The sequence below is a fragment of the Ipomoea triloba genome, chromosome 2 (assembly GCF_003576645.1).
Source record: "Ipomoea triloba cultivar NCNSP0323 chromosome 2, ASM357664v1".
NCBI lineage: Eukaryota > Viridiplantae > Streptophyta > Magnoliopsida > Solanales > Convolvulaceae > Ipomoea > Ipomoea triloba.
The window spans coordinates 25,329,847-25,401,935 of record NC_044917.1 but is presented as its reverse complement, the minus strand read 5'-3'; the positions used below and the strand labels follow the sequence as shown (position 1 = coordinate 25,401,935).

The window sequence follows — 72,089 nt, the reverse complement described above, 5'->3', positions numbered from 1 at the left end:
TTAATGTTCAAGGCTTTTGTTTTCTCATTGAGTTAACCATTAGGCTCTCCTTTTGCCCCATGCCCTACCAAGGTTAGTTCAATTCCGGGCCTCGCTAGTTTTATCTTTCTCAAATTAAAGAGTGCACACTCCCACTTCGAGAGATCCTTGATTAAGGTCCTACGTAAATAAAAGGTGAACATCATGCAAGCAGACAAGAATATAAACTCATTTGGCTCTAAACTCTCTCATGGGTGCGAAAAGTAACTTCCTCAAAGATATTTCGAGAGTAAAAATTTTGGGGCATCCAGTCAAAATTCTATCTAGATAACACAAATAATAACTCTCTTTTCAAAACTGCAAATGCACCCGCTTATCATTCCCAAGAGCTTCAACTTCTAAACTAAGCATGTAAGCATGATTCCCAAGAGCTTCAACTTCTAAACTAAGCATGTAAGCATGTAACCCAAGAGCTTCAACTTCTAAACTAAGCATGTAAGCATGTAAAGCAAGAGCTTCAACTTCTAAACTAAGCATGTAAGCATGTAAAGCATGAAGTGCGTCCTTTCCACACTTTAAAGTAAACATCGTCCTCGATGTTTCCATACGCACAAGGTAAAGGAACGAAACTGGGATTCTAAAGATAGACAAATAAAAATCCCTTTCCACACTTTGGAAATTGCTCTTGGATAAAGGGTATGCATCAAACGATCCTATTAATCATGGTAAACTCTAATATACTCATACACAAAGCTATAAAGAAAATATTTCCACACTTTAAAGATCAAAACGGGGTTTAAAATTAGAAAAGGGATAAGAGGATAAACCAAGTATGCATCCCTCTTTCCACACTTTAGCTTCCAGCATAGGCCTGCTCCCGTTATAGATGCTCTATAAGAAATGGAGACATAACATACAAAAAGGGTTTTCGGAGTACTATTCAATTATTATAAACTGATAGAAATATAAAGCAATAAAAATAACAAAAATTTTAGATAATAAAGCGTGTAAATAAGAAGAATTATTAAAATATAAATGCGGATAAGTAAAGCAGTTAAAAGTAAATATCATAAAGCAATAAAGTAAAGTAAAGCATAGAAAAGAAATAAAGGTCGAAACCCCGCGCATAGGGCACCTAATGTTCAAATGGGACCATCAATCAAAGTAACCAGTGTCACAGGACTTAGAATCAAGTGTCAATCAGTCAGGATCGAGAATAGTTGAGGAAGGTATCACTCATCACCGAAGGGATGGAATTGCCTGTCGAATCGAGCTTCAAGAGCGACAATTCTTCTATCATTATTCTCCACCGCTTGTCTCATGCGGTTGAGATCCTCGGTGTGAACATCCTGTCTCGCAGAGATAGATGTGAAATGGCCTTCCTGCCAAGTGTGTTGCTCACACCAGTAATTCATTTGTTCCTCATGGAGCTGTCTCTGTGTCGAGGTCCAATCCATCGTGATAGAGCCTTGCTCTTGGGCAGCTTCTTCCTCCTCATTCTCTTCCTCGTCATCATCGTCATCATCATAAGCCTCTAGATCAGGTGCATCATCACCTCCAAGCCTCAGTTCTGCAGCAAAGAACTCACCCACGGTAAAAGAAACTGTCCAACCATCATATCTCTCTCCCATCAACTGGTTCAGTAGGCCCAATCCAATGCACAGTTTAGTAACGAAAGGTCCAATGAACACGGTCTGAACCTTTAGCTTTTGTTGGGTTTGGAGCCATTTCTTAGCCTGAACGCCCATGTTGATACTGACATCGTTCTCCATGCACCACATGTAGAATAAGTCCTGCCTGTATACCTTGTTTCTATTCGTGGTTCGGCTAGAGAGATTTATAGCAAAGGCTAATCTGATAGCCTTTAGAGCATTCCGGGTGATGAGCTTTGCTTTCAAGTTCGAAGAGTTGTATGGGGCATTGTTTGTGATGCTTCTCCAATATCTTTTAGCAACTTCATCTGAATCAAAATCTTCTTTGAAATCTCTAAAGTATGGCATGGACACGCTTGTTGCATCATGAAAACCGACTGTAACACCCAAAGTGTTAACAAACATACTGTAGTGGTTGCCGAAAAGAGTGAATGAAATAGACTCCCTTGCATCGTTGACTTCCTTCCTGATGTTCAGGGTCGCCAAGAATTCGTAGGTGACAGGTGCATAGGTGGGTCCTCTCCATTGGAACAGATGGCGGAGCTGTTGGTGCCTCAAAAGTTCATTTACCTCTTCCAAACAACCGAATTCTCTTAAAACATTGTCCTCAAAGTGTCGGCCAACAGAAAGCTGCTTTCCTTTATAGTTGTCTACTGTCGCGAGTTGAATGGGTGTCAAGTGTCGTAGTGACCTTGACCCCGGCTCTTGTATAGCCTGTTGAGCTGTAGTGTGTTGCCGTGTCCTTGATCGACTCGATTCTCCTACGTCATGTTTTGATTTCTTTGCAATTTCTTTCGAGCGTCCCATCCTACAAATTATAGAAATTATCATTCATGCTAATTGGCTTTGAATAAGTCACCATTATATCTGTGTAAAATTCCTTGTCAAGATAATGGATTTCGAACATATAGGGCTAAGAATTTTCAAAAATTTCGCCATAGTTTCCCCTATATAATGGATAATTCAAGCATAAGAATATCAACAATATCATTTCATTATCACACACATGCATAAATTCATCATAAGATATGTCAATTTGATAGTCAAATAAGAAGTCAACTACAAAAGTCAAGAATTTCAAAAAGTCAACTTCATCTTCTTCCCCAAATTCAAAATTAGGGTTTTGAAATTGAAAATTCAATTTGGGCAATGTAGCATGTGAAAAGTCAAATTGACGACATATAATAGTTCTATAACAAGTTTACTCATCAATTCAAACATCAATTTCATAAATTCAACAAGAAATCTAACAAACCCATTTGTTCATCAATGGTGTTCACACTTGAAGTTCAAGAATATACATCTATCCACCAATGTAACTATCAATAATGAAAGAAAACATCAAAGGATAGTTATATGAAGCATTATAACCAATTTTAACCATTCAAAATCATTCAAAATCATGCTAGGCAATGTAGAATAAATTTCACATTCAAACTCTTCCAAACTCATGAATATTCAAGGATAAAGAGTCAAAGAGATGAAAGATTACCTTGATGTTGATGTTTTAATCTCCCTTGAATGGTAAAAAGTGAAAAGTATGTTCAAACCTTGAGTTTGGGTCTTCCTTGCGTGGAGAAGAGAAGAGAGAAATTGATTTTGGGAGCAAAATAAGGTGGGATGGCCGAACAAGGGTTTTAAACCCGTAGGGGCCTCCACGCCGGTCACACGAGTGTGACCGTGCGTGGGAGCTCTCTGCCTTGCTCCCACGCATGGCAACACGCGTGTGAGCGTGCGTGGGAGGCTACTGCCTCGTTCCCACGCACGGCTACACACGTGTGAGCCTCGTGTAGGTCCACTGCATCGTTTTCTTCCGATTTTTGGCTTTGCCTTCCATACCTATATCCAGTTTAAGCTCTTCCAAAGCAATTTCTAGTCTCGAATCCTACAAATTAGTCCTCAAAACATGGTTCCATTTGATTGTAGCAATTTATTAGAACAAAAACATTAAAAACGAAAGCATAGCACTAATGTAAAGCATTTTATTAAAATCTTGGGTTGCCTCCCAAGTAGCGCCACGGTTTACGTCATTGGCTAGATGCATCATACCTTGGTTTGAATTCAACCATATTCTTTGGTAGTGGGTAGAAAGCATTTTGGTACCCACGTGTTTTTCCAGGTAAGCTTATCGTTCCTCCGCTTCGGTTTTGGTTTCACTTTTGATTTGACCTTTGCCCTTTCATCATCATCGGCTCCTTCTTTTGCCTTTTCCTTGTTATCATTCGTGGCTTGTCCTTCGAATCTCAGGGTAATTTCACCTGAACTAACATCTATTCGTGCACGACAAGTAGCCAGAAATGGTTTTCCAAGAATTAAGGATTCATGGGGTTCATCATCTCCCATTTTACAGACAATAAAATCAACAAGCACAAGAAATTTTCCTATTCTTAATAGAACATCTTCCGCTAAGCCTTCAGGATACCGGGTGGTTCCGTCACCCAAACGTAGAGTCAACCTTGTCGGTTTCAAACATGGTAGGTTCAATTTTTCAAAAAGATTTAGAGACATGACATTGATAGAAGCACCAAGATCAGCAAGAGCGTTTCTAGGTTCCATGTTCTGTATAGAACATGGGATTAACAAAGCTCCAGGGTCACCCTTCTTTCTGGGGTTTCCCTCAGTCAAACAAGCCGAAGATTCTTGGCTTAAACATGTAAAATTATCACAAATGTCATTCTCAAACAACTCACGGCATTCTTTGCTGTTGAATAATTTTCGAATAAAAGTTTTAAATTTACCTTCTCGAGCTGTTTCTTTTTCTTCTGAGCTTTTGATGGTGTCTCTTGGTAGTTCCTTTTCTTTCGGGCATTCTTCCGAAGTGGTTTCCTCCTTGCGTTCCTTCATTGATATGGTGCACGAGCTGTTCGCATTTTTTAATTCAAGATTAAGACTACAAGAGGTAGTTTTGTTTCTTTGGTTGTCTACCTTACATTGGCAAGTTCCACAGATAGCATCCATTGGATCACATTTCTCATGTGTTTCTTCTTTGGCATCAATGGCGTTGACTCATTTCTCATGTGTTTCTTCTTTGGCATCAATGGCGTTGACTCTCTCTTTTTGTGTTTCTTCTTTGGCATCAATGGCGTTGACTCTCTCTTTTGGGTTTTCTTCTTTGGCATCAATGGCGTTGACTCTCTCTTTTGGGTTGTCTTCTTTGGCATCAATGGCGTTGACTCTCTCTTTTGGGTTGGTTTCAGTGTTGCTCGGGAGTTGTCCATAGTGTCGATCTGACATCATCTTAAACATCTGAGAGATTTGATTCTCAATTGTCTTTAGTGTAGCCTTCGACTCTTGGCGAAGACTAGAAATTTCTTGCATAATCTCTTGAGTAATTTCTTGTTTCAGATTTGCCCGATCATTTTTGAGTTCCATGATTGTCCTTGTAAGTCTTTCATCTACCTCACGGATGTCATCCCTTCTTTGTTGAGTAAAATCAAGTTGAGAGTCGTATTGTGGCCTGAACTGGGTCATTTGATTTCCATTTCCTTGGTTTTGATTGTACATCAGTCTGTTCTTGTAATTTTGTCCATATGCAGGCTTCTGTCCATAATTGTGTTGTCTTTGCGCTTGATATCCGTCATTGTGGCTATTGTTCCAACCCTCTCCCTGTTTCCAATTGTTGTTTGATCTTTGGTTTTGTCCATAAGCATTGAAGTTGGAGTTCCTTTGATAATCTACCGCCTCAACTTGTTCAGATGCAGACGTAGAAGTGCAAATATTGGTGTTATGAGATCCTCCACAGATATTACAATAAAGTGCCAATGCCATGCAAGGCTTGGGCTTTCCTTCCATTTTTTATACCATAGCTTGTAGCTTTTTGATTTCGTGATTCATTGCTTCTATTTTGGCCTCACTCGCCACTCGATTATCAACTTCATAAATTCCTCCATGATCTCCACTTCGTTCATACTAACAGGATGTGTTTTTAGATATTCTCTCGATTAGTTCCTCAGCCTCTTGCAAAGCTAGAGAGACAAAGGCACCGCTGGAAGATGATTCAAGCGACATTTTTCCTTCATCCGTCAACCCTCCATAGAATGAGCTAATCATGTCCCATGGGTGCATCAGATCTTGTGGGCATTGCCTCTTAAGAACTTTAAATCTTCGCCAAGCCTCTCCCAAACTTTCAAGTCTTCCTTGCTTGAATTCCTGTATCAGTCTTCTAATCCTCATAGTTTTTGTAATGGGAAAGAACTCGTTCATGAATTCACGGTGCAACTGCTGCCACGTTCTGAAATGATTGTCGTCTTGGCTTTCCAACCATCGTGCTGCCTCTCCTATAACTGAGAATGGGAATAATTTTAGTCGAACTATTTCCTCGCTAATGCCTTCCTATCTGTACATCCCACATGCTCGTATAAATCTTGTGATGTGCGCGTTGGGATCCTCAGATGGTAATCCCGAGTATTGACTGTTTTGANTGTGTTTCTTCTTTGGCATCAATGGCGTTGACTCTCTCTTTTGGGTTGGTTTCAGTGTTGCTCGGGAGTTGTCCATAGTGTCGATCTGACATCATCTTAAACATCTGAGAGATTTGATTCTCAATTGTCTTTAGTGTAGCCTTCGACTCTTGGCGAAGACTAGAAATTTCTTGCATAATCTCTTGAGTAATTTCTTGTTTCAGATTTGCCCGATCATTTTTGAGTTCCATGATTGTCCTTGTAAGTCTTTCATCTACCTCACGGATGTCATCCCTTCTTTGTTGAGTAAAATCAAGTTGAGAGTCGTATTGTGGCCTGAACTGGGTCATTTGATTTCCATTTCCTTGGTTTTGATTGTACATCAGTCTGTTCTTGTAATTTTGTCCATATGCAGGCTTCTGTCCATAATTGTGTTGTCTTTGCGCTTGATATCCGTCATTGTGGCTATTGTTCCAACCCTCTCCCTGTTTCCAATTGTTGTTTGATCTTTGGTTTTGTCCATAAGCATTGAAGTTGGAGTTCCTTTGATAATCTACCGCCTCAACTTGTTCAGATGCAGACGTAGAAGTGCAAATATTGGTGTTATGAGATCCTCCACAGATATTACAATAAAGTGCCAATGCCATGCAAGGCTTGGGCTTTCCTTCCATTTTTTATACCATAGCTTGTAGCTTTTTGATTTCGTGATTCATTGCTTCTATTTTGGCCTCACTCGCCACTCGATTATCAACTTCATAAATTCCTCCATGATCTCCACTTCGTTCATACTAACAGGATGTGTTTTTAGATATTCTCTCGATTAGTTCCTCAGCCTCTTGCAAAGCTAGAGAGACAAAGGCACCGCTGGAAGATGATTCAAGCGACATTTTTCCTTCATCCGTCAACCCTCCATAGAATGAGCTAATCATGTCCCATGGGTGCATCAGATCTTGTGGGCATTGCCTCTTAAGAACTTTAAATCTTCGCCAAGCCTCTCCCAAACTTTCAAGTCTTCCTTGCTTGAATTCCTGTATCAGTCTTCTAATCCTCATAGTTTTTGTAATGGGAAAGAACTCGTTCATGAATTCACGGTGCAACTGCTGCCACGTTCTGAAATGATTGTCGTCTTGGCTTTCCAACCATCGTGCTGCCTCTCCTATAACTGAGAATGGGAATAATTTTAGTCGAACTATTTCCTCGCTAATGCCTTCCTATCTGTACATCCCACATGCTCGTATAAATCTTGTGATGTGCGCGTTGGGATCCTCAGATGGTAATCCCGAGTATTGACTGTTTTGAACCAGTGTAAGAATAGTCGGATGCACGTGAAAGTTGACATTCTCCATTGGAGGTACATAGATCGAGTTGTGCATGTTAAAATCCGGAGTCGTGTAATATGCAATTGACCTTTGTGGTTCTTGAGGGTTTCCATAATATTCCTCTTCACGAATGTTCTCTTGATTATTTGCTCTGTTAGCTTGCTGATCTTCAATGATTGGTTCCTCATGGTTAATCGGTACTTGTGGATTGATTGGAACTGGGGGTGGATTTGGTATTGCTGTGCCTCTTCCTTGTGGGTTTCTTGTTGCGCTTGATGAAGCCATTAGTGATCCTTGGGTATTTTTCCTTCTAGTTGCTCTATTAATTTCAGGAATGTAGGGTAGTAAACCTTGATTTCCTTTTGCTCTCGTGTGCATTCACCTAGTAAAATTATCAACGAAACGAAAATTTCCACAATTGACTAGAAGTAGTCAATTGGGTTAGTAGCAAAAACAAGTAATAATAAAAACAAAATTAAGTGGAATGGATTAACATTTCTCAAATCTAGCATTCATGCAATCAAAGTAAACAAAAACATATGACAACCTATTGCCCTCCCCGGCAACGGCGCCATTTTGGTGAAGCAGTATTGTGTGGGTTGATTCGTCAAAAGATATTTATGTTAAAACGGAAAGTCTNTGTGTTTCTTCTTTGGCATCAATGGCGTTGACTCTCTCTTTTGGGTTGGTTTCAGTGTTGCTCGGGAGTTGTCCATAGTGTCGATCTGACATCATCTTAAACATCTGAGAGATTTGATTCTCAATTGTCTTTAGTGTAGCCTTCGACTCTTGGCGAAGACTAGAAATTTCTTGCATAATCTCTTGAGTAATTTCTTGTTTCAGATTTGCCCGATCATTTTTGAGTTCCATGATTGTCCTTGTAAGTCTTTCATCTACCTCACGGATGTCATCCCTTCTTTGTTGAGTAAAATCAAGTTGAGAGTCGTATTGTGGCCTGAACTGGGTCATTTGATTTCCATTTCCTTGGTTTTGATTGTACATCAGTCTGTTCTTGTAATTTTGTCCATATGCAGGCTTCTGTCCATAATTGTGTTGTCTTTGCGCTTGATATCCGTCATTGTGGCTATTGTTCCAACCCTCTCCCTGTTTCCAATTGTTGTTTGATCTTTGGTTTTGTCCATAAGCATTGAAGTTGGAGTTCCTTTGATAATCTACCGCCTCAACTTGTTCAGATGCAGACGTAGAAGTGCAAATATTGGTGTTATGAGATCCTCCACAGATATTACAATAAAGTGCCAATGCCATGCAAGGCTTGGGCTTTCCTTCCATTTTTTATACCATAGCTTGTAGCTTTTTGATTTCGTGATTCATTGCTTCTATTTTGGCCTCACTCGCCACTCGATTATCAACTTCATAAATTCCTCCATGATCTCCACTTCGTTCATACTAACAGGATGTGTTTTTAGATATTCTCTCGATTAGTTCCTCAGCCTCTTGCAAAGCTAGAGAGACAAAGGCACCGCTGGAAGATGATTCAAGCGACATTTTTCCTTCATCCGTCAACCCTCCATAGAATGAGCTAATCATGTCCCATGGGTGCATCAGATCTTGTGGGCATTGCCTCTTAAGAACTTTAAATCTTCGCCAAGCCTCTCCCAAACTTTCAAGTCTTCCTTGCTTGAATTCCTGTATCAGTCTTCTAATCCTCATAGTTTTTGTAATGGGAAAGAACTCGTTCATGAATTCACGGTGCAACTGCTGCCACGTTCTGAAATGATTGTCGTCTTGGCTTTCCAACCATCGTGCTGCCTCTCCTATAACTGAGAATGGGAATAATTTTAGTCGAACTATTTCCTCGCTAATGCCTTCCTATCTGTACATCCCACATGCTCGTATAAATCTTGTGATGTGCGCGTTGGGATCCTCAGATGGTAATCCCGAGTATTGACTGTTTTGAACCAGTGTAAGAATAGTCGGATGCACGTGAAAGTTGACATTCTCCATTGGAGGTACATAGATCGAGTTGTGCATGTTAAAATCCGGAGTCGTGTAATATGCAATTGACCTTTGTGGTTCTTGAGGGTTTCCATAATATTCCTCTTCACGAATGTTCTCTTGATTATTTGCTCTGTTAGCTTGCTGATCTTCAATGATTGGTTCCTCATGGTTAATCGGTACTTGTGGATTGATTGGAACTGGGGGTGGATTTGGTATTGCTGTGCCTCTTCCTTGTGGGTTTCTTGTTGCGCTTGATGAAGCCATTAGTGATCCTTGGGTATTTTTCCTTCTAGTTGCTCTATTAATTTCAGGAATGTAGGGTAGTAAACCTTGATTTCCTTTTGCTCTCGTGTGCATTCACCTAGTAAAATTATCAACGAAACGAAAATTTCCACAATTGACTAGAAGTAGTCAATTGGGTTAGTAGCAAAAACAAGTAATAATAAAAACAAAATTAAGTGGAATGGATTAACATTTCTCAAATCTAGCATTCATGCAATCAAAGTAAACAAAAACATATGACAACCTATTGCCCTCCCCGGCAACGGCGCCATTTTGGTGAAGCAGTATTGTGTGGGTTGATTCGTCAAAAGATATTTATGTTAAAACGGAAAGTCTGTGACTCCCCGAGTGTCGGTCTCGAAGGAGGGACGTGGAGGTATATCAAACATTCGGGAGTTTACTAGATGGAGTCATGCATAGGATTTGAGTGTGGTGAAGGGTGGAATTGCAAGTGAGAGTGTAGTTCATTGATTGGTTGTGAGTGCAAGAGAGTATTGAAATAAAAGTGGTTTTAGAAATATGTAAAAGGGGTAGGATTGGATAGTGTTCATGAATATTGCATAGTGGAGTGTCTAAGGTCAAGGATTGGGATTGCTAGGATATTGTCTATTCAAGAGTGTGTTGTCTTAGTCCTTTTCCACCTTGTGTACTAAGGCTTCTTTGACTTAGGAGTGCCTTCAAGCATCCAAAGTTTTAAGAGGAATTTTATCAAACACTTAAGCTACACACTATCCTACTATTCTTAAGAAGTCCATAGGAACTTTGATTGTGTAAAGTTTCAAATCCTAACTCTAATCAAACACATGAAAGAGTCAAGAGCTCAATCTCTCATCTAGATTGGCCAAATCCAAACAAGATCTCATCAAAACAACAATCAAAAGACAAGAATAAATAATCCATCAACACAAACTCATAGTTCCAAGATATAGAAATAAGATCATCACAAAAGCAATATTCAATCACACAATCCAAATCCCTAGACTAAATTAGCTACTCATGATATGAAATGAAAGTAAAAGCTAATTCAATCCAAGAACAAGATAGCTAAAATTATAGAAATGAAATAGAGATCACCTAGAGAGAAGAAGATCTTCAATCCAAGCTTGATGTCTTCTACAATGGAGTATTGATCTAATCTAAAAACTAAGAAAAATGGAGAAAACTCTCCAAAGAAAAACTAAGGAAAAGGAAAACTAAAACTCTGGAATCCTCTCTAATCCTCTGGAATCCTCCTCTGGAAATTCATCAAAGGGGTTTAAATAGTCTCTGAAATGACAACCCTAGCTGAAATTCGCGCATCACGCCTCCACGCCTCTCACACGCGTGTGAGCGTGCGTGGGGAGCTTCTGGAAAGTTTCCACGCTTGCTCACACGCGTGTGGCCTTCCAGATTAGTCCTCCGGGGCTCCGCTTTTGCCTGGTTTGCTCTTTAAGCTCATCTTTTGGTCCTATATGCTCCCGGGGCTCCTGTTTTACTTCTTTTAAGCTAAAAATAGCTTTTGTGCATCAGTTAGTGATTTTCAAGCATTTACGCACATAATTTACCGGATAAGGATGCTATAGACGCGATAAAACACCCTAAAGTGTGCCTGAAATAAGGGTATCTCGGAGTCTTATCACTACCCACATGGAAGAATCTAACTATGCTTTCAAAGAAGACCCCCCGACATAGAGAGGATCTTCCATAGTAGTTCAGAAATCCCGGATGAAGCCATGAATGAGGCAGCTGATCAAGTTCGCCTTGATGGCCTTGAGGCGCCTTGTCGCCAATGCTCATGAGCACAACAGTCCCGTTTTTTATTCGTTTTAATTATTTGCTTGATTTGGAATTGCCAGGGTGCTGTTTCGAATGCCTTTCGACGCACCCTGAAACAATTCTGCCGGGATTATTCCCCTTCTATCGTCTGCTTAATTGAACCCAGAGTATCGGGGCTAACAAGATTTGCTTAAGTTTTGGCTTTATGAGTGGATCCTGGTAGAAGTTGTAGGCTTCTGTGGTGGAATTTGGAACCTCTGAAAGGAATCCATTAGAGTAGAAGTTATTAATACTCATCCCCAGTTCATTAATCTACAGGTAGAAGAAGATAATTCAATGCCATGGATGCTTTCGATGGTGTATGGAAGTCCTAGTCTCACTCTGAAGAGGAAACTCTTCTTAGACCTCTCCTCTTATGACTTCAATCCACAGACTCAATGGCTCATATGTGGTGACTTTAATTCGATTACTGGCATTGGAGAAGTAAGCAATACAGTCAGATTCAATTCGATAAGGTGCTTAGACTTTAACGATTGGATATTTTGAGAAGGGCTAATTGATTTAGGATTCGAAAGCCCCAAGTTCAAATGGATGAGGGGGGTTAATTCACTGTCATTCAAAGGGGCATGATTTGACCGAGCCTTAAGTAACATAGAATGGAAGCTCAGATTTCCGGACGCTAAAGTAGAGCATCTCCCAACTACAAGGGTAAGGAAGGACAAGAGGTTCAGGTTTAACATGGCTTGGACCCTACATAAAGACTTCCTGGCATGTGTTCAACAGACTTGGTCACTGGAGAAGGATTTGTAGTCTAACAAAGATTTAGTGGCAAAAGCTTTGCCATTCTAGAACAAGAATATTTTTGGTAACATTTTCCATAGGAAGAAACGGTTGAATTGCTAGCTAGAATTAATGGCATTTAAAGATGCATTGCCCAACATGCTATGCCTAATCTAATTCGACTAGACAGGAATTGAAGCTGCGAAAAGAGTTGGATGACACCCTACACCAAGAGGAGCTCAGATAGTATCAACGGTTTAGAGAAGAATGGATTACATATGGGAATTGTAATACCTGGTCCTATGATGCAGCTACATCGGCGAGAAGTAATATTGGGAAGATAAGTCTCTTAGAACTGAAGATGGCCATTGGATCACTGAATAGTTCGAATTGTTAAGCCACATTCAGAGCTATTTCATTAAGATTTTTGTTGGAGTTCATACAACTAGCTCCTAGGAGTGCATTCACGGCTGCTACCCAGTATTGAGCGAAGAGAAGTAGCAGGAAATCAATAGTCCATTTAAAGCATAAGAGATTAAACAGGCTATGTTTGACATGGAGCCTTGCAAAGCCCCTGGACCAGACGGTTTTAGTGCGGGATTCTACCAAAAATCATGGGAAATCATAGGAAATAACATTCTTAAATTTTCAGGGAATTTCTTTGCAGAAGGAAAACTGCCCATAGGCTGCAACGATACAATCCTAACATTTATTCCTAAAGTTTCTAACCCAGATTTGGTGAAACAGCTAAGGCCAATAGGATTGTGTAATGTATCATACAAGTTACTCACTAAAACAATGGCGACAAGGCTTAGGGACATATCTAAAAAATTGATTGGTCCCCATCAAACTAGCTTTGTAAATAGCATACAATATTCTTGTTTTCCAAGAGGTCTTGAATTCTATGAGGTACAAGAAAGGCCCAGTGGGATGGATGGTTATGAAGATTGATTTGGAGAAGGCCTATGACAGACTTGCTTGGAGCTTCATTGAGGACTCATTACGTGTTATTGGTTTCAATGATATGTGGAGAAGGAACATCATGGAATGTGTAACTACTTCAAGACTAGCTATAAACTGGCGGGGGATTAGACAGTTGGGAGATCCGATTTCTCCTTTACTTTTCGTATTATGCATTGAAAGATTTAGCCATATCATTAATAATTCAGTTCTCAATAATTCATAGAAAGGAGTTAAAATAACCAAACATGGTCCTCACCTATCTCACCTCTTTTTTGTAGACGATATGGTTCTACTCAGGGAGGCGGGAGACCTCGATCGAACAAGCTGATAGCTGATAGCTGATAACTGTTTGATATAATTTCTTTTTTAAAAAAACTAATTGAAAAAGTTACTTTGAACAACTTTTTGAATTTTAACATTTTAGAGTTACAAACAGGGTCATAATTGGGCTAACTATTTTACCAAACAGGACCAATATCTTTTCAGTCCAATTCGTTACATAAATTTTTTTTAATGTGGTTTACTTGTCTATATCTGAAAATTTTCTATATATATATATATATATATATATATATGGGAAAATGACATATTTAGTCCCTCAGTTATAGGGGTAGTGTAGACTCAGTCCCTGAGTTATGGCCGTATCCAAGTTTAGTCCCTGAGTTATTCGCAAAGTGGCGAGTTTAGTCCCTGGCCATTAAATTTGACGAAAAAATTAAAAAATATTCAAAATTTGAGGGGTAAAATAGAAAATTCACATTTTATTCTTTTTCTTATATAAAACCACTTTTACAATATTATTTTTCACTTCTTAGCCTAATTATTTTCAAGATTCTTCAATTTTAAAAGCATTTTAATAACTTTCAAATAACTTGTTATGAACCTGGCTCTCGTATAACACACTTAAGACTTAGCACAAATAAAGAAATGCATGATCATTGTATTTATGTGTATGAAACACACTATCCTAACAAGTTTTTATTTTTTTACTAAGCAACCAATGTAATAAAATTAAAACTTTTGAGATTTTTTAATTTTATCCTATCTCAAAAGTTTTAATTTTATTACATTTGTTGCTTAGTAAAAATAAAATAAAAACTTGTTAGGATAGTGTGTTTCATACACCTAAATACAATGATAATGCATTTTTTTATTTGTTCTAAGTCTTATACACCTAAATACAATGATAATGCATTTCTTTATTTGTTCTAAGTCTTAAGTGTGTTATACGAGAGCCAGGTTCATAACAAGTCATTTGAAAGTTATTAAAATTCTTTTAAAATTGAAGAATCTTGAAAATAATTAGGCTAAGAAGTGAAAAATAATATTGTAAAAGTGGTTTTGATATAAGAAGAAAAATAAAATGTGAATTTCCTATTTTACCCCTCAAAATTTGAATATTTTTAATTTTTTCGTCAAATTTAATGACCAGGGACTAAACTCGCCACTTTGCGAATAACTCAGGGACTAAACTCGGATAAGGCCATAACTCAGGGACTGAGTCTACACTACCACTATAACTGAGGGACTAAATATGACATTTTCCCTATATGTATATATATATATATATATACACATACAATGGTCCCCTATATATAAGAGGTGAGATAGGGGGAAGGGGGCAAGTGCCCATATGGCATCCGTCCATGGAAATTAGGATTTTTCAAATTAGGATTTTTCAAATTATTTTAGATGAGTTAGAAAGATATGATTAATTAAGAGAAATATGAATTCAATGGTATACCACCTCAACAATGTGAACAAATTGACTGTAATATCATGATATTGTAGTTGCTATAACTCGATAATTTTTTTAGATATTTGACATGCTAAGCTACCTATTCTACTTTTAACAATATAAGATTACAAGCTTGTTATGTCCCCTATAATCTCATATACATTACCTAAAAATTTGAAGGGATGTGTGACGAAAATAAACTATGAAACCATTATTACAATCTGACATTACATTTGGCTTCCTAGTTCCTACACTCTAGAGAATCAAACAAGGACAGTGAACATTTACAAGGGGTTTGGTTTAATGTAATTGAATTATAATTGAATTGTAATTCAATGAATGCCTCAATTACGTTGTTTGGTTGGAAGGAATTGCAATTCTATCAAATTGCAATTTCCTCCTTTTGTTGAATTGCAATTCATTGAGTACCCCTATGAATTATAATTCAATGCTTGTGGGAAAGGGAAAAATGAAAGAAATGACAAAAGTATCATTGGTGATTGTTTTTTTTTAAATTATTATACAAGGACATTTTAATCTTTATTACACTTTTTTTTTCTTCTCATTCCCAATAATTCTATTCCTCCCTTGTTATTTTCCTACAAATTTCAATTTCTTTCCTTCCTAATTCCTTCCTCCCAACCAAACACCCCATTATGGAGCTTTGTTACGTCGGAGATTATTAAACATAATTCCAATGTATGATAGAGAAGGTCGATAAAACATGAATTCATTTTAATGGTACAATGGATTCAAGTTCCCAATTAAACGACTAAAAAGCATAAAGTATTACATACAAAATTTAATGTAGCACCCATAATAGCAGTCATCAACAAAGTTGAAAAATCTTCTATGCCAATAAGGGTTAACATACAATGAAATTACCACTCCTAGAAAGAAAATGACGAAATTAAAGCAACTACAAAAGCTACCCAGAAAACCAACATGTCCATTATTTCATACCATTTTGTTTCTCTTGTAAATTCTGAGCTTGGTGTTGGAGAGCTTGGTGACTCAATTATCTGGTTGCATTTCTTAGCTAGTAGCACACCGCAAAGATATAAATTCCCTCCATAGCTGCTCTGGTCAAATGTTGCAAATTGTCCTTTCATCTCAAAAATTCTACAAGACAAGTTATTATGTGTCACAGAGAAAAAAATAAGAAAATTCAGATCAATCAATTTTGGAGGAATTTTTCTAGTTAGATTGTTCTAAGAAAGGTCTAAGCTCTCCAACTGTCTCAATCTTGAGAATGTTACGAGAATAGAACCTTTGATTTGGTTATGAGACAAATTCAATGTATGAATCCAAGTGAGTTCACCTAGTTCAAACAGGATTTCACTTGTAAAATTGTTGCATGATAATCCAATACATACATTAAGTTCAAGATGCCACCCTTGTAAGAGTTGAACCTGCTTTTCCTAACAAAGTCTATTATCACTTCATCATATCTACTACCATGTGTGCTTATCTCATACGCTTTAATTAAGATGTTTCCATATATAACAACTTTATGAAGATCTCATATGTTGTCACCAAATTCTATAAAATTTTCAACCAACCTTGATTTTCCAAATGTCACATTATTGATGCATCGATGTATTTGACCAGATAAGCGGTTATGTGAAAGATCAATCAAGTTTAGTTTTTGTAACCAACACAGCAGGCTTGGAAATGGACCACTCAATTGATTACCACCCAATAAAAGAATCCTCAAGTTCTCTACACCAATTTTACCAGGAATTTAATAGAGTTTCTGGTACCTAATGAATATGTTTGATTGGATAAGGACATGTTGAAGTAGAGATGGAGAAGATGGCAATGGTCCTGAAAGAAAGTTATGGGAAATATCAAGAAGATATAGACGTGAACCTATTTTGCAAGGCAATTTACCCTTGAGAGAGTTATTTCGAATGAAGAGGGTGTGTAGATCCGTCATGTTACCTATCCAATTGTTCATTTAACCAGAAAAAATATTGTTGCTTCAATTCCATTCAAAAATATCAAAGCATTTCTATTGATTACATTTGAGATGGGTCCTGAAAATTGGTTGTCCTCCAAGCTCAATACCTGTAATCCGGTCATGTTGAAGCTGGTTGAGAATATTTGCCCACGGAATCTATTAAAGGATAGAGTAAATATAGCCAAATTATGGAGGCATCCCGAGACCATTTCCATGGGAATTTCTCCATCGATGTAGTTGATGGACAAATTGAGTGAAACTAATTGACTCATATTGCAAAAGGAGGACGAAACGAATCCTTCAAAGTAATATTTGGTTAAATTTAGGTAAGTTATTTGTGGAAGCATTCTTCCCACATCCTCGTGAAGCTTTCCATCAAGTTGATTGTCAAATACATCCATTTGAACAATACTTGAATTAAGATGCGATTGAAGATGCATTCACCCCTCGAGAGAGTTATTCCTTAGGTTCAAAACCAAAAGTTCTATATTGTTCTTAACTGCCCAATTAGGAAAGCCTCTTCTCAAATTGTTGTGGGAGAGATCAAGTACCTTTAGCATGCTTTGGTATGCAAGAAAAGTCGAAACCTTTTGACTCTGCTTATTAAGGTTACAGTAAGGTAATATGAGAATTTCCAATTGAAACTTGAGGATCCAATTTGAATCTTCAGTGTCCACCTCTAATTTATCATTGTTGAGTAATTCGACTAGTTTGACCTTAGAGTGATTGGCTAACAAGCTGAATGATTAGTGTGAAAATGATTATCACCAAGCCTAATGTACTCCAGTGATCTAAGGCTAGGTAAAATAAAGGAAAAGTGTCCCCTAAATTGATTTGAAGAAATGTCTACTAGACTAAGGGAGGTCATGTTGCAAAAACATGGAGGAAGAAATCCTTCCAAGCTATTATCACTGAGATCCAACTCCTCAAGGTTTTAAAGCTTACAATACTCTACATATTGAATTTAGTAGCGTAATGAATATTCTTGAAACCGAAAGGGGCATAGCATGTTGAAAAATTAGTATTTGGTTTTACCTTGACCGGGCAGAGTTCCTGTGAGATTGTAACCTAAGCAGACAAGTTTTCAATAGCTAGAGGAATGCTCCCCACGAACCCATTAAAACTCAAGTCGATGACCTTCAAATTCTTAAGCGAAGTAAAATATGGAAAATGGAAAGAAAAGTATAGAAATTACCAAAGAATATGGACGTTCATATTTTGACATAGGATAAGCATACCTTGAACTGGTATTGTGTCATTCCGTTGATTCTGTCCTAGGTTAAGAATTTGATATTCTTTAGACATCCCACATTTGCAAATTGACAGATGAATTGTTTTGCATTAAGTGACTGGTGAAGGAAAAGAAAAAAGATATTGTACTACTCACCATCACTGGAAAGCGTTCATAAAATTTCATTTGACTCTAATGATAACAATGTAAGCGCTACAAGATTGCAAAGAGACTTTATAATGTCCTTCTTATGGAGAAAATTTCCACTTCAAATCTAGGTGCTGTAGTTTCTTCAACTTTAAAAGGTTTTCGTAATCTATGAGAAATCGAATGTGATTCTTATTGGAGGGTGATGAACCTAAACAGACTAAGCAGTATTGTTAAGAGATAATGTCACAATCAGTTATAGTTGTTATAGCCTTAGCGGTCTTCTTGTCTTTACACATTCTTTGATCTGTTGTAACCGCCATGTACATATAAGCCACCACCTTCATTCTGTTGTATCAGTTTTCTAGTATTCACATTCAATGATAATGAAACACTTTCGTTCTCCTTTCTTCTCACTCTGTGCATAAGAATCCGTCATGGTATCAGAGCCCATGCGCTCTTATGCCGCCGCCGTTTCCGGCGTCGGAGAAACGATTCTAGGAACGCGAACTGCATCGCCGGTTACACGATCTCCGATCCGCAATCCGATTCGAAGCAGTCCAGAGGTGATTCCACAGCGGAATTCACAGCGAATTACAACACAGAGGAGTTAGAGAATCCTCTGTTTCTCAGTTCAAACGACACTCCATCGACAATCGTTGTGAGTCCGCCATTGACAGGGGCTCGAACTACGGCACATGGTCGACTTCAATGAGGATCGCTCTAGAAATCAACAATAAATGGACCTTGATTGACGGGAGTACACCAGCACCTGAGATAGGCCAACCGAACTTCGCTGTATGGAGAAGATGCAACCTGATGATTTGTGCTTGGATCTTCTAGTCTGTGCTCCCATCCATTGCGCAAAGCCTGATGCACCTCGACAAAGGAAAAGATGTTTGGGAAGATCTGCGAAGGAGGTTCTCACAGGAGGATGTTCAACGCATCTCAATACTTCAGAACGAGATGTATAGCTTGAAGCAGGGAGCTATGACTGTCAATGAATACTATACCAGAAGCAGAACACTATGGGAGGAGCTAAACACCATGAGGCCGCCCCCAATCTGCAAGTGCAATCCGAAGTGTTCGTGTGATCTCATCGAACAAATATTGAAAGAAAGGGAGACTTATCATGTAATCAGATTTTTACAAGGCTTAAATGAAGATTATAATAGCTTGAAATCCAACGTGTTAGTCATGGATCTAATACCAGAGGTGTATAGGGTTTTTGTTATGGCTGAAAAGCTTGAAAGACAAAATAGCCTAACAAATTTGAATCTGAGCAACTTGGACATCAATCAATCTAATGCCATTCAAGGTCCTATAACGGATGAAAACACTACTATTGCGATAAACTCTTACAATGGGAGAAGGTTCAACTCTGCCAAGGCAAAATGCACACACTGTGGCATGTCCGGTCATACTGTGGATAAATGCTACAAGAAGCATGGTTATCCACCCGGCTGGGTCCCCGGTTACAAAACAAAAGGAAAGCAACAATTCACTGCCACCAATAGTGATCTAGGAATCACGGCTGAACAGCTACAGAAGCTTTTATCCCTGGTGCAGACACAGACTAGAACCAACCAAGCTCAGTCCTCTACATCATCCAATTCTGGAACTACGGCTGCGGTTGCCTTGATGCCTAACTTTGATGAACAGATTGATGAAGGCAAGTCTATGTCTGCACCAGATTGATGTTAACAACAGATTGTTTAACAATGCATTGATGTTAAACACACAAGTGATGTTAAACTTGCCAACAATCTGTGGTTGAAAGAAGCTTTGCACATCCCTTCTTTCAAATTCAATATCATCTCAGTAAGTAAGTTGCTACAAGATACTACTTATAAATTAATATTCACATCTGGACAGTGCTTAATTTAGGGGAATCATGGACTGATAGTTGGTTTAGCTAAGGAAGAAAGAGGGTTGTATCTGCTAAGGGAGCCATCGGTTTTACCTAACAAATGCTATGCTATGCAGTGTACCACTTTGGAGACTTAGCACCAAAGGCTTGGCGACTTTCCTGCAAATAAATTGTACTTGTTCAAAAATATTGATATTCCTAGTTCTAAGAACTTGACTTGTGATGTATGCCATTATGCAAAGTAGAAACGATCTTCATTTCCTATAAGTCTTACATGTTCAAAACATATTTTTGATCTAGTTCATCTTGACATATGGGGACATTTCCCGGTGTGCTCTTTAAGAGGTGAATTCTACTTCTTAACTATAGTTGATGATCATTCCCGGTTCACATGGATTCATCTGATGAGAAACAAAAGTGAAACAAGACAATTTGTGAAAAATTTTCATGCATATGTACTCACACAGTTTGGTGTTCGAATCAAAATTTTTCACAGTGATAATGGATGTGAGTTCAAAATGCATGACTTCTTCTCAGAGAATGGGATAATCCACCAAACATCATGCGTTAATACTCCTCAGCAAAACGCAATCGTAAAACGCAAGCACTAACATATCCTGAGTGTTGCTCGTTCTCTTCGGTTTCAAGTCCATCTTCCATTGGAATTCTGGGGGCATTGCGTGATGCATGCGGTCTATCTTATAAATAGAATGCCATCTCCTGTTATCGACGGGTCCAGCCCCTTTCAGCAACTATATGGAGAAATCCCAGTTCTTGATAACATCAAAGTCTTCGGCTGCTTATGTTATGCTGCTACGCTTTCGACAAATAGACATAAAATGGCTCCCCGTGGTCGTAAAGGCATATTCATTGGTATCCCTGCTGGCACAAAAGGATATATGGTTTATGATCTAAATGATGGCTCTATCTTTGTATCTAGAGACGTTACCTTTAAGATTAAAGATCTCGGTTCTTTGGGATATTTTCTGGGGATTGAAGCTCACATGAGTGATACCGGCCTAAATCTCTGTCAACGCAAGTATGCTTTGGATATTCTAAATGAGTCGAGCTTCATCAATTCGAAACCAGTGAACACACCAATGGTTCCTGGTCATTAGTTAAGTAAAAATGAAGGAACCAGTATTTCATGTATTTCATGAGAGAACAAAGCATATTGACATTGATTGTCATCTTGTTCGTGAGAAGGTTAGCCAAGGGTTCATCAAGCTTCTAGCCGCTCCATCATCCAATCAGATTGCAGATGGCCTCACCAAGCCGCTCCCTACAACAATGTTCCAGACGTTCACCTCTAAACTGGCCATACAAGACATGCATGCTCCAGTTTACGCAGGGGGAGGGGGTATTGGAGGGTGATGAACCTAAACAGACTAAGCAGTATTGTTAAGAGATGATGTCACAATCAGTTATAGTTGTTATAGCCTTAGGGGTCTTCTTGTCTTTACACATTCTTTGATCTGTTGTAACCGCCATGTACATATAAGCCACCTCCTTCATTCTGTTGTATCACTTTTCCAATATTCACGTTCAATGATAATGAAACACTTTTGTTCTCCTTTCTTCTCACTCTGTGCATAAGAATCCGTCAATTCTAGTGAAACCCACTAAAATCTAAGAAGAGATGTTGAATGATAGCATTTCACCTTGTGTTGTGAGCAACCTAGTGAATAGGTTGTCTTTAGGATTCCAAATTTGTCAAATTAGATAGCTCTGCTCATTTCATAAATTAAGACATTATAAAAGCTAAGAATGAAGAAATGTTGAATTATACTCCGTAGCATTTACTAGTTGAACGAGCTAAGCATACCTTGTAGAACAGAAAAGGAATGAAATGAATTGGCACTAAGAATCAACGATCTGAGCTCTGTCACGGCACCAAGGCACCCTCCAAGATATTATTTCCAATAAAATAATTTCCTTCAAGGTTCAAAGCCTCCAACCTCTTCAAATGGGTCAACTTGTTAAGCCCTGTTAGGTAAATATAATAATCACATCATTGCCATTATTCCCTACCGATTATGACTATGTTTGGCAAATCTAGCTGAAAAGTAGCTGAAAATTGAAAGCTAAGCTCAAAGCTGAAATCTGAAGAGCTGTTTAGCTAGCTATTATGCTTAAAAGTGTTTGGTAAAATTAACTTTTTGATAAGTTGATAAATGTAAAATGACTAAAAAAGCCAAAAGAATTTTAATTGAGATGGGTAAATGATGTCATTTATTTATTTAAAATAATAAGAATAGAGATGGAAAAAATTAAAAAACTACTAGCTTTTTTTTGAAAAAGCTACCTAAACTAGTTTTTCAAAATAAGCTCTTATTTTAAGCTACTAGCTTATTTTGAGAACATTACCTAACAAAGCTTATAGCTTTATAATAGTTTAAAATAAGTTATAACCTCCTAAATAAGCTCTGCCAAAGAAGGTCTTATATTAGTCCCCATTACCTCCTATTGTTTAGGGGGTTACGCATTATTATTTATTATCAGATGTATTTTATATTTCACATACAGTTATCAATGAAAAGTGATTGCGCAATGATGGTGTTCAGATGATCCTTCTCTCTTTCTCTCTTCACTGTTTTGAACATTGTTTTGTGCCTAAGATTACATATAATTCACCTTAGGATGCTTTAAAGTTTAATTTACAACAATTTTAACTTAAAAATTGTAAAATTTTATTCAATCATTTCCATTTCTAGACTTCTAAATTTTCCCCAAACCAACAAAATCAAAGCGAGTTAAGACATTTACAACGACATTAACTTTCACAAAAATATGTGAGATGGAATCATAAAAAATATTGATAAGAGCATTATCGTGACAATATCTGATTCAGTGAGAATGTTTGAAACACCTTAGTGTCAACACAAATATAACACTTGTATGAGACCATCTTATGGGTCCAATCCGTGAGACAGGTCATATCTTTGATTAATGGGTCGGATCTTTGAACCCATTAATCAAAGATCTGACCTGTCTCACGAATTGAGACCCGTGAGAGACGGTCTTACACAAGTTTTTGTCTAATTTTTAATGATTAAGTTCAAGGGTTATGTTAAAACTAAACAAATCAAAAACCAAATAAAGCATAAACTAAGAATTTCGGACAGGCTGCGAATTGGGGAACGAGAGCGCCTGCCAGGGAGCTTGCAGAACCTTCTTCTTGCTTATGCTTACAGTGCCAGAGTTTGGTAGTCTGTGCTCCCGTTCTTCCACGGGTCATTTCTCACCTAAAAAAAAAAAGCATAAAATTGAAGGATTGTCATATTACAAAGCAAAATTGTCTAAGTTTGATACCCAAATTTCAAAGTCAAGGTCAATATTAATATCATAGCCATATAATATAATTACGTCAATATATATCTATCAGAGTAGGTTTATATCACATCATATTATGGATTATTACGCGTTCCTTAGATAGCGAGCATTAAGCTTAGCTTGACTCGAAGTAATAGGATTCTCACTTGGATGCTCAGCTTATCTACACTTTGCTATTACTTTACTATTTAACGACAAAGTTCAATTTGCTAAACATCAACAAGGAACTTGACACTTGTGCCGCAGGGATTTTAGTTTTTGCCAACATCTTTTAGGTTCACACATGGTTATTCTAATGTGATTTATCTCTTTTGTGTGATTTGTAACAAGTGCATAACTTCAGGTAGTGGCTGTGTGATTTCTTTGTTACCTAATAAAAAGAAAGAAGAAGAGCAACATAGCGTTGTTCCTCGAACTTGTAATTTTGTGATTACCAAATCGACAGCCTTACTAACTTGACTACGGTAGGGTTACCCCAAGAAAACTAGAAATTTTCAATTTAGGGTGTGTTTGGAAACCCGGAAAATGATTTCTGGAAATCATTTTCCGGGTTTTTGGTGTTTGGGAAGAAGGGGGAAAATAGAGTCAATGGAAATGAACTTCTTGGTCAATGGAAAATAAGCCAAATTTTATGGAAAATGACTTCCCCTTTTTTTGGGGGGAAGTCATTTTCCTTAAGTTTGCTTCTTCCTTCTCCTTTGCTTCTTCCATCTCCTTAGGCCTCCTAAATGCTTTAACTTCTTCATCTTCAACTTTTTCTTTTTGTTTTTAAGTAATAATTTATTTTTTTTTATTATGAGATAGATATTATGAGTTTTATTTTTTTTATTTGACATCTAAAACCAGTCGGTCACTTTTATTTTTTATTTTTTTATGAGAGATATTATTTTGTTGTGATTTTTTTTGTGATTATTTTATTTTTTGGATTGTATATTTGTTATAAATGTTGTTACATTTAAACAAATTAATTAAAATATTCAATTATATAATTCTGTGCATTTTCCTACCCATTTTCTGGAAAATGAGCCAAACACACCAACACAGTTTTCTGTTCAGCAACCAAACACAAGAAAGGAAAATGTTTTCTGGAAAATGACTCATTTTCCGGAAATCATTTTCTAGAAACCATTTTCCTGCTTTCCAAACACACCCTTAGTTTAGCTGTGTTAGAAGAGTAAGATTAATTAAGAGAAATACGAATTTAATGGCTTACCACTTCAACAATCTGAATAAATTGATTGTAATGTCATGATATTGTGGTTGCTATAACTCTTACTTTATAAAATTTTTAGATATTTGATATGACTATTCTGCTTTTAACAATACAACATTACAAGCCTGTTACGTCCCCTATAATCTCATGTGTGACGAAAATAAACTACTAAGCTAAAACATTATTACAATCTGACATTACATTTGACTTCCTACACTCCCGTATCCTATACTTTATATCTCACATTCTGTATCCCTTTGATTAGTTCAAAGTCTGTAGCATTGAATTTGAATGTGATGGAAAGCAACCTCCTAAGTGTCAAATAACTTCATCATCTATCACTCGCAAGTGATCAATTAACCCCTTATTCTAAAATAAGATATAATTGGTCACGTTTATTTTTAAAATTGTGTTCCCTTAGCATTTTCTCCATGTTTTCACCCGTAATTATTCCATGATGCTAACATGAAATTTAAATAAAAATAATTTGATGACTTGTTTCATTGTTGACTCATTCAAACCCAGAGAAAACCACTACTCTCCCTCCTTATCCTCACCACCATCATTGCGGCGGTCCATGTGTTTGAAACCAAAATTGCCTGGAAACTTTGAACTGGACAACCAATAATGAGCGCATCTATTTGCTCATTTTGGATGTGCAAAGTGTCAATAGTGTTATTACTCACTAACCTTTCACAAGCACACAAGGGAGAGCCTAAATGGTAGTGCGGCAGCTGCGATGATGGTGGTGAGGATGTGAAGGGAGAGAGTAATGGTTTTCTCTGAGTTTGAATGAATCAACAATAAAACAAGTTATCAAATTATGTTTATTTAAATTCCATGTCAGCAGTATGATAGAGTTACTTGATGGAAATTAAACCTAGAAAAAATGCTAAGTGAACACAATTTTAAAAGTAAATGTAATCAATTAGATCTTATTTTAGAACAAGGGGTTAATTGAACACTTGAATAGTAGATGGAGCTATTTATAACACTTCTACCTATATATTTTCAACAAAATCTTTTGTGATTCCCATTTTATTATATATATATATATATATATATCCTTATACTCAGCCGATTTTAGTTACACATTTGATTATAAATGGAGGAATCTAGGCACACCAAAGGTGTATGCTGCATGTCAGGATGAAATGGAATTCATTTCCTGATAAAAGGCTCTTGGTTTTAATATGTTCATTTGACAGTTGACACTGCCAACGGATGAAGAAGATTGCCCATAAATGAATAGTTTGGCTATAGCCAAATAATTCTATGTGTGATGTGTCACTAGTACAAGAAAGAGCATATAAATTACTTTTCATCATTTTAAAAAAAAATTAAAGTTACATTGTTTGATTCAATTTTCAGGGAATAGGAATTCTACTTCGCATGAAATAGAATAGACAAGGAAAAGAATATGAATTTCATTACATTGTTTAGTTTGGGAAAGAAATAGATTTTAGAAATATAATAAACATTTAAATTAAAATTAATACAAAATTATCATCCACAGAAATATTATTATTATTATTATTATTATTATTATTATTATTAACAAAAAAAAATGATGTGGCGGCAATGATGCCATCAATGCAACATAAGCAAAATTAACTAACCTTTAATTTTAATGGTGCCAATGATTGTTCTTAATTTTATCAATTAAAAGAGTACAATGGCTAAATCGCAAAAAAAATTAAAGCACATGGAATAAATGTCCTTATTAATGGTATGGTCTATTCAAGTTCTGGATCAAATGACTAAAATACAGAAAGCATTACATACAAAACTTATAGTAGCATGCATAATAGCAATCATCTACAAAGTTGAACAATCTTCTACGCCAGTAAACATTGACGTATAGTGAAATTACCACTCCTAAGAAGAAAATGATGAAAGCAACAACAAAAGCTATCCAGAAAATGAACATGTCGATTTCATACCATTTTATTTCACTGGTAAATTCCGGGGACGGTGTTAAAGGGTCAATTATTTGGCTGCATTTATTAGCTAGCAATTCACCACAAAGATATGGATTCCCTTCATAGCTGCTCTGATCGAAGGTTCCAAACTGTCCCTTCATAGGAATTCTGCCGGATAAGTTGTTATGCGCCACAGAGAAAAATGCTAGAAAATTCAAATTAACTAATTCTGTGGGAAACTTTCCAGATAAATTGTTGTAAGAAAGATCTAAACTTTCCAATTGTCTCAATCGAGAGAATGTCTCGGGAATAGGACCTTTGATTAGGTTATGAGACAAATTCAATGCACGGATAGAGTCGAGATCGCCAAGTTCATATGGGATTTCACCTGTAAAGTTGTTGAATGACAAATCCAATCCACACATATAGTTGAGGATGTTACCTTTGTAGGAGTTGGACCTTGTCTTCATCACAAACTCTATGTTCACCTTTTCAGCGAATGTATCGTCCAATGTGACTATCTCATACTGTTTAACCAAGAATTTCCCATACATGAGATATGTGTTTGTAGCCCAACGGTACGCATTGCCATTGTCAAAATTGTCTTCCAACGACCCTAATTTTCCAAATGCAATCTTGCCAATGCATCGAGGTATTTGACCTGATAAGTGGTTATTTGAAACATCAATCAAGTTTAGCTTTTCTAGCTTACACAACTTGTTTGGAAGCTGGCCACTCAATTGATTGCCACCCAATAGAAGAATCCTCAAGTTCTCTGCACCAAGTATATTAGGAAATTCGCCAGATAAGTTGTTCTCTCCAACATCCAATGTTAGTAGACTTGAGGAATTTAAGAGAGTTTCAGGTATTGATCCGGTGAATTTGTTTGATCCAAAAAGTGCATGTATATGCTCAAATGGACAAGAGGGTAGCGATCCTGAAAACAAGTTATGAGATACATCAAGAAGAACAAATTGAGGAATTTCGCACGGCAAATGACCATTGAGAGAGTTATTTTGAACGGTGAGGACCTTTAGTTGTGTCATGTTGCTTATCCAACTATCTAGTTTTGAAAACTGGTTGTTACCTCCATCCAAAAATTCCAATGCTTGACTTCTGCTAATTGCATTTGAGATTGGTCCGGTAAATTTGTTATCCTCCAAGTGCAACACTTCCAACCCAGTCATGTTGAAGTAAGATGAAAAGATTTGCCCATGAAATCTGTTGGCAGATAGCTTCAGAATAACTAAATTACTAAGGCATCCTGAAACCATTTCGTTAGGGATTTCTCCATTGAATTTGTTGTTGGACAAATCCATGTAAACTAATTGACTCATATTGCAAATGGAGGATGGAACAATTCCTTCAATGTTATTTGCAGATACATTTAAGTATAGTATTTGTGGAAGAGTCATATCCATATTCTCTTGAAGCTTTCCGCTAATCTGATTGTCAGATACATCCATCTCTAAAATACTTGTGTTAAGATGGAATAACTTCCCCTCGAGATTGTTGTTTCTTAGATTTAGAATCTGAAGCTCTGAATTGTTCCTAATTATCCAATTAGGAATGCCTCCTCTCAAATTGTTGTGGGAGAGATCAAGTAATTTTAGCATGCTTTGATATGCAAGAAAAGTCGGAACCTTCTGACTTTTCTTGTTAAGGTTACAACTTGGTAACGCGAGTACTTCCAATTGAAACTTGGGGATCCAATTTGAATCTTCAGTTTCCACCTCTATTTTATCATTGTCGAGTATTTCAACCAGCTTGATCTTAGAGTTATTGGCTAACAAACTCAATGAGAATTTACCCTCAAAATCATTGCTTCCAAGTCTAATGTATTCCAAGGATGTGAGGCTAGGTAAAATAAAGGAAATTTCTCCCTTGAATTGGTTTGTAGAGAGGTCTAGGAGTTTGAGGGAGGTCAAGTTGCTAAAACATGGGGGAAGAACTCCTCCTATAGAATTATAACTAAGATCCAATTCCTCAAGGGATTTTAGTTTGCAAAAGCCTGCCATTTCAAACAAGCAGCATGATAATTATTCTTTATGGTAGCATATAAATGGGAATTGAAATTAAAAACAGAGACATCGGGAGCGAAACCAACAATTTTTCAAAATGTAAGGGTATAAATTAAATTAATGCGGGAGACATGTGCAATTATAAATAATGTTGGGGTATATTTACAACTATTTTTCTTTAATAATGAGGTGTTTGGTTGTAATGAGTGAATTAGGATGAAAAAAATTGTAATTCTATGAAAGAGAAATAATTGAGAAATAAAGTAAGAATTTTTATTTGGCAAATTCTTCTATGAGACAGATCGTGTTTTTATCATGACCTAAATCATTTTACGAATCTCTAAGATGACTCACTTTTTTTTTTATTTGTGTTCAAAGTGGAAAATACTATCTAACTCCCATTTTATAATTCCAACTTTTATTCCCACACACAAAATTTTGGTATAGACATTTGTATTGGGATCTATATGAAAAAGTAACTTATTAGTGCTACATGAGGGAGTAAGATTTGAGAGTCCAATAATACATGTAGTAGAATTCGTTCAAAGTTGGAATTCAAACTCAAGAAACTTTCAGATTTAAGAATTATTTAGGAAGGGAATTCCAACTCCCTCCAACCAAACAATATGTTTTAAATATGAATAAATTTTAATATGTACTATATGGCAATACACTATAGGGATATAAACACTATTAAAAATATAGGGGCATATATGTCTATTTCAATCTATTATTTTCATTTTTAGTTTTTCAATTAGACCACTAAAAATTGTTTTATTATTAGGGAAAAATGATCAAATAAATCATTTAGCTTTACACAAAAGTGCAATTAGGCACATAAACTTTGAAAACTGCAATTAAACCCTTCAATTTATTGAAATCAGTCAAATATGTCCAATTTACGGATAACCAACACGTTACTAGTATACAGTCAACTGTTGACTACCACTAGCTATCATATCGTTTCTACCGCTGATTACGGTTAACCGCATTCTTTGAACCGGCGACAAACATTGGTCACCTTCTTTGAATGTGGAAAAGGTGACAACTAGTCACCCTCTCCAGCGGAGAAGACAACCAAATGGCCTCCTTCTCTGTGGAGAAAATGACCCCCAATCCGCCTCTCTCCAAGCGACTAGTGGGTCATTGTCTCATGGAGAAAGTGACCCAGGTGGTCGCCTTCTTTGTGAGACGGCGACCTAGCTAGTGGTCGCCTTATTTGTGAGACGACAACTACTAGGTCGCGTTCTCATTAGAGAAGGCAACTCATTGGTCGTCTTTTCTGATTTCGTTGGAGTTAGTCGAAATGTTGTCAAAGTATCGTCGAACTCTAGTGACCTGCTATTACGTATTATTAATCGATTTTTGGATTTCATTACACCAAAATAACATGTTGATGGGCTTAATTGTATTTTTTAAAGTTTAGAGGTTTAATTGACTTTTTGAGTGAAGTTTAGGGGCCTATTTCATCATTTTCCTTTATTATTAATTTATTGTTGTTGTTTTTTTTTTTTTTTTTTTTTTTATTATTTTTTTTTTTTTTTTTTTTTATTATTTTTTTTTTTTTTTTTTTTTATTATTTTTTTTTTTTTTTTTTTTTATTATTTTTTTTTTTTTTTTTTTTTATTATTTTTTTTTTTTTTTTTTTTTATTATTTTTTTTTTTTTTTTTTTTTATTATTTTTTTTTTTTTTTTTTTTTATTATTTTTTTTTTTTTTTTTTTTTATTATTTTTTTTTTTTTTTTTTTTTATTATTTTTTTTTTTTTTTTTTTTTATTATTTTTTTTTTTTTTTTTTTTTATTATTTTTTTTTTTTTTTTTTTTTATTATTTTTTTTTTTTTTTTTTTTTATTATTTTTTTTTTTTTTTTTTTTTATTATTTTTTTTTTTTTTTTTTTTTATTATTTTTTTTTTTTTTTTTTTTTATTATTTTTTTTTTTTTTTTTTTTTTTAAAGAAACAGCCTGAAACTTGGAAATGGCCTTAAATCATTTTGGGAAGTTTCTAATGTGGAAAAGTGTTTGAAATGAGAAAATATTCCTTCCTACAAATTTATTTGCACGGTTAATAATAACATATTCTTGAAGCCTATAACTTAATTGGGAAGATGTTGAATAATTAATAAATAAATACACACACTACTTTTTTTTTTTTTTTGAAATCACACACACTACTAATTATATTAGATTTTACCTTCACTGGGCAGAGTTCCTCCTAGACTGTTCTCTTGCAATGACAAAGAAACAAGAGCAGACAAGGCACCGATAGCAGGTGGAATGCTCCCATTGAATTCGTTATAACTCAAGTCTAAGACCTTCAAGTTCTTAAGCGAGGTTAAAGCTGAAAAAGAAAACAAAATGGGAACAATAATTACCCTTAGCTTGGATACTTAGATAATGGCCGTGTTTGGTAAATGATTGTTACTTCTCATTAATACTTGTAAAGAAGTAGCACATAATGTAGGAAAAAATTATGAAAATAATTGCGTAACAAGCACAAAAACAAAAAGTGTTTGTTATTCTTGTGCGTGAAAGAGAATCTCTAAGTTATACAATTTAAATTTTCTCTAAAAGATTATTATATATATACTAATGCAAACCCATTTCCCTTCTAATATGGGACAAAAGTTTCTTCTAAATCTTTTCATATTCATTTTTCAAATTTAAATGTGTCTATCTTGAGACTCAATTTATCATTCACCCATCATCCGTTTTGAACGTACAATATCAATTTCTTCGTTTTACTTCAAAGATCACGAATCCGCTTTGATCCAACTTAAATATGAAGTGAACCCCACCAATATTTGTATCACAAAATAACTACTTAAAATATCATTTTATACTATTTTTTTTCTACACGTAACATATCTAAAGATTCAATTTGATAGATCAAGATTGGTGAGATGATCTTACATAAGTTTTTGTGATATATATAAGAATACCTTGTAAAGAAACATTGCTAGCTGATAGCATGTTGTTATTAAGATTCAACGATCTGAGTGTTGTCAAAGCACCAAGGGGCCTCAAGATGTTGTCCTGAAACTCATTATATGAAAGGTCCAAAACCTCCAACCTCTTCAGATGACTCAACTCCTCAAAACCTGTGGAAGAGAAAGATCTAAAGCACATTCCCCAGAATTGGTAAAGAAAAAAAAAAAGTCACAAAGATGCATATGGACATATGAGCTTACCATGGTTGTAAACACAACAGTTAAAGTGATTACCAGATAATTGCAGATTTACCAGTTCATGAAAAGGCCTAAATAGGGAGACATTAAGACAATATTTTGGGAAAAAAACCACATCATTTAGAGTGAGGTCTGTCACACGATCTCTGATAGAATTGCAAGTCACCCCTTCCCAGTTGCAGCAGTTAGTATCTCCTTTTTCAGGCCAAAATGGCAGAATTTGATCATTGCTGCTCTTGCTGCCATTGATGAAGAACTCTTTGATTTGAAGCAAAGCCATTCTTTCCTCTTTCAAACAGCATTCATAGCCACCCCATTGTAAAACAATTAGCAAACCCATAAACAGGCATTGTATTAGTAGGCACCTCATTGAAATTTTCATTATATTATTTGACTGCAAAAAGTATATATATATTGGCTGCTATATATAGTGATATTTGATGCAAGCTTATATCTAGTATAGGACGCTACTTATATGAGCCATGGCCAAGCAGGAAACAAACTTCTCCTGTGGAAATTTCTGAGAAATTCATTTTTCGTGTATTTTGACTTTTTAGCCCAAATAATATACCAAACCACAATGGAAGACTTGAAAACTTCAAAGTCACAGTCAATACTTAATTAAGTCTTCAATTAATTGTACGTGTCTTGGCTACTTAATCATATAAACTTGATCTCTTGTTCCTTGTCCTTCCTTGAATATGAATCCCAGTCTTGGTTAGATTACTTCTCCTTGTTTGATTTTGATGGTTCCAATCTTGATTGTCATGGGATTTGATTTCTTTGATTGGTTTTTTGCAAATAATTTGGACAGTAATGATTTGGGTCGGGCCAATAACGCTGACTTCTTGGTTAACTTGGGTTAGGTAAGGGACTAGGGGACTACGATTCTTGAGGAATCGCCTGACGGGATGGTAGATTTATTAATTTGTGGGGAATATAATATATATTAGCTACAAATATATATTGAAGAATAAAAAGAAAAGGTTGATGAGTATCAATCAGTGTAATTTAACCTCCATCTTTGATGTTTCCAAACAAATAAAAATTCTACAAGTAAGTCGGTGTTCTTCTAAAATTGATATATAGTTTGGGGTAAGATATGGTAAGTTAACTTCTTAACAAGAAACTTAAGGTATTTTGTTAAAATTTTAGCTAATGAGTCTTTCTAGAAGCAAACTTAATAAATTCATAAACTCAGTTCAGATTAACTCAGACATTATCATTCACATAATATTAAGTTTAATTTGAAAAATAGATTTGTGAAATAGCTTGGAAGTGCATGAAATTTAAAAAAAAAAATGGAAATAGAGAGTGAAAGAGAATGGTTTTACAGTGATTTGTGGATTATGTAATTCATTTACTTTACTCTTTTTTCCTTTTCACTAGAGAAAATTCACAATGTAATATCCCCTGTCTCCACTAGTGAATCAGTCATTGTACTTTAATCATGAAGAAACTTTTTCTACTTTTTCCGCCTTCCACAATAGTTGTAATTTTGGGATGGTTTTTTAGAAGTTTTTGTAAGTGTAATTAAGAAAAAGAAAATGGGGTGGAGGAAAAAAGAAAAAAGAAAAAATAAAACAAAACCTAAAACCAAAAAAAAATTATAAAAGTACGATGTACGACTGCATCTCACAGACGCATCTTCTTCCTCCCTGGGCAGGGCCCACCATTTTCTGCCAAAAACTCATATTTGCAGTGAAAAAACATTGCTAAAAGCTCATTATATTCTCTCATTAGTGTAAAAGTAAAAACTTATGAGTTAATTTTTTGGCCTAAAAACTTGTGTCAAAATGAACAAACGGGGAAGGCCTTACAAGCAGAGTATCTCCATTAATCCAACCAACGGTCGGTTTGGTTCTTTATTTTATACTTGAATCTTGATTTTGGTCTTTAATTTGCTACTGTGCATTGTGGAGTCCTTAGATCGAGCTTATTCTAGGTCTTTTGCTTGTTGTAGATTATTTATCTTATGTGAACCATACTATAATGTGAACCATACTATCAAATTAATAATGTATATTCAGCACACTATTTATCGGAGATTTTTTGTTTGACTCCTTGGATATTAAGGATTGGATAATAGTTTGTATGAACTTGTTTTGATATATACTAGCCAGGCCACTAGCTAGGAATGATTTTTGTTTACTATTCGATGAGAATGTTAATTTGAAACACCGCAATGCCAACACCAGTAAGGACATTATTACAATCAACATTTATGCTTTTGGTAAAATTTAGTGGGGATTGAACCTGTTGTGACCTCTCATTTGGGAGGGCCACAGCTAATCAGCTATGCCGCTTGACCACAAGACAGTTTAAATGATTAAGTTCAAATGTTTAAACTAAATAAATTAAATATCAAATAAAACATAAACTATAAAGATTGTTGTATAAAAATAATAATAAACTGTCTAAGTTTGATACCAAAATTTCAAAGTCAAGATCAATACTAATATCCATAGCCAAATAAAAACGTCAATATATATCTATCAAAGTAGGTGTACATCACATCAAATTATGGATTATTACAGTTTCCTTAGATAGCGGGCATGCAGCGCAGCTTGACTCAAATTAATCGGATTCTCACTTGGATGCTCAGCTTATCTACACTTGTGTCAAAGTCAAATCAAGGTGACTAGAATTTTTTGAAGTTATTTTTCAAGGAGATTAAGGCCCGTTTACTAACTGAAAATTTTCTTCAGTTTTTTAAAAATTTGAAAAGTTAGAGACCAGAAAACAGAAAAAATGTTTACTAGTACAATTTTTCATGCATTTTGAAAACATGAAACAATTTTTTAATTTTCTAGAAAACTAAAACAGTATTAAAAACTATTTTCTAAATAGAAAACATAATCATCTATCATCTATTAAAATATGTCACTATAACCACATTCTCACCTTATCTACTTACATATTTATTCATTACTATGATTACATTCATTATCATTTTCTTTTACTTATCATCATCTTCTATCTTCTCTACTTGCACTACTTATTTAAACATAACTTATTTGCTTATGTTTAAAATTATACCTCATTCACATTATCAAAATTAAAAATTGAAAGTTATACCACGTTTTATATTTTGATTAAACTCAACTGATTATTAGTTTGAATATTTTTAATTATGGTATATTGGATACAAGTTTAATCTAGATATCGGATATCAAAATTTCACATATATGATTATATTAGAATTCAAAATAAAAATTATATATTTTATATATGTCAATCAAATGAATATATCCGAAAATATTTTAAATGTTAGCTCAAAAAATATTAATATTATCTAGTGAACTTAATAGGTTATTAATATTAATATTTTCACTAGATAATATTAATATTATCTAGTGAAAATTGAAAAATTAGAAAGTAAAAAATAGAAAAAAAAAATTTCTATTAGTAAACATGCCCTTTTTTCAAATTATTTTAGTTGAGTTAGAACTTAGAAGGATATGATTAATAATTAAACTACTTAACCATTATTACAATCTCCCATTACATTTGGCTTCCTACATGTACTCTAGATAACCAAGGACAATGAGCATTTATGGAACTTTGTTGGAGGTTATTAAACATAATTCCAATGTATGATAAAGAAGATCAATACAACATGAATTCTTTGTAATGGTACAATGCATTCAAGTTCCCAATTAAATGACTAAAAAGCAAAAAGTATTACGTACAAATTTAAAGTAGCACCCATAATAGCAATCATCAACAAAGTTGAACAATCTTCTATGCCAATAAGGGTTAACATACAATGAAATTACCACTCCTAGAAAGAAAATGATGAAAGCAACTACAAAAGCTACCCAGAAAACCAACATGTCCATTTCGTACCATTTTGTTTCACTTGTAAATTCTAAGCTCGGTGTTGGAGAGCTTGGGGACTCAATTATCTGGTTGCATTTCTTAGCTAGTAGCACACCACAAAGATATGGATTCCCTTCATAGCTGCTCTTGTCAAATGTTGCAAACTGTCCTTTCATCTCAGGAATTCTACCAGACAAGTTGTTATGTGCCACAGAGAAAAAAGCAAGAAAATTCAAATCAATCAATTCTGGAGGAATTTTTCCAGTTAGATTGTTATAAGAAAGATCTAAGCTCTCCAACTGTCTCAATCTTGAGAATGTTACGGGAATATAACCTTTGATTTGGTTATGAGACAAATTCAATGTATGAATCCAAGTGAGTTCACCTAGTTCAAACGGGATTTCACTTGTAAAGTTGTTGCATGATAAATCCAATCCAGACATTAAGTTCAAGATGTCACCCTTGTATGAGTTGGACCTGCTTTTCGTAACAAAGTTTATTATCACTTCATCATATCTACTATCATTTGTGCTTATCTCATACACTTTAACTAAGATGTTTCCATATATAACAACTTTATCAAGATCCCATATGTTTTCACCAAATTCTTTAAAATTGTCAACCAACCTTGATTTTCCAAATGTCACATTATTGATGCATCGGGGTATTTGACCAGATAAGCGGTTATGTGAAAGATCAATCAAGTTTAGTTTTTGTAACCAACACAACTGGCTTGGAAATGGACCACTCAATTGATTGCCACCCAATAGAAGAATCCTCAAGTTCTCTGCACCAATTTTACCAGGAAGATTTCCTGATAAATTGTTATCTCTAATATCCAACGTCACTAGAGTTGAGGAATTTAATAGAGTTTCTGGTATGGGTCCAGTGAATATGTTTGATTGGATAAGGACATGTTGAAGTAGAGATGGACAAGATGGCAATGGTCCTGAAAGTGAGTTATGGGAAATATCAAGAAGGTATAGATGTGAAACTATTAAGCAAGGCAACTGGCCCTTGAGAGAGTTATTTCGAATGAAGAGGATGTTAAGATTCGTCATGTTACCTACCCAATTGTTCACTTTACCAGAAAAAAGATTATTGCTTGCATCCAAAAATATCAAAGCATTTCTATTGATTGCATTTGAGATGTGTCCTGAAAATTGGTTGTCTTCCAAGCTCAATACCTTTAATCTGGTCATGTTGAAGCTGGTCGAGAATATTTGCCCACGAAATCTATTAGAGGATAGAGTCAGTATAGCCAAATTATGGAGGCATCCCGAAACCATTTCCTTGGGGATTTCTCCATCAAAGTAGTTGATGGACAAATCGAGCAAAATTAATTGACTCATATTACAAAAGGAGGATGGAACAAATCCTTCAAAGTAATTTTTGGTTAGATTTAGGTAAGTTATTTGTGGAAACATTCTTCCCACATCCTCGTGAAGCTTTCCATCAAGTTGATTGTCAGATACATCCATTCGAACAATACTTGAATTAAGATGCGGTTGAAGATGCATTGATCCCTCGAGAGAGTTATTCCTTAGGTTGAAAACCAAAAGTTCTGTATTGTTCTTAACTACCCAATTAGGAAAGCCTCCTCTCAAATTGTTGTGGGAGAGATCAAGTACCTTTAGCATGCTTTGATATGCAAGAAAAGTCGGAACCTTTTGACTCTGCTTGTTAAGGTTACAGTCGGGTAATACGAGGATTTCCAATTGAAACTTAGGGATCCAATTTGAATCTTCAGTGTCCACCTCTAATTTATCATTGTTGAGTAATTCGATAAGTTTGACCTTAGAGTGATTGGCTAACAAGCTAAATGAGAATTTAGTGTGAAAATGATTATCACCAAGCCTAATGTACTCTAGAGATCTAAGGCTAGGAAAAATAAAAGAAAAGTCTCCCCTAAATTGATTTGAAGAAAGGTCTACTAGCCTAAGGGAGGTCATGTTGCAAAAGCATGGAGGAAGAAATCCTTCCAAGCTATTATCACTGAGATCCAACTCCTCAAGGTTTTTAAGCTTACAAAACTCTGCATATTGAATTTAGTAACATAATGAATATTCTTGAAATCGAAAGGGGTATAGCATATTGAAAAATTAGTATTTGGTTTTACCTTGACCATGCAGAATTCCTGTGAGATTGTTCTTCCTTAGTGACAGCGCAACCAAAGCAGACAAGTTTCCAATAGCTTGAGGAATGCTCCCCACGAACCCATTAAAACTCAAGTCAAGGACCTTTAAATTCTTGAGCGAAGTAAAAGCTGGAAAATGGAAAGAAAAGTATAGAAATTACCCTTGGATACCCAAGAAGCTAAGCAAGAGTATGGGCGTTCATATCCTGACATAGGATAAGCATACCTTGAACTGGTATTGTGTCATTCAGTTGATTATTTCCTAGGTTCAAGAATTTGATATTCTTTAGACATCCCACATCTGCAAATTGACAGATGACTTGTTTTGAGTTTAGTTACTAGCAAAGGAAAAAAAAAAAAAAAGATATTGTACTACTCACCATCATTGGAAAGTGTTCCTTCTATTTCATTTGACTCTAATGATAAGAATGTAAGCGCCACAAGATTGCAAAGAGACTTTAGAATGCCCTTCTTATGGAGAAAATTTACACTTAAATCTAAGTGCTTTAGCTTCTTTAACTTTAAAAGGCTTTCCTGATCTGTAAAAAATCGAATGTGACTCTAGTGAAAACCACTTAAATCTAAGAAGAAATGTTGAATGATAGCATTTCACCTTGTGTTGTGAGAGACCCGGTGAATAGGTTGCCGTTAAGATCCAAGGATTCCAAATTTGTCAAATTAGATAGCTCTGCTCATTTCATAAATTAAGACATTATAAAAGCTAAGAAGAAATGTTGAATTATACTCCGTAGCATTTACTAGTTGAACGAGCTGAGCATACCTTGTAGAACTGAAAAGGAATCAAATGAATTGGCACTAAGAATCAACGATCTGAGCTCTGTCACGGCACTAAGGCACCCCAAGATATCATTTCCAATAAAATAATTTCCTTCAAGGTTCAAAGCCTCCAAACTCTTCAAATGGGTCAACTTGTTAAGCTCTGTTGACAAGAAAATAATATACACGGATCTAAATCTCTTCTTATGAATTTGAACAAATTAAAGGAATGAACTTACCATAGTTGTGAACGCAACAACTAAAAGCATTTCCAGATATCACTAAATTTATCAGTTCCTTGAAAGGACTGAATAGAGACATATTGAGACAATACTGTGGAGGGCCATCAACAAGGCCGTATAGAGTAAGCTCCCGAACACGACCCGTGATGGGATTGCAGACAACCTGCTCCCAGTTACAGCAATCACTATCATCTACCCAAGACGGTAGTATATAAGAATCAAATTCTGGATAATCGTCTACTGCATTAATGAAGAAATCTTTGATTTCATGCAAAGCTGTTCTTTCCTCTTCCACACAGCATTCATTACCGCTCCATTGTAAAACAAATACAATACACAACCCCAAAAACATACACTGTATTGGTTGGAGATTCATTGAAATATTCTTTATATTGTTGGAAGCTATATATGTGATACAAGCTTACATCCGGGAGCTTGGCTGCTTATATATAAGCTATGACCAAATTTAAAAAAAAAAAAAAAAAAAACAAATAATACCAAACCACAATGGAAGACTCAAAAACTCTATCTCACCACAGACTTCAAAGTCACGGTCAATAACTGCAGTCCAAAAAGTTAAAATACCCTAAATTTTAGCCCATAATTTTAGGGTGGCTGGAAAATGTTGAAGGAAATAGTGAAATTTTGAGCAAAGGTTGAAGAATGATTTGATGTGAAGCAAAGCCATTCTTTCATCTTTCAGACAACATTCATGACCACTCCATTTTAAAACAATTAACAAACTCCAAAAAAAACACACACACACTATTTGAGCACACAAGTACTGTATGTTGTGTAATTTGATACAAGCTTACATCCAGGAGACAGCTAACATATATAAGCTATTGTCAAACAGAATTTGGGAGAAACTTCTGAGGAATTCATTATTGCATTTTTATATTATTACCCAAATGGTATGAAAACACAACAAAAATATTAAATAGCGGTTGGGCGAGATTTAAAAGGGGAATTGAGCCATTTTTCAGGGGAACCATCACATTTTCATTTTAGATCAGTTTAGAATATTTCTCTCTCTAGGATTAGCCTAGAGAGATCTCCCCCAATTCACTCCACATTCCCAATTCACTCCACATTGCAATTCTTAGTTTAGATTAGAATTAGAGAAGAATTCCGTTGTTGCAAGATTGTGATCTACATTCAAGTTCAAGATTAAAGTTCAATTTCAAGTTCAAGGTTTAATTTCAAGCTAAGTCTTTCTTTTAATTTCTTGTCATTACTTTTGCTTTTGCTATTTCAATTTCAAGTATGATTAGATAGATCTTTGTGGATTTGGATTGAGCAATGTTGTATGGATATTCTTGAGCTTTGAATTGATCAATTAGGTTTTGCAATTGCTTTGATTATGAGTTTGATTGTGTGAATGGTGATCTTCTTTGACTCTTGTGTGGGAATGATCAACCTATATGAGAGGTGTTTGGAGAAGGAATCTCACCTACGAGAGTAGGGATACTCCTTAGCCTAGCCTAGCACGTTTCCTTCCCACCTTTGAGAAAAGGGGGATTGGAAGGCAAATAGCACACCATGTGTTCGATAATTTGCCTCACCTAGCCTAGTTGCCATGAGAATGGGACTATGGACTAGATGATAGGCCAATGACCACGAGAGTGGCGTTGGCATAGTTGTCTTGCCTCACTTTCATTATCTAAGTGTTGCTAGCCTAGTATCTTAGGAAATCAAGGATACCTATATGAGTTGCAATATCCAAATCCTCCTTTCCACTTAATTGTTTCCTTTGTGTGTTCCTTATTTTCCTTATGTTTCATGCACCTTTCTTACCTATGTTTGGGTTAGCTTTCAAACACTAAACACTCTTGTGCTTAATCCCCTTACCGCTTGAACTCCCTCCTTGCCATCCTTTGAGAACGATACTCGGGAACTTCTTCCCGTTTTACCACCTATTACTTTCCATCCACCGCGAAAACTACACCCTTCAAATGTTCGACACTTTAAACCTTGCTTGTCCTCAAGCAAGCTATCATTGAATCAAGCACACATAAGTGAAAAAGATGCCACAACTTTGATATTCAAGCAAGCTAAGAGTGAAAAAGATGCCACAACTTTGATATTCAAGCAAGCTAAGACACAAGAATGATGCACAACTTTGATATTCAAGCAAGCTAAGACACAAGAATGATGCACACATTTGATATTCAAGCAAGCTAAGACACAAGAATGATGCACACACTTGAAATCAATGCAAGCTAAGACACAAGAATGATGCACACACTTGAAATCAATAAATTCCTTAAGCTATCATGAAAATGTGTTCTTAAACAATCCTTCGATTCTCAATAACGACTATCCCAAGAACAAAAATCCTTTGGTAAAAATAAAGCATTTAGATTACTTCCAATTGTCATACGAGTCAAGCATGCAATCCAATAAAGGGTTCACCAACCATTTAAAGCGGGCCACTAGTCGAGCCAACTAGTGGGACCGATGTGCACAAACCAAACCTATTAGACCACCCTTATAACCTCAAGCCCCCTAGATTCTAGCGTGATAAACAAAAAGGCTTTAAGGTTATCTACTACCCCTCAAGACCGACCATCGGGCTACCCGATCTCACATGGAGCTCCATGCTTTTTCGAGAACTGTGCAATGGGTGCCCGAATCTCAGCGGAATGGCTCTCTTCAATTTTCTCATCTCCCAAGACCTCGTATCGGGGCAACCGACTTCACGTGGATCTCCACGCTTTTTCGAAGACAGTGCGATGGTTGCCCCTAACTTGCCCTAGCGAGACGGTTCATCTTTTTCATATCCTAAGGTGGCCACATTGGGCTCTTTTGGGGTTTTTGGCCTCATTGGGCTCTTTTGAACAACTTAAAGTAAAGCATCACCTTCACAACCCCACACTACACCTTCGGGAGAGCAAAACAAAGAAAATTAGGTTCAATTCCGGGCTTAGTAAGCATTATATTACTAGGTTTGATAGGTGCACACTCCCACTTCGTTACCTCCTTGACTATGGTCCGGGTTAAATGAGAGGTGAATATCACACAATCAAGCAACAGTTCGTCAAATTTAAACAAAAGTATAAGAATTTTATTCCACGGGATAGTCCTAATTGAGAAACAAGGGTTCATTCAAAACACACATTTTCCCAAAATAGATTAAACAATGTATTCATTTCAAACATATCCAACATTCTAAGTCAAGCAATACTTTTGCAAATCAAAGTCTTCAAGCACAAAGGTGCTTCTCTTTCCACACTTTAAAACGAACATCGTCCTCGATGTTCACACTAAACACAAGGTGGACAAGTCAAAGGTCTCAACATAGCTATGCCCCTTTCCACACTTTAAAAGTGTGTTATGGGCTAACGGATCACACAAACAAGCTTTTATGAAGGATTCACAACATGCAAATGCAAAGCGTCATGCCATCAATTCCCGGTTTCCACACTTTAAAACGAAAGCATATAGGTAATGAAAATAAGTAAGGGAGATAAAGAAACTCCCCTTGTTGCTTCTCTTCGAGTACCTTGCCTTTAATCATGGTTGGGAAAGACATAACCTCTTAGCTTTGAGCCATTTATCAATTTCCCTATACCATCAACAAACACATTGCAATACTACAAACCATATTAGAGAATTTAACTTCCATTAATGCAAAACTTATTGAAAGCAAAAGTAAACAACAAAAACAAAATGCATAAAAATGTAAGATAACCTCGGGTTGCCTCCCGAGAAGCGCTCCGTTTAACGTCCGTAGCCCGACGCAACTTTCGAGCCCTCATTCCAACATACTTGGACGGGGACAAGTCCTTTTGCCCCATCCACTCTTTCCTCACGATATGCCCTCAAGTGCCGGGCATTGACAAACTCCTTTAATTTTCTACATAGCATACTTTCTTCGAAAGATTGGCAACTATCCATGTCCACGAGTATGCTATTATCTTCCAACTTACCTCTTTTTTCATTTTTCTTCTTTTCACCAAACTCCTCTTCATCATTTCTCACTTTATACTCAACTTCCTCCTTTACACTCTCATCTCTTGTCTTTTCCTTCTCCTCTTCTATGATTTTGCCATGAACTTCCTCAAACAACACCTTCTTATTTTCAAAATTTTCTTCTTCATTTTTCTTTTCTATAGTCATACTCTCTTCACTCCGATCTTTACCAATCAAATCATGAATATATAAAGCATCATTAAGGCAATTATCATGGAAGTTCACCAATTCAATATCAATTAGATCACACAAGCTAACCTCGATATTCATATCATCATCACCACAAAGCATCTCATGCAAATCATTAGCAAGCTCATTTGACAAAGATTCATCACCAAAAGTAAAAGACTCAAGAACATCATTCTCATTTTCAACCCCTTCTACCATTATTTCTCGTTTCTCATTCTCCCTCTCTTCATCACTATTCAACAAAACATCCCTTTCACTTCCATCCATTTCCTCCTCAACTTCTCCAAGAAATTCATGAACATACATAGCATCATCAATACAATCATCAAAGAATTTCAAGAACTCAACATCATTCAATTCACACACATTCGCATCATCATGCACATCATCATCACCACATACCATCTCATGCAATTTATCATCATTCTCATTAATCAAAGCATTATCATCAAATGTGAAAGATTCAAGGTCATCATTATCTTTTAAAGAAACGGAAGAATTGTTTTCACAAGGATTGGAAGAGTTGCTATCATAAGAATTAGAGAAATTATCCACACATGACTCTATTGAATTATTCTCCATAGAATTGAAAGAATTATTTTCACAAGTATCAACACAATTTTCATCATCATCATCGGAGGAGTCAAATGAATCACTATCACTAAAGTCATAAGGGTTAAGAAAATTGACCTCATTATCAACATCTTCAATTATGCAATTATTTTCACTAGGCATATCTACCACTTTTTCAACTCCATTATCAACACAATCAACATTAGCATTATCAAAATGAATAGGCACACCAATATCACCACAATCATTATTCTCATCACACATGTCGGCCCAAGATTTAGAAATTTTATCACCAAGAGTAGTGCTAACACTAATAGGGTCAAGTGTCTTACCATATGCAAGCTCAATGGTGTCACCACACGGCTTTTCCTCTTCCCACACTATCTCCTCATCACCATCACTCTCCTTTTCCTCAACATTCTCATATTCTTGCTTCCACCCTTTCCTAATATTGGCCATTTCTTGCTTTAATTCTTCTATCCTTGCCAACATCTTGTTCTTCATGTCTTCCATGTTTTCCTCCTCATATGGTTGCATCATGTACTCCTCATTCTCATAGTGGTTGGAGTAGTATGGATAGTCTTGATGATCTTGAGAGTATGGAGGGTATTGGGGATTTTGATCAACTTCGTCCCTATGGTGCTTGTACCTACATTCACATGGAAAGTTAGTCTTACATTTCTTGCAATATGGGTACTTTTGGCATTGATACTTATAGTGAGGCCCTTTACAAGCATAACAAATCACTTGTCGATTCATATCTTCAAGCATGTGTTCCTCAATGGTCTTGAAGCGGTCATTTGGGTCTCTTGGCTTGGGTTTCAACCAATGGTCATACATGTGCTCGATAATAGATTTCTTTTTGGGTAGAGGTGTGTTTTGAGTGTAAGATTGTGGAGAGTAGGATTGGGATGGGTAAGAGTCGTAGGATTGAGAATTAGAGAATCCTCTTTGTTGAGGGTAGTCATCATCCTCGTCATAGTGGATAGATTGGTAAGATTTTGAATCATAGCTTTGAGGTAGTGGTGGGGCTCTTCTTGAGTAGTGGTAATCACCATATTCTCTATCATCATATTGAGTTCTTGATATTTGCCTTGGTGGTGGATCATCATACTCATCATATGCCTTATCATCATATTGAGGTCTTGATGTAGAAAGTTGACCATTATATTCTTCTTGTGAAGATCCATATGTCCTTGAGTAAGGTTGTTCATAGTCCTCATAATCTCTATAACCATAGGGGTTAGAAACTTGAGCATTATAGCCTCCCCTTGGTTGCCTATATCCTACTTGATCTTCATAGTAATCCTCTTGTTGATATCTTGCTTGAGAATACATTATAGAGGATCAACCTATCAACACAAAGATAAGAGAGTGTTTTGCAACTAGAAGTAGTTGCAAGTGAGAGTAGTAGCAAATGAAATGACAAAAAGATTAAAATGTAAACAAAGTAAATTGCAAAAATAAAAAGTAAAAAGGGGGGGGGGGGGTTAGACTCTCTAACTTGAACACTTGCTCATGTTAATCCAAAGGCACTTACTACTCAAAAACCGATGCCATCCCCGGCAACGGCGCCATTTGAAGGGTGTAGTTTTCGCGGTGGATGGAAAGTAATAGGTGGTAAAACGGGAAGAAGTTCCCGAGTATCGTTCTCAAAGGATAGCAAGGAGGGAGTTCAAGCGGTAAGGGGATTAAGCACAAGAGTGTTTAGTGTTTGAAAGCTAACCCAAACATAGGTAAGAAAGGTGCATGAAACATAAGGAAAATAAGGAACACACAAAGGAAACAATTAAGTGGAAAGGAGGATTTGGATATTGCAACTCATATAGGTATCCTTGATTTCCTAAGATACTAGGCTAGCAACACTTAGATAATGAAAATGAGGCAAGACAACTATGCCAACGCCACTCTCGTGGTCATTGGCCTATCATCTAGTCCATAGTCCCATTCTCATGGCAACTAGGCTAGGTGAGGCAAATTATCGAACACATGGTGTGCTATTTGCCTTCCAATCCCCCTTTTCTCAAAGGTGGGAAGGAAACGTGCTAGGCTAGGCTAAGGAGTATCCCTACTCTCGTAGGTGAGACTCCTTCTCCAAACACCTCTCATATAGGTTGATCATTCCCACACAAGAGTCAAAGAAGATCACCATTCACACAATCAAACTCATAATCAAAGCAATTGCAAAACCTAATTGATCAATTCAAAGCTCAAGAATATCCATACAACATTGCTCAATCCAAATCCACAAAGATCTATCTAATCATACTTGAAATTGAAATAGCAAAAGCAAAAGTAATGACAAGAAATTAAAAGAAAGACTTAGCTTGAAATTAAACCTTGAACTTGAAATTGAACTTTAATCTTGAACTTGAATGTAGATCACAATCTTGCAACAATGGAATTCTTCTCTAATTCTAATCTAAACTAAGAATTGCAATGTGGAGTGAATTGGGAATGTGGAGTGAATTGGGGGAGATCTCTCTAGGCTAATCCTAGAGAGAGAAATATTCTAAACTGATCTAAAATGAAAATGTGATGGTTCCCCTGAAAAATGGCTCAATTCCCCTTTTAAATCTCGCCCAACCGCCAATTTTCCGCGCTGGACGCCAGGGTGGACGCGCGTCCACGGCCTCGTCCACTGCGATAAATGCTTCCAGACTTCAACTTTAGAGAGGGTTCTGATGGACGCCACCTTGGACGCGCGCGTCCACTGGGCGTCCACAGCAGAGCGAACCAAACTTCAGAGAGCTTAAAATTGGACGCGGGCGTCCAGGGCGCGTCCGCTTCGCGTCCACAGCAGACTTCGGTTCTGCTGTGCGAGAATCAGAGAGCGAAAAGTTGGACGCAAGGGTGGACGCGCGTCCACTACGCGTCCACTGAGCGTCCACAGTGCGTCCACTGAGCGTCCACTGAGCGTCCACGGTGCGTCCATGGTCATTTTGCACTCCAACTTCGACTCTTGAATCCTTCTCCGAAATCTAGCCATTTTCTGTCTTTAAACACTTCGTTTTACCTACAAAACAATCGGTAAAGTGTGGAACGGGTACTAAAGACAATATAAAGCATTCTAGTGCAATTTAATACTAAAACATTCATAAAAGCTTTAACTTGTGCACTAGACGATCCGATAACAACCTTATAAAGATGGCATATTTTGCACTTATCACCACTCCATTTTAAAACAATTAACAAACTCCAAAAAAAACACACACACACTATTTGAGCACACAAGTACTGTATGTTGTGTAATTTGATACAAGCTTACATCCAGGAGACAGCTAACATATATAAGCTATTGTCAAACAGAATTTGGGAGAAACTTCTGAGGAATTCATTATTGCATTTTTATATTATTACCCAAATGGTATGAAAACACAACAAAAATATTAAATAGCATGTTGCTTGACTCGAATATGAGTCAAGCCTCGGTCTTTTATAATTAATTTTAATTTCTTTAACATTTATACTTTGTACTATATGTATATATTGAAGAATAAAAAGGGCAAAGTGTTTAATTATAATATTTGGTCTTTTATTCAAGTTGCGGTCTTTTCCTGCTATTGCCAAAAAGAATATTAAAATTCCTTGAGGGAGACTTGAGAAAAAGTTCCCTACTATTTAAGCCATAGCTGTTTGCCTTCTATTTTAAAAATCTTTTCTACCCCATTCTCTCTTGCAATATGCACCTACTTTTTTACTTTTAATTTTAAACCACACAACACAACAATGTAAAATTTCTTTATGATCGAATGTAAAAATTTATGTGAGACTGCATACTTACTTTCACACTAAATTAAAAGCTGACAAAAAAGCAACCATCCTTGAAGTTTAATCCATCTACCATCTTGAGCAATCTCTAAAAGATCCCAAAAGATCAGATAATCAAACAAGGGAACAGTAATAACACTTGGGCCAAATTAAAAGAAAAACACAATATAAAAGAACAGCATTACTTAATTATAGAAATGCAGCCAACAATCACAACTGGTAACAGATCTCATGGGCTAATATATTCTTGAATCATTTCAACATGACACAATTGAGTATATTTTGGACTTACGGGATAACCATTAACCAATTTTCTAGACCCATTTCAAATGCATTTACTAATGAATATGATTAGTTTAGATGTGTGGAATACCTTAATTGAGAAAACTTGTCAGATAAAAAAATATTATTTTTTTGGGTGTTAATTTATTATATTGTTTTAAACTGATACGTATTAGCCTAAAAATTCTTAATTTCTTATTTTAAAAGTATAACATTTATACTTTGTTTTCTATATATATATATATATATATATATATATATATATATATATATATATAACATTTATTCTTTTTGTATAAAAGTAATATTAAATTTTTACCCCAATTATATGCATTGAGCGGTCAACGATGGAGTTCACCAAGTCTTCCATTTTTGTCTCTTCTTGAGTGAAACCCTCGTCAATACATAAGAATGTGTATTAGATAAACCTCTTTTGTGTGTGACCTTAATTGGTAAAGGATTACAAGATGTAAATCATAATCTAAGTTGCTAATAATTGATCGGCTCAAACCAACTCCTGATATGAACCGAACTTGTAACATTGTAGTTACTAAGTCAACATCATGACTAATTTGGATAGTGTTGCCCCATTTTTGTTTTCTTCTTATCCGTATCATATATATTTTTTGATTTTGTTGGCCTATACTTTTTTCTTTAAAAAAAAACAAAAGAAAAGAAATTGATATATCCATTACATTATGATTTATTTAAGCTTTATCATATTTGTAAGACTATAGATTTTGTTTGGAATAATTAACGAGCACATATATTATAACAGAGTCGTAGTACTCAAAAAAAAATAAAAATTAACGAGCACTATTGTGAAAACAAATTACTGTAGTATTGAGAATTATAGAAAATCTATTATGAAAAAGAAAAATGTAATATTTAGTTTAGTGTTATTTATAATTGAGACTTAAGTGTTAGCAGGACAGTACCATTAAGGATAGGGGTCCTGTCAATTATTTCTAAAATTTTATTTTCACTTACAATTAAGACCAATATATAGATTCTAAAAAAATATGTACACAGCAAGAAAACTCCTGCAACAAGCAATGACAGTCAAGTATATAAATATTGAACTATATATAAAATATTTTTTTAAAAAATTGAGGGCCCTGTGCAGTTGTCATGGCCAAACACGGCCAAGGCCGGCTCTGAGTGTTAGTACATAAAATGTATATATTTGAAAGTTATTACATTAAAATTATTATTAAAAACAAAAAGTTAAAATTCAAAAATCATAAGAAAATGCTAAGTTGCTATCAGTAACCCAAAAAAAAAAAAGAGTTGGATTAATTAATAAAATATTAAACAAGGTGTAGATAAAATGAGATAAATGGAGTAAATAATAATACACTTTTAAAAGGTTATTACTAAGAAGAATTAAGCCACGTACGTTCTCTAGACAATCACTTCCTAATATTCAGTACAAGTTTCGTTATTGTATTTATTTTCTATTCCTCATATCTGATTATTACATAAATCCTTATTAACTCATGATAATGTTTATTTTTAAAATTTATAAATAATAACACGCTATGGAGCGAACATTACGTACGATTTTAGTTTAAAATAAATTATTCTAATAAGAATTCCATTCATACCACTATATAATAAACTGTACTATAATTTTATTCAAAGAAAAGTTAGAACGTTCAAGAGTACTAATAAGGGATACTATAGATTACTCTATTGAATAGATGTGAAAGAGGGGGTATGTGATGATTTCTTTATTAACAACACAAATTTCTACAAAAAAAAAAAAAATTACATTAGAGAATATTAGACTATTTTAGAAAATGTTAAATTTTTGTGAATGTTAAATTCATGTGTTTGGTTTAAAACTATGTAATATATATAAACCTATTTGGTTGAAGAGTTGTTATTGTTGTTGTTTTTTTTTTTTTAAATGTTATAATAGTTATTTTACTTTAATTCTGTTAACTTATTTTTATGTGTTTCAATAAATTTTAAAATAAAAATAAATAAATAAGGTAATAGTAAAATATAGAAGTAAATAATTTAAAATTAATTAACTAAAAGCTTGAGCTTGAGAAATATTATATGTCTTGAGGTGAAAGAAAAATCAATAGATTAAAATAGAAAAAATAGTAATAAGACAAGGGAATGTGAGAATACCTAAGAAAGGATAGGGTATACCACATGATTCACATCCCCTTCAAATAGCTAAAAACCTTATGAGGATGTTATGTTACATTCGGAAAAATTACATAACTTGAACGAAATATAGGAATCTTATATTCCCAAGTAAATATAACCATGGTTATCTTATATAACTTGAACCAAACACGCACCCTCTAATTGTTTTAGTTTTGTTCTCCCGTCTTCCATTTTCTAATGCTTGATTCTTTGGTTTATTAGAAAAACCGCAGTTACTATCCAAAAGTGAGTTATGGGTGGAGTTTGCTTGGCGACCCTAGTCAGTAAAAGACCACCAATAGGTAAATCGTTCAGGTAGTCCATAACTGATCGACTCAAACTAAGAAAGACAATACATTGCTATCACTAGGAGTCGAATTTAAACTTTATAATTATCAAGTCAATAGTTTGACAACTCAGTTGAATTTGTCACATGCAATGCTTTACTATGCTTAGCAGAGATGGAAATAGAATTTGGGGACTAATGGTTGGTTTGTAACGAATCTATTAACAGAGAGTAGGGCTGTCAAAATGGGCCAAAGCCCGCGGGCTAGCCCGCACCCGCCCCGCGATGGGGCAGGTTAGGGCCACAAGAATAATGGCCCGCGAAAGTGCGGGCCTAACGGGCTTGGCCCGCTAAGGCCTGCAGCCCGCGTGGGCTGACCCGCATGGGCTGCGGGCCAAGCCCCTAAATAAGAAAAAAAAAATTATACATATATTACACAGCAAGGCAGCGTACTGCCTTGCTGTGTAATATATATATATATATATATATATATATATATATATATATATATATATATATAATATTTAATAAAATATAATTTTAAAAATTTTTAAATACAAAAAAATTAATATTACTAGTAGGCTTTACTTATTTTTTTAAACTTTGAATTAATATTAATTTTTGTTAGATTATAAAGTTGGATTGTAAATTCGCAATGTTAGTATTTATAGACTCTACTTATTGTTTTGAACTTTGAATTCAACAAGAATTTTTTTTTTTTAAAGTAAAAAAGTAAAAATTTAAAAAGCCCGCGGGCCGGCATGCATGGCCCGCGAACCCGCGTGGGGCGGGCTAGGATTGCATAAACCCTAGCCCGCGGGCCTAACGGGCCAGCCCGCAAAAGCCCGCCAGAGATTAAGCCCGCTCAGAGAGACCAAATACATTACTTTGTTAGTAATTTAATAATTAAATTTGGTGACATGTTATTAGTAACCTAATAAGATTGATAAGAAATTTTTTTGAGCAAACTTAAGAAAATGAACATTTATAATACAAGAATTGAATTAGGTCGCTAGCATTGGATAGAATTGTAAAATTTATGATTTTTTTTTTTGATACTTGACAGGTTATCTAGCCTTTAACAAAATTATTTAATCATACAACGCTAGGTATTTATTGGAGTGGGATAAGCTAGGTAATGAGAAATGAGAAAGCCACCATGAAGTGGGAGTATAGTTGTTTGTGGTGAGATAAGTGTCGGGAATAGGGTGGTAAAACGAAGAGTCAAGAATCCCCGAGTGTCGTGTCTCTCAAGGAAGGCAGGTCTGGAGTCGAGTTAATGTTGGCACTTAGGAGGTTGGAAGGAAAGAGTTACGTGAATGACTAAACTTAAAGGCATCTGTACAAGGGTTTTGAGGTTTTAAAAGGTGGGTTTAAGAAAAGGTAAAATGGAGATTGGGGCTCGTGGCTAGCCTATGTGGTCTACTATCTAATGGTTTTGCAAGCAAATGATTTGGATTCAACTAGGGAGTTCATGGCATTCACCAAGTGGTGTCACACTTGGACTCCCACATCCTCATTCGGTTGGGGCATTTTATCAAACACCTTGTCTACCACTCCTCCCGGACCGCTTCCTTCGGACTAAGGGCGGGGATGTAGATGAGTTGGACTCGTGAGTAGCCGCTATCGCGCACACACTCACTTTCACGGGATTTTCTACCTAATGTGGCCACACTCAGGCACAAAGCATATCAAACATCATCCACACAAGTATTCAAATTCAAGAACATAAAGCTAAGAATTTTAAAGCAATTTCTTCAACATCTCAACCACATAACTAGTTTCAGGGCCACCAATCCCCTATCTAATCTAAGCAATCATGAAAATAAGGAAACAAGAAAAAGCAATAGAAGATTCAAAGAAAGCAAAACCAAAATCAAAATAGATAGTGAAAAGAAGAGTTACCATCCATGGAGAATGGGTTCTATTACATTTTTGCCTTCAACTTTCTACACTTCTACCATTGTTTCTTGAATCTATTCTAAGAAAAGGAAGTTTTCCCCCAATTGGGGAGAAAACAAAGAGAACTTTAGATCTAAAACTCTTTTCTAGTTGCTAGGTTTTTCTAACTTTCCGAAAAAGGGGTTTAAATAGGCAACACGAAGCCAAAAACCCCGAAATGGCCCCTGTGACCAAATCACACCAGCACCACGTGTGGTGGAGGTGTGGATGGCTACTGGAATTGTTCCACGCCACCCACACGCGTGTTGGCTGTGTGGACAGTCCCTGCGGTGGCTTCTTTGCTTTCCACTCTGTTTGGGCCTTGAATCCCCTTTTCAATCTGTGGAAATAACTTCAAAACTTCTCCTAAAGTTGTATTAGAGGTTTTTGATCACATCTGAGTTTAAATGCATGAATTTGTTATAAAAGGGTGGCAAAACTTCCCTATTTTAGCCTATTCTTGACCCTTAATTTATACTATTCTTGGTGCTTATCACACCATTTCCCACATCGTTGATGAAGATTTGATAAATAACGACTTAGCCAAATTAAGTGATAGGGAGATGCAATTTATAACAGTATTACTGAAAAGGCTCAATAGAGCATGAATTCTTATTAATGGCACCATATATGTATTCAAGTTTCAAATTAAATAACTAAAATATATAAAGAATTACATACAAAACTTAAAATAGCATGCATATTAGCAATCATCCACAAAGTTCCACAATCTTCTACTCCAATAAGGATTAACATATAGTGAAATTACCACTCCTAATAAGAAGAAAATGATAAAAGCAACAATAAAAGCTACCCAAAAAATTAGCATGTCAAATTTGTACCACTTTGCTTCACTTGTTAATTCTGAGAGTGGTGTTGGAGGGTTTGGCTCAATTATCTTGTTGCATTTATTAGCTAGCAGTTCGCCACAAAGGTATGGATTCCCTTCATAGCTGCTTTCGTCAAATGTCCCAAATTATTCTTTCATCTCAGGAATTCTGCCAGATAAGTTATTGTATGCCACAAAGAAAAAAGCTAAAAAATTAAGATCAATCAATTATGGAGGAATTTTTCCAGTTAGATTGTTGTAAGAAAGATCTAAACTCTTCAACTGTCATAATCCTGAGAATGATGTGGGAATAGGACCTTTAATTTGGTTACGAGACAAATTCAATACAAGAATCAACTCAAGTTCCCCTAGTTCATATGGGATTTCACCTGTAAAGCTATTACACGACAAATCTAATCCAGACATGTAGTTGAGGATGTTACCTTTGTAGGAGTTGGACCCTTTTTTCACAACAAAGTCAACTGTCACCTGTTCATAGTATTCAACTAATCTTGTCCGTAAGGACAACCCAAGTGGTAAGAGTGCTCTACCTACAGCCGAGAGGTTGGAGGCTCGATCCTCAAACCCTTGGGTTTGAGCTGGTTAGCTATGGGTAACCTAGGCTAGTTTACCTCCTTGTGGTCCTTTGCCGGCTAGGGTCACAGGGCGAGGAGAAAACCTCGTTAAAAGAGTATTCAACTAATCTTGGGACTATCTCGGGTCACAGGGCGAGGAGAAAACCTCTTTAAAAGAGTATTCAACTAATCTTGGGACTATCTAGTACTGTTTAACCAAGAAGTTCCCAAATGTGACAACTTTGCTACCTGTGAATACAGAAACATCATCATGGTTAAAATCGGCATACCTGGTTTTTCCAAAGGTAATATTGCTAATGCATTGAGGTATTTCACCAAAGTAATTATTATGTGAAAGGTTAAGCAAACTTATCTTCTACAGACTACACAATTGCTTTGGGAAAGGTTTATTCAACTGATTGCCACCTAATAAAAGAACCCTCAAACTCTCTGCACGAGTTACAGATGGAATATTTCCAGATAAATTGTTATCTCTAATATTCAATGTCAATAATGGCCAATGCAAAAGAGTTTCAGGTATTGGTCCAGTGAATTTGTTGGAGTGGAGAAGTAAATGATTAATTTCATATTTACAAGGGAGCAATGCTCTTGAAAGGCAATTATGAGAGGCATCAAGATGGTTTAATTCTGGAATTTTGCATGGAAATTGACCCGTGAGAGAGTTATTTTGAATGAGGAGGGTGATAAGATTAGTCATGTTACTTATCCAATGTAGTTCACCTGAAAAATGATTGTTGCTTGCATCTAACAACCACAAGTATTGGCTTGTACTGATTGCATTGGTGATTGTTCTTGAAAATTGGTTATCCTCCAAGTGCAAGACACTCAATGTGGTCATGTTAAAGTCGGTCGAGAATATTTGCCCATGAAATCAGTTGTCGGATAAAACCAGTACTTCCAAACCATTTCCTTGGCGATTTTTCCATCAAAGAAGTTGTTGGACAAATCGAGCTGAACTAATCCACTCATGTTGCAAAATGAAGATGAAACAAATCCTTCAAAGTGGTTCCTCGACGAATTTAGGGTAGTCATATATGGAAGCTTCCTTCCCAGATTCTCTTCAAGTATTCCCCTTTGTTGATTTTCAGATACATCCATCCACAAAATACTTGTATTGAGAATTGGTTGAAAATGCAATTGCCCCTCAAGAGAGTTGTTACTTAGTCTCAAAACCTGGAGTTGTGAATTGTTCTTAATTACCCAATCAGGGAAGCCTCCTCTCAGATTGTTGTGGGAGAGATCAAGTACTTTTAGCATGCTTTGATATGCAAGAAAAGTTGGAACCTTGGGACTCTGCTTGTTAAGGTTACAGCGTGACAATACTAGGACTTCCAACTGAAACATGGGCACCCAATTTGAATCTTCAGTTTCGACCTCTAAGTCGTCATTGTTTAGTATTTCAACCAGTTTGACTTTTGAGTGACTTGCTAACAAGCTAAAAGAGAATTTACTTTCAAAGTGATTATCGCCAAGTCTGATGTATTCAAGGGATCTGAGATTAGAACTCTCCCCCTTGAAATTGTTTGTAGAAAGGTCTAAAAGTCTGAGGGAGGTCAAGTTAGCAAAGCATGGTGGAAGAACTCCATCTAAACCATAATTAAGGCTAAGATCCAACTCCTCAAGATTTCTTAGCTTACAAAATTCTGCAAATTAAAGTCAACTGCGTAATAAATATACATACTTGAAGCCTATAGCCTAAGATTATATTTAAGGAGGGACATGCGCAATAGTTATATCCTCAACCAGGGTGACTGATGTTGTGTGTATAGTGGGAGTGAAGGTGAAGTGGTAAAACGAAGAGTCAAGACTCCCCGAGTGTCGTGTCTCTCAAGGATGGCGAATGGGAACCGAATTTGTGTGGCATTTATGAGGTTGAAAGGTAAGAGTTACAAGAATCAAAGGGGAAGGTTTTGTTCATGGGTGGTTTGAAAGTAAAAAGGGATAGAAAATACAAAAGGTAAAAGAAAGGGGTGCATGCCAAAGTTAAGCCAAAGGATTGATTATCGTAGGTAGCTTGGAATTGGGTTTCAGGATTGATCTAGGGAGTCACGATATTAGTATTGAGTGGCGTCACACTCAAACTCTCAATCCTCATTCGGTTGAGGCATTTTATCGAACACCTAGCTTACCACTCCTTTCGGATTAAGAGCGAAGATATAGATGAGTTGGGCTCGTGAGAGGCCGCTATCGCGCACACTCTCACTTCCACTCGGTTTACTAACTACCCCGGCCGGAAATAGAAGCAAAGATTGAACAACATCATCCATACAAAACATCAATCATACTCCCACAATACCAAGATCATAAGATAAAATATAAGCATCAATCCATAGATCAACAAGGGCACACACACCCAACTACTCTACTCTAACATAATAAACATAAATAGAAGCAATATAAACAAAGCAAGAAAGTAAAGATTCAAACTTTAATATTAAAAGAAAAGAGTATTACCTAAGGAGTTCTTGGATCTACAACTTCATCATCTACACTAATCTAAATCTAATCTAAGGAGGAGTATTGGAATTCCTCCCCAAAGGGGAAGAATTTGGAAAAGAAAACTAAGATCTAAATTATGGGGTGCCTCCTCCTCTCCAAAAGTCTGAAATAAGGAGCCTTATATAGGGGGGACAAAATAGGGGCAAGATAGACAATTTCCGCGTAGCAGATTTTTAGGGCTGTCATAGGGGTCTCGACGCGTCGAGCCCGGAAGAATTTTCTCCGCGATCTTTCACACGCGTTGTGGAGGGCGTGGGGAGTTTCTGGAATGTTTCCACGCCCCTCCACACACGTGTGAGGCTGCGTGGATGGCTCCTGCTTCACGGTTTCTTCATTTTCTGCTCAGTTTTCGGCCTTGAGTCCTCCTTTTAGCTGTAGAATACCTAAAAAGCATCTTCCACACTCTCGTTAGAAGTTTTGGTCACATTAGAGTCTAAATGCATGATATTCTTATGAAATGGGTAATAAACTATACAATACTAGCCAAATGACCCCTAAAATGAGCTATTCTTGGTGCTTATCAAAGTTTCCACACTTAAACCTTGCTTGTCCTCAAGCAAGCATACTTTTCTAAACACTAATCATATAAGCACAAAGGATAGTTCGTTCTCTCATTGTCAATTGATCAAGCGATGTGTAAGTGTTCGGAGTTGAGTGGGTGAAATTCCCTACACTATCTACCAAGACCACTAAACTCATGCCGACCAAATGTAAGAAATATGTTAAGGAAGTTAAGTCTCAGGAAATAGATATAACATAAAAAGTTTTACACCTTTCAAGCATGCAAATGACAATAGGGTTTCACCTTGTATTTTCTAGGGGCCTCCAGCCGATCCGACTAGTGGGAACGATGTTCACCCCTTAGCCAATTTCCAACCTAACGCCAAAGCCCCTTTACGTTAATATAAGTGAGGGCAGGGACATGGACCGCTCATCGCCATGGCTTGGGCGATCACTCTATTTTCTCACTTCCTAGGATAACGGCATCAGGTTACCCGACTTCACATGGAGATCCATGTTTTTTCGAAGGTCAGTGCAATGGGTGCATGAATCCTAGCGAAGTGGCTCACCTCCTCTCTATTTTATCATCTTTCAAGATCTCTTCGGGGTAACCGACTTCACATGGATCTCCATACTTTTTCGAAGACAGTGCAATGGTTACCCCTTATCCAGACAAGATGGCTCACCTCGTTTTTATCTCTAGGAATGGCCTTAGGCCTTTTTACTTTTCTCCATATCAACCCCTCATGCCTTTTTCTAGGGATTAGGGATTGTTTTCACTCAAAGCTCACTTAGGCTCACCTTTTGCCCCATGTCCTGCTAAGATTAATTCAATTTCCGGGCTTCGCAATTTTTATCTTTCTAAAACTCAAGGGGTTTACACTCCCACTTCGAGAGATCCTTGACTGAGGTCCAAACAAAATACAAGGTGAAGGCATGCAAGCACACATAAAAATTTTCAATTTTTGGGTCAGTTGTGCAAATTGGTGCAAAGTGTAACTTCCAAAGCATATTTAAGACATTCGATATTTGGCACAAGGTTAGGAGCCCTCCTAGATATATTGGCAATAGCACGCCCTCTAGTTCCTATACCTTATCACTCAATTAATCAACTATTTCAAGAAACATAAATCCTTTCCACACTTAAAAGTGAACATCGTCCTCGATGTTTCCATTAGGAATAGAGGAAAAAGGATTAGGGTCTTAAAAGATTGTGCATTAAAGCATCTTTCCACACTTAAAGAGTGTGCTATGGGCTTCAAATAAATTTTCTAAAAATACTATACCCATTATAACAAAATCATGCGACTCATCCTTTGTGAACCAAGGCAAAATGTTCATAAAAATTGGAAGGAAAGTTAGTGATAGCATAAATCGTCCCGGGATTACGGTTACGCTACAAATACGTATGTTGCAAGTGGATGGAGAAAAAGGGGCGCTCGGCGAGTCAGTCGGTCGGTCGGTCTACGGGCGACGACTGAGCGGTCCGAGGCTACGAGTTGCAATGGCGAATGGTAATCTGTTGAATGAATTGCAATATTAAGTGGATCACGCGAAGCGATCGTTACAGGTGTTCTAACTATTACAAACGACTGGTAGTGTTGTGAGGTGCTTGTGAGTAGTGAATGTAGAACTCAATCTGAGATGGATCCCCAGTGAAGGAGGGAGACCCCCTATTTATACTAGTTGAAGGCGGTCTTGAGCATTTAATGAGCTTTTGAGGTGGCTTGACGTGGCGCCTTCCCACTGGCTCGGTCAGACGGTCGATCTACAGCTACGTGTAGACCAGCTGCTCGAGGTATCAGCACCGCCATCTCTGCAAGTTGTCAGGCGCCGCACTGCGGATCAAGTGGATTCTGATGTTACTTGTAGTGTAAGTCAAGATTTCGGCTTGCAGGTTGCGTCACTTTGTTGACCGACCGGTCATCCTTCGGTAGATCGGTCGGGTGTGTTTCTGTCGGGGCGACTCCAAGGGCGATCCGAGAGTATTTTGTCACGAGGCCTATCAGTACAAGAAAACCAGTTGATCACAAGTGATTTATCCCAGTCGGGTTGATGACGATGACGGACCAGCCAGTTGGCGATTGTCGGATCGAGTGATACTTGGCGGACCGGCTCAACGGGTAATCTTTGTACGTATTTATCCATCACGAGTCCCCCACTTCTTGAATCCGCGAGAGTCGTCGGGTTCGAGAAGTGAATTTGTTCTTTGCAATTTCTTCCAATCGTCATGTTGCGGGTTACGCTTCGTTCGGTCGGTCTTCAAGCATCCAGGCACCTTTTGGTAACTTCCCAATTTTTGCAAGTCGCTGGAGATTCTGATCGGATGGCTAACATGCAAAGTGGGACAGGTGGCGCGAATCTGGGCCTCCACGTGAACGGGTCGTCCCTTCAAATTCCAGGCCCATCTCTTCACCTATAAATATCCTTTGGTGAAAGTTCATTTTTACTCTTCTCTCTTTGGCCAACCTGCAACCTCTGGACTTTGCTGATCACTTTGCAAGGTAAAATTTCTTTCCTTTCCCCTCTCTTCTTTTTTTTTTTTTTTGCTTTCCTTTTTTCTTTGACCGACCGAAACCCTAGCCCTGAAGAAAAAAAGTCTGTTTATCTTCTTTGCCGCTCTACGTGTCCGACGATCTGCTGCTACACTTACACCATGTACGTCCATTTGTTTTTTCCTATTGCTTTCTTTCCTCACTACTGTAAGTAATGTACATTATATATATATATATATATATATATATATATATATATATATATATATATATATATATATATATATATATATTAATTATATGGCCGATCGGCCAAAATCAATTTTGAAAGATTGATTTTGGCCGACCTCGGCCAAAATCAATATATATAATAATAATAATTTTTTTTTTTTGCAAACGATCATGCATAACCTACATATGTTTTGTTGTTGTGTTGCCGACCAATTGATGTTGTAGTTGTCTGTTTGTTGTGCTCAGTCGACCGGTCAGATGGTCAGATCAACTGGTCAGTCGTATTGCCTTTTTTGCTTGTTGTTCGCTAATGGCTATTGGGCACTTGATCCATTTTAACTACTCCGCCCTCTTTTTTTTTTTTTTTTTTTTTTAGCTCCGGTCGACCGGTCGCCGAGGCCGATCAGTCATTCGGCCTTGTACTATGTTCCGCTTAATCTTGTCATGTTCTTGCTTCCTAATAGTGCTTTGTTGTAGTATATTGGGTCTGTTGAGTGTGATTGTAGTCTTTGCCATAATGATTCTGACTAGCCTTTGATTCCATTTGTTAACTTCTTACATGTTCTTTGCGTGTGCAGCATGCCTTTAGATGATAGTCAAAATTTGTCCTGTCGCGACTACGACGATCAAGGTGATGAGGAAACACTTAGTGCGTCTGGAGGGTCGTCACCAGGTCGCTCCGATGAGGTTTTTGTAGTTCAACCGGTTGAAGGGAGGCTAGCCAAAAAACCTCTGGCCGTCCGTACTAAATCTGCTCCGACTAGAGTCTCGTCGAAAAAAAAGAGTCATCGGGATCAAGGGATATCAGCTAGACCCGTAGGGCCATCGGTTAGCAAACCGAACCTTACGAGTGGCAAGTTTCTCTACTTGGATCCGTGTGGCGCCTATGGAACTCCAGTCGACGTGTCAGTCAAGGAGGAGGAACAGGTAGAAGACATACTCGGAGGAACGGTTAGGTATAAGGTTGATCATGAAATGGACAACATCATTGATTGTCACTCCGGCAAGTGGATAGGTGTTCATGTGGACTCTTTGAAGGGTGGGCTGCGATTTCCACTCGACCCATTTTTTGTCAAGCTTGTGAATTACTACGGCGTAGTCCCGGTCAGATAGCACCTAATGGCCACCGGATCTTGGCATGCTTCCCACAGATCTGTCGGCGTCATCACATCCCGTGCACAGTGGAGCTCTTCAATTTCCTGCATCTGGTGAAGCCAATGGGAAAAAATTATGGGAGCGGCTTTATCATGATCCAGAGCCGCGGGGTGATTGGTAAAATCTCTGATCTTCCGGACAATCATCGCAGATGGAGAAACAAGTTCTTTCGGGTACGTCTGGATGATGGGCCACCCTTCACGAATGTCTGGTCAGAACAAATGCGTAAGTGCGTGTCACCGCGCGAGACTTCGCTGATCAAGACGGCTGTGCAAAGGATATCGTCAGAGAGCTACACTTGGGAAATTTTTCATTCTCCTGACGCACTGAAATCGGCTCGGCTCCCCCTCCATCTTACGAGGCAACTGATCAAAATATCACAGGTGGTCGGTCGGTCGGCGAGATTGTGCAATTCATCTCGACTCTTTTCCTAACGCCTTGTGTTTTTTCCCTTGCGCAGGTCAACGGGAGATGGAGCTAGGCAGCGATTTGGAGGAGATTCTCGGGACGACTGGAAAGAGCTCGCATGGGGGGAAAACGTCAAAGAGCTTGAAGGTCGTTTTTAAGAAGAAGAACACCGCGTCATCCGGGGAGCAGCATGCGGGTGACCGACCACCAGTTTCCTCTCGTCCGTCTGGTTCGTCCGTCGCCCCTGTCCAGACCAGGTCAAGCGGGAAGCGCCCGATGGGAGAAACTGAAATTGAGACGCCAGAACTTGCACCTGCAATGGACCCCAAGAGACCCCGGGTGACCGGTGAGGAGGTCCCCTTTGTCGACATACTGAATCGCGGCTCAGTCAGCATTTCCGAGATGTTTAATGTGATGTTCCAGTACGTTCCTCCTCCTGTGAACTTGTTCAGCCAGACGACTGACTATGTGGGAGAGCATCTTGTCCGCGGTCTATCTCAGGTACCCGCTCCGACTTGTTGATTGTAATTTTACTCTCTCTCCCCCCCCCCCCCNCTTTGCCATAATGATTCTGACTAGCCTTTGATTCCATTTGTTAACTTCTTACATGTTCTTTGCGTGTGCAGCATGCCTTTAGATGATAGTCAAAATTTGTCCTGTCGCGACTACGACGATCAAGGTGATGAGGAAACACTTAGTGCGTCTGGAGGGTCGTCACCAGGTCGCTCCGATGAGGTTTTTGTAGTTCAACCGGTTGAAGGGAGGCTAGCCAAAAAACCTCTGGCCGTCCGTACTAAATCTGCTCCGACTAGAGTCTCGTCGAAAAAAAAGAGTCATCGGGATCAAGGGATATCAGCTAGACCCGTAGGGCCATCGGTTAGCAAACCGAACCTTACGAGTGGCAAGTTTCTCTACTTGGATCCGTGTGGCGCCTATGGAACTCCAGTCGACGTGTCAGTCAAGGAGGAGGAACAGGTAGAAGACATACTCGGAGGAACGGTTAGGTATAAGGTTGATCATGAAATGGACAACATCATTGATTGTCACTCCGGCAAGTGGATAGGTGTTCATGTGGACTCTTTGAAGGGTGGGCTGCGATTTCCACTCGACCCATTTTTTGTCAAGCTTGTGAATTACTACGGCGTAGTCCCGGTCAGATAGCACCTAATGGCCACCGGATCTTGGCATGCTTCCCACAGATCTGTCGGCGTCATCACATCCCGTGCACAGTGGAGCTCTTCAATTTCCTGCATCTGGTGAAGCCAATGGGAAAAAATTATGGGAGCGGCTTTATCATGATCCAGAGCCGCGGGGTGATTGGTAAAATCTCTGATCTTCCGGACAATCATCGCAGATGGAGAAACAAGTTCTTTCGGGTACGTCTGGATGATGGGCCACCCTTCACGAATGTCTGGTCAGAACAAATGCGTAAGTGCGTGTCACCGCGCGAGACTTCGCTGATCAAGACGGCTGTGCAAAGGATATCGTCAGAGAGCTACACTTGGGAAATTTTTCATTCTCCTGACGCACTGAAATCGGCTCGGCTCCCCCTCCATCTTACGAGGCAACTGATCAAAATATCACAGGTGGTCGGTCGGTCGGCGAGATTGTGCAATTCATCTCGACTCTTTTCCTAACGCCTTGTGTTTTTTCCCTTGCGCAGGTCAACGGGAGATGGAGCTAGGCAGCGATTTGGAGGAGATTCTCGGGACGACTGGAAAGAGCTCGCATGGGGGGAAAACGTCAAAGAGCTTGAAGGTCGTTTTTAAGAAGAAGAACACCGCGTCATCCGGGGAGCAGCATGCGGGTGACCGACCACCAGTTTCCTCTCGTCCGTCTGGTTCGTCCGTCGCCCCTGTCCAGACCAGGTCAAGCGGGAAGCGCCCGATGGGAGAAACTGAAATTGAGACGCCAGAACTTGCACCTGCAATGGACCCCAAGAGACCCCGGGTGACCGGTGAGGAGGTCCCCTTTGTCGACATACTGAATCGCGGCTCAGTCAGCATTTCCGAGATGTTTAATGTGATGTTCCAGTACGTTCCTCCTCCTGTGAACTTGTTCAGCCAGACGACTGACTATGTGGGAGAGCATCTTGTCCGCGGTCTATCTCAGGTACCCGCTCCGACTTGTTGATTGTAATTTTACTCTCTCTCCCCCTCATCTTTTTTCCGTTGTGACTGACTAAGCCATTTTCCAAGTTGCCCACTCGAGTGTCGAGCTCTTCATTCGGTCTCGGTCTGCTGACGTAGAGCGGGAGGAGGAGTTGAAGATGTTAAGGGAGAAAGTGAGGAAGCATGAGGCCGCCTTGAGGTCTTGGGAGCAATATCTAGGCTCTGCTCAGTTCCATAAGGATGCGGTCGCTCACTTTGCTAATCGACTGGCCGTCCTCCCTGACTTAGTCGCATCTGCTTGCCAGTCCGAGGAAGCTGCTCTCCCCTTGTTTCAGACATTGCAACGGGACCCGGTGGGGCTCAAGATGCTCCGTAGAGAGGCTGCTTGGGGCTATTCTCGGGGAAAGGAAGCTATGCAGGTGCTGCTGCACCGGGCCTTGGAGGAGGCAGTGCAACTTGAAACCTGGGAGGAGTTACGCGCCATGCTGCCTGAAGATGTGGCGCCGCCTTGCCCAGAGCCCTTTACCGATCCTGCTACTGGTCCGACTGATCCCTCCACTGCTGCTTCTAGGAACCAAGACCCTAAGTAGATGGTTGATCTGTAGGTTGAATATTTTCACGGGAAACCGGCCCCGTCTTTGTGCCGGTCAGACTTTGATCATCGTTTTCATCTTTTTTGAATAGAAGTTGCTTATTTCCTCATTGTCTGTGACCTTGACATGTTTTTGTTTTCTCCGTGTCCGACCGACCAGTCACCATGCGACTTTCAACCTGCAAAAATACGACAACTAGGTTGCAGTCCGTTAAAACATCGCAACTGACCCTCAGCTCATGCAAAGCGCCAAGCATGTGGCTGCTCGTGGGGTCACTTGCTTTCGGCACCCATCAATATTGAAGGTGATTGGCTAATGACTACAACCAATTGATCAACCGGACAAGACCAGTTGGTCGGTCCGGGAGAAATATACTTAGACAAAACCTTCAGTGGTAAGTCCATAAGAAGTGTACTCAGTCGCACATTCTACCGGATTAAACCATGTGGGTTGGGCTGTGATAACTCAACCGATCGACGACCTCTAACGATGGTTCCGGAGGATAATAAGCGAACTTAATCACATACTCGACCGGTCGAAATCATGCAGGTTAGGTCGGGATAACTCAACCGAATAAAACCTCAAACGATAGCTCCGGGAGATTACAAGTGAACTTAATCACACACTCGACCGGTCGAAATCGTGCGGGTTAGGTCGGGATAACTCAACCGACCGGTCGAAATCGTGCGGGTTAGGTCGGGATAACTCAACCGATCAAAAGAAATCGTGCGGGTTAGGTCGGGATAACTCAACCGATCAAAACCTCAAACGATAGCTCCGGGAGATAACAAGTGAACTTAATCACACACTCGACCGGTCGAAATCGTGCGGGTTAGGTCGGGATAACTCAACCGATCAAAACCTCAAACGATAGCTCCGGGAGTTTAACAAGTGAACTTAATCACACACTCGACCGGTCGAAATCGTGCAGGTTAGGTCGGGATAACTCAACCGATCAAAACCTCAAACGATAGCTCCGGGAGTTTAACAAGTGAACTTAATCACACACTCGACCGGTCGAAATCGTGCAGGTTAGGTCGGGATAACTCAACCGATCAAAACCTCAAACGATAGCTCCGGGAGTTCAACAAGTGAACTTAATCACATACTCGATCGGTCGAAATCGTGCAGGTTAGGTCGGGATAACTCAACCGATCAAAACCTCAAACGATAGCTCCGAGAGATTACAAGTGAACTTAATCACACACTCGACCGGTCAAAATCGTGCGGGTTAGGTCTGGATAACTCAACCGATCAAAACCTCAAACGATAGCTCCGGGAGTTCAACAAGTGAACTTAATCACATACTCGACCGGTCGAAATCGTGCAGGTTAGGTCGGGATAACTCAACCGATCAAAACCTCAAACGATAGCTCCGGGAGATTACAAGTGAACTTAATCACACACTCGACCGGTCGAAATCGTGCGGGTTAGGTCGGGATAACTCAACCGACCGGTCGAAATCGTGCGGGTTAGGTCGGGATAACTCAACCGATCAAAAGAAATCGTGCGGGTTAGGTCGGGATAACTCAACCGATCAAAAACCTCAAACGATAGAACCATGATTTTTTTTTTGACTCGTCCATACAATGAGATGTCAAAAACCAAAATCTTCATTCCGTCATTTCAGTTACAATCATCACACTAGTGACCCTACATTACTTATAGAATTTCACGAGGTGCTCGGAGTTCCACACCCGATCGACCAGTCGTCCGGATGGAGTTTCCAATTTGTAAGTTCCGGGTTGGACGACTGTAGAAACTTTGTAGGGACCTTCCCACTTCCTGGAAAACTTCCCGTGGTCGGTCGGTCTGCTAGCTTCTCTTCGTCGGAGCACCAAGTCGCCTACTTGGAAGAAGCGGGGCTTCACTCGACCGCCATGGTAAGTCTTGGCGGCCTTCTGATATTCGATCATTCTCCGAGCTGCCATGTCTCTCTTCTCCTCTACAAAGTTGAGTTCTACTCCTTGCATTTCATCATTGTCCTCTGGTCGGTAATTCCTCTCCCGAGCGGTAGGTAACCATGCTTCAATTGGTACTCTCGCTTCAAATTCGTAGCCCAGTGAGAAAGGTGTTTCGTTGGTTGCTCGTCTTGGAGTGGTCCGATAGGTCCACAGGACGTATGGAAGTTCTTCTACCCATCCCCGGCCAGCACTTTGCAGCTTCTTCTTCAGCCCGTCTAGAATCGTTCGGTTAGCATTCTCCACTTGTCCATTGGCTTGTGGATATGCTACGGCCGCCCGGGTGTGTCTGATGCCCAAGTGAGCCATGAAGTTTCTGAACGGTTGACTGTCAAATTGTGTCCCATTGTCTGTGGTTAGGTGGACGGGTACGCCAAAGCGAGTGATCACATTGTGCCATAAGAACTTCTGACATTATTGGGAGGTAATGGTCGCTAACGCTTCGGCTTCGACCCACTTGGTGAAGTAATCAATGGCCACTATCACGTACTTTTTTGACCGGCCGTCATTGGGAATGCACCAATCAAGTCTACTCCCCATCTTGCGAATGGAATTACCTCGCTGACCGGCTGGTAGTAGGTCGCTGGTCGACTGGGAAACTTGTGGAATTCTTGGCATATAGCGGATCGCCGCACGTACTGCTCACAATCCAAATTCATAGAGGGCCAGTAGTAACCTAACAAGACAATCTTTTGCGCTAGCGTCCTTGGTCCTTGGTGGGCCGAGCAGATTCCGTCATGAACTTCTTCAATCACAATCTTAGCCTCATCGCTGGTCAAACACCTCAGGAGTGGTCCGCCATACGATCGTTTGTAGAGCTTACCGTCGATCAACTGGAATCGGGGTGCCCGCAATATGACTTTCTTTGCTCGTGCAGGATCGTCCGGTAGGGTGCCATCGGTTATGTATCCTTTCAGATAGTACATCCAGTCAGGCTCGCTTATCTCGACCGGTCGAACCTCGATGATGTCGATGCTAGGCGTTACAATTTCTTCGACCCGAGCAATCTTTGACACGTATTCGGGAGCTTCCTGGGTCAATTTGGATAGCATGTCGGCATCTGTGTTTTCCGCCCTTGGTACTTGAATCATCTCATATTTGTCAAACTGCTGCAACCACTCAAGTGCGATGTCTTTGTATCGTATCATCCGGTCTTCCTTTGCTTCGATCGTATTAGAGAGCTGTCCAATTATCAATCGGGAGTCTGACCGTAATCGCAGTCGGTCGGCCTTCATCTGCTTGGCCAGCCGTAGACCGCCTATGAGTACCTCGTATTCCGCTTCGTTATTGGTGAGTCGGAATTTGAAGATTAGAGCTTGATACACTTTGAAGCCTTCAGGAGATGTAAGCACGATTCCTCCCCCACACCCTTTCTTGCTGGACGATCCGTCAGTGGAGGCTTCCCACCAGGGTTCTTCTAGGGCAGTCGGTCGGTCAGGCTCCAGGTCCCTTGCAGTGCATTCGACGATGAAGTCGGCTAATGCTTGTCCCTTGATGGTCGGGCGTGGCTTGTACTCAATGGCAAATTGGGTTAACATCATGGCCCATTTTATCAGTCGCCCCGAGGATGTTGGGTTTCTGAGGATCGTCCCAAGCGGTTGGTCGGTCAAAACTACAACTGGATGAGCTTGAAAATATGTCGCGAGCTTCCGAGCAGTCACCAGAGTGCAAATGCAGTCTTCTCGAATTTTGTGTAGCGCAATTCCGGTCCTTGCAAGGCTTTGCTGACGTAGTAGATCGGTTTCTGGACCCCTTTCGCTTCCTCCCGAACAAGCACCGAACTGACCGCTCGGTCCGACACGGCTAAGTAAACGTACAAGGTTTCTTCCTTCTCTGGTTTGGAAAGGACTGGTGAGGAGCTCAGGTAAGTTTTCAATTCTTCAAAGGCTGATTAACATGCAGATTTCCATTCGAAACCATTGGACTTCTTCAATATTTGAAAGAATGGTAGGGACTTCTCAGCCGATTTAGACAAGAAACGACTGAGTGCAGCGAGTCGACCGGTCAGTCGCTGGACGTCTTTGACTGACTGGGGGGCTGCATCTCCATGATTTCTCTGACCTTCTCAGGGTTCGGTTCGATTCCCCGACCCGTCATCATAAATCCCAAGAACTTCCCTGTTTGGACAGCGAAGGCACACTTACTCGGATTTAAAAGCAGGTTGAATGTTTCCATCACTTTGAATGCTTTGGCCAGGTCGGTTGGGTGTGTTTCCTTCGAGCGACTTTTGACCAGCATGTCGTCGACGTATGCTTCCATTGTCGACCCAAGCAGGCCCTTGAACAACTTGTTCACCATCCGTTGATATGTGGCTCCAGAGTTCCGTAGACCGAATACCATCACCATGTAGCAAAACACCCCATCAGGGGTGATCAAGGCGGTCTTCTCTTCGTCTTCTTTGCACATGAAAATTTGATGGTATCCTTTGAATGCATCCATGAAGCTCAGCAGCTCACACCCGGCAGTCTCATCAACCATCTGGTCGGGATTTGGCAATGGGTAAGGGTCCTTTGGGCAGGCTTTGTTTAGATCGGTGTAATCTACACACATCCTCCATATGGGTGGTTTTGGCGCAAGGACCACGTTTGCCAACCACTCCGGGTACAGGACCTCCCGGATGTGACCTACCGCTAGGAGGGTGGCGGTCTCCTTCTTCACAAACTTTCGCCTCTCGCTTGACAGGTGCCTTTTCTTTTGCTTGACCGGCTTGAATCCCGGTTGAATGGATAGGCGGTGGCATATGACAGACCGATCGACCCCGGGCATGTCCTCTGGTCCCCAGGCGAAGATGCTCTTGAACTTATGCAGAACACTAACGATTTCTTCTCATAGACCGACCGGGAGACCCCGACCGATCCTAACCGTTCGCTCCGGTTGATTGGGGTCCAGTATGATCTCTTCCATTTCTGAAGCTGGTTGCGGCTTCTCCTTGAGTTCTCCATAATCTACCTGTTGCGATATGGTGTGGATTCTAGCGTCCTCACGATCCGATTGCTTGACTGCTTGTGCGTAACACTGTCGTGCAACTCGCTGGTCTCCCCGAAGCACCCCGATCCCATTGGGTGTGTGGAATTTCACGCACAAGTGGCTCATCGATATGACGGCGGCCACTTGGGTGATGCCAGGTTGACCGAGTATCGCATTGTGTATGCATTTCAGCTTGACCACCACAAAGTCCATGGTAGTCTTTAGAACATTCGGGTGGGTGCCCATCTCGACGTTTAAACTGATGATTCCTTCCGCTTCTATGGAATCGCCGGTGAAGCCAGGCAATGGGGTCCTCAAGGGGGCCAACTTTTCGGTCGATAGACCTAAACGTGTGAACACATCGAAGTATAAGATGTTTACCGAGCTCCCCGTGTGAAAACGTGTGAATCTCCCGTTGCACATCCGTCCCATTGATGTCCATCGTGATGACGAGCGAGTCGCTCTGGGTTTCTCCATGGATGGGAAGATCATCATCAGTGAAGAATATCGGCTCCGTGCGCTTCTTCTTCTCTCGCGGTTCTGACTACATCGATCCTATGTACAGGTTCCTTACCCATTGTTTCCTCTGGCGGGAAGAGTCTCTTCCCTCCGGTCCTCCGTAGATTACATGAATCACCGGCTTTTTTCCAGTTGCCTTATCATCGTGCGACTCGGGTGGGCTGGGTGCCTTCGATTGTTCCTTCTGATTTCTTCTCCAGACGTTTTTCTTGGCCTTACCCTTATCTTGGCCGTCTTTCCTCACGAACTGCTCCAACTCTCCACTCTGAATGAGTTGCTCAATGATCAGTCGCAAGGCTATGCATTCCGTTGTATCATGCCCTCTGACCTTGTGGAAGGCACAATACTTGCTTCTATTTGCTCCTTCGGGTACCGGCTCGGGTGGGTGCACCAGATTACACTGCTCGGCGAATTGCAAAACTTCTACCAGTGGCTTGTTTAGTGGAGTGAATCGCGGTCCATCCCCCGTCCGGCCACGCTGCCTAAATCGTGGTCAATCTTTTCTTTGGTCGTGACCTTTGTCCCGACTGACCGGCTGCTCCTCTCGTCTCTTCGCTGTGTTGGCCTCGGTGGCGTCTGCATGGTGTCTGGCCCAAGTGATCGCCTCTTCATATGTCTTTGGGGGCTTGACAATGAGGTCATAGTAAAGTGCCCCGGATCGGAGCGACGAGAGGAATGCATGAACCGCTACCTGATCTTCCATTGGTTCAACCTAGTCTACTTCTCGCTCCCATCTGGACAGGTAAGTTGACAAGGCTTCCCCTACGTCCTGTTTTACCTTGTTCAGATAGGTGTAAGGCTTCTTCCTTGACTTTCTAGCTGCAAAACGTCTTACGAACTTGTCAGCCAGTTGGCTGAAATTCGCGATCGAACGAGGCTCCAAGCTTCTGAACCACTCGGCTGCTCTACCTACCAGGGTGGCGAAGAAAGCTCTGCATATGACGACATCGCATACTCCTAACATCAGCATGCTGCCATAATACATGTTGATGTGATCCTGTGGGTCAGATCGTCCATTGTAAGTTCGGACCAGTGGGATCCTCAAGTCCTGTGGGTAATGTGTGCTCATGACATCGTCAGTGAAGGGGGTGTCAATCAACGAACTGGATGGCTCTCCCTCTTTGTTCTTCTCACGTAGCTCACGTTGCAACTGGTCCATTTTCTCCTGCAGTCTGGCCAACTGACGGTAAGGACTATCTTCCCTGCTTGGACGTCGTTCCCTCCTGTCCGGTCGGTCACCCACCCGACCGGCTAGTCGTCCTATCCTGCCTTCCCCTCTGGACCGCGACGCGGTCCCAGTGCTTCTCTCGGTCAGTCATGGTCATCCGGAGCCCCCAATCGAGATCTAGCACTCTTCTGAATGCGATCGAAGGCACTCCTACGTTGAGCAGCGTTAGGTTGACTATGATCTCGACATTCTTCCCGGTCGGATCTCCTTGACCGATCTGCTGATTGAATCTCCTCTGGGTCATGCTCTCGGGATTGCGGATGTGATTGCCTTTGGGAAGGTTGAGCTACCGGTTGCTGTTGTTCTACAACAGGAATTTGAGGGGTTACCATCACTTGGGGGGTTGGCGCCACGACATAATACCCCGGAGTCCCAGGCCACGGTTGATACATGTGAGCAAATCCTTGCGGTGGCGTTCCTTGAACGGGGTTACCTCCAAGTGCTCCTGGTGTTGGGGGCGGCATCTGACCTGTTGAGGGTAGCATAGCGTATGCCATTGGCATATGAAGATTTGAGGTGGTTGTGCCATTCATTGGTAGTGAAATGGCGGGGTGGAAATTTGTGTGTCCAGCTTGCTGGTCGGGATTCTGACCGACTGGTTGGGTGGTTTGTGTATCATGTCTTGCGTGGTTGGAGGTGAGCTCGTTCATCAAGCCCCTCGAACGGTCCAACGGGGTGGTGTCCAACCTGACGGGTCGAGCCTTCCCTCTGCATGTATCCCTGACTCCGACTCCTCCTACTGGTTGCCATCTCAAACAAGCAAGGTGAAAAAGTTAACGGGACAGACAGAGTGTCTCGCTTCGGTCCCCACAGACGGCGCCAATGATAGCGTAAATCGTCCTGGGATTATGGTTACGCTACGAATACGTATGTTGCAAGTGGATGGAGAAAAAGGGGCGCTCGGCGAGTCAATCGGTCGGTCGGTCTACGGGCGACAACTGAGCGGTCCAAGGCTACGAGTTGCAATGGCGAATGGTAATCTGTTGAATGGATTGAAATATTAAGTGGATCACGCGAAGCGATCGTTACAGGTGTTCTAACTATTACAAACGACTGGTAGTGTTGTGAGGTGCTTGTGAGTAGTGAATGTAGAACTCAATCTAAGATGGATCTCCAGTGAAGGAGGGAGACCCCCTATTTATACTAGTTGAAGGCGGTCTTGAGCATTTAATGAGCTGCTGCAGGTGGCTTGACGTGGCGCCTTCCCACTGGCTCGGTCAGACGGTCGATCTACAGCTACGTGTAGACCAGTTGCTCGAGGTATCAGCACCGCCATCTCTGCAAGTTGTCAGGCGCCGCACTGCGGATCAAGTGGATTCTGATGTTACTTGTAGTGTAAGTCAAGATTTCGGCTTGCAGGTTGCGTCACTTTGTTGACCGACCGGTCATCCTTCGGTAGATCGGTCGGGTGTGTTTCTGTCGGGGCGACTCCAAGGGCGATCCGAGAGTATTTTGTCACCAGGCCTATCGGTACAAGCAAACCAGTTGATCACAAGTGATTTATCCCAGTCGGGTTGATGACTATGACAGACCAGCCAGTTGGCGATTGTCGGATCGAGTGATACTCGGCGGACCGGCTCAACGGGTAATCTTTGTACGTATTTATCCATCAGTTAGAATGATATACCATACAATGCGTTTACAGCCTTATCTTCGGTTTACTGCCCATCTATTTGAAGTTTGTCGGCTCATCATTTCCTTGCCTTTGGCAGTGGGCAAATTAAAGGTAAATCTATGCCTCCGATATGTTTGTCCTGCATTTGTTAGCTCAAACGGGTGCATAGAAATAAACTTAAAGCAACTAAAAGAAACAAAATAATAGCCGTAAAATAAAATTTTGCTTAAAAATTGGGATTATTGGCACGGCCAGACCTGGGAGACTTAGGAAAATTAGATGAAAAGAAAATAATGCACGAAAACTGTCCAGGACCTGTCCACGCGACTCACACGCGTGGTGGTCCTCGTGGAGCGGCTCTGGAAAGATTCCACGCTGGCTCCACGCGTGTGAGCAGGTGTGGTCAGCAATGCTGATCACCTTCTTCGTTTCCTGGCTTTTGCCTTCCATGTTTGATTCGGTTTAGCTCATATGTCATGGCTTAGCACCAAAATCACCTGCAATGTTAGC

General features: G+C 38.8%; 4 protein-coding genes and 1 pseudogene across 4 annotated transcripts; all 5 read right to left on the bottom strand.

The window, feature by feature from the left end:
* Nucleotides 1-16,038: 16,038 nt before the first annotated feature.
* LOC116010975 lies at nt 16,039-17,658 on the bottom strand (annotated as a pseudogene).
* An 8,662-nt stretch (nt 17,659-26,320) lies between these two features.
* Nucleotides 26,321-32,053, bottom strand: LOC116010974 (receptor-like protein 14). The gene is made up of 5 exons (XM_031250466.1): nt 31,717-32,053; nt 31,468-31,626; nt 30,720-30,866; nt 26,458-28,517; nt 26,321-26,344 (listed from the first exon to the last, which is right to left on the bottom strand). The coding sequence occupies exons 1-5, from the start codon at nt 32,051-32,053 to the stop codon at nt 26,321-26,323; spliced, it is 2,727 nt and encodes a 908-aa protein (XP_031106326.1).
* A 3,269-nt stretch (nt 32,054-35,322) lies between these two features.
* On the bottom strand, nt 35,323-43,887 carry LOC116010973 (receptor-like protein 13). Its single transcript, XM_031250465.1, has 10 exons — nt 43,761-43,887; nt 42,676-43,418; nt 38,689-39,046; nt 38,454-38,612; nt 38,286-38,360; nt 38,053-38,211; nt 37,899-37,973; nt 37,655-37,801; nt 35,482-37,570; nt 35,323-35,380 (listed from the first exon to the last, which is right to left on the bottom strand). Exons 1-10 carry the CDS (start codon nt 43,885-43,887, stop codon nt 35,323-35,325), a joined length of 3,990 nt encoding a protein of 1,329 aa, XP_031106325.1.
* Nucleotides 43,888-44,062: 175 nt separating this feature from the next.
* LOC116010972 (receptor-like protein 14) lies at nt 44,063-58,110 on the bottom strand. Its single transcript, XM_031250464.1, has 5 exons — nt 58,083-58,110; nt 54,160-54,939; nt 53,485-53,524; nt 44,176-44,623; nt 44,063-44,077 (listed from the first exon to the last, which is right to left on the bottom strand). The coding sequence occupies exons 1-5, from the start codon at nt 58,108-58,110 to the stop codon at nt 44,063-44,065; spliced, it is 1,311 nt and encodes a 436-aa protein (XP_031106324.1).
* A 7,622-nt stretch (nt 58,111-65,732) lies between these two features.
* LOC116010971 lies at nt 65,733-66,791 on the bottom strand. Its single transcript, XM_031250463.1, has one exon. It carries the CDS (start codon nt 66,789-66,791, stop codon nt 65,733-65,735), a length of 1,059 nt encoding a protein of 352 aa, XP_031106323.1.
* Nucleotides 66,792-72,089: the final 5,298 nt, after the last annotated feature.

Excerpts from the sequence above, each read along its gene's own strand:
- LOC116010972 (XM_031250464.1), bottom strand. The coding sequence starts at position 58,110 with ATGGCGGTGCTGATACCTCGAGCAGCTG. Across the intron at positions 53,525-54,159 it reads TCCGACAACTGATTTCATGG|GTAGCAAAGTTGTCACATTT; the intron begins GCAAATATTCTC and ends CTGTATTCACAG. Across the intron at positions 44,624-53,484 it reads GGGAACTTCTTGGTTAAACA|GACATATGGATCTTCACAAG; the intron begins GTACTAGATAGT and ends ACCTTACTCAAG.
- LOC116010973 (XM_031250465.1), bottom strand. The coding sequence starts at position 43,887 with ATGGCCAATATTAGGAAAGGGTGGAAGCAAGAATATGAGAATGTTGAG. Across the intron at positions 39,047-42,675 it reads AGGAGGAAGTTGAGTATAAA|TGTATGTTTTTGGGGTTGTG; the intron begins GTGAGAAATGAT and ends CAACCAATACAG. Across the intron at positions 35,381-35,481 it reads CTAGGAGTGGTAATTTCATT|TCATTTAATTGGGAACTTGA; the intron begins GTATGTTAACCC and ends TTTGCTTTTTAG.
- LOC116010974 (XM_031250466.1), bottom strand. The coding sequence starts at position 32,053 with ATGGGTTTGCTAATTGTTTTACAATGGGGTGGCTATGAATGCTGTTTG. Across the intron at positions 28,518-30,719 it reads AGGAACTCTGCCCAGTGAAG|GCTTTTGCAAACTAAAATCC; the intron begins GTAAAATCTAAT and ends TTGAAATGGCAG. Across the intron at positions 26,345-26,457 it reads TCATTTTCTTCTTAGGAGTG|TCATTTGATCCAGAACTTGA; the intron begins GTAATTTCACTA and ends TCTGTATTTTAG.
- LOC116010971 (XM_031250463.1), bottom strand. The coding sequence starts at position 66,791 with ATGATGTTAACCCAATTTGCCATTGAGTACAAGCCACGCCCGACCATC.